General features: G+C 40.1%; 3 protein-coding genes across 3 annotated transcripts; 1 reads left to right on the top strand and 2 right to left on the bottom strand.

Annotated features, from left to right (window-relative positions):
- Positions 1–2,022: 2,022 nt before the first annotated feature.
- On the bottom strand, positions 2,023–25,009 carry LOC120435784 (C-type lectin domain family 12 member B-like). The gene is made up of 7 exons (XM_039605910.1): positions 24,880–25,009; positions 23,257–23,373; positions 21,770–21,838; positions 21,585–21,689; positions 21,158–21,297; positions 3,122–3,228; positions 2,023–2,393 (listed from the first exon to the last, which is right to left on the bottom strand). Exons 1-7 carry the CDS (start codon positions 24,950–24,952, stop codon positions 2,273–2,275), a joined length of 732 nt encoding a protein of 243 aa, XP_039461844.1. The 5' UTR covers positions 24,953–25,009; the 3' UTR covers positions 2,023–2,272.
- Positions 25,010–35,179: 10,170 nt separating this feature from the next.
- Positions 35,180–41,280, top strand: LOC120435606 (collagen alpha-1(XIV) chain-like). The gene is made up of 6 exons (XM_039605357.1): positions 35,180–35,292; positions 35,848–35,914; positions 36,005–36,193; positions 36,471–36,548; positions 37,197–37,352; positions 41,039–41,280. The coding sequence occupies exons 1-6, from the start codon at positions 35,200–35,202 to the stop codon at positions 41,278–41,280; spliced, it is 825 nt and encodes a 274-aa protein (XP_039461291.1). The 5' UTR covers positions 35,180–35,199.
- Positions 41,281–44,716: 3,436 nt separating this feature from the next.
- LOC120435776 (C-type lectin domain family 12 member B-like) lies at positions 44,717–58,376 on the bottom strand. Its single transcript, XM_039605902.1, has 8 exons — positions 58,365–58,376; positions 56,053–56,261; positions 52,687–52,797; positions 48,890–48,997; positions 48,706–48,810; positions 48,279–48,421; positions 45,814–45,926; positions 44,717–45,099 (listed from the first exon to the last, which is right to left on the bottom strand). Exons 2-8 carry the CDS (start codon positions 56,195–56,197, stop codon positions 44,979–44,981), a joined length of 846 nt encoding a protein of 281 aa, XP_039461836.1. The 5' UTR covers positions 56,198–56,261; positions 58,365–58,376; the 3' UTR covers positions 44,717–44,978.
- Positions 58,377–72,089: the final 13,713 nt, after the last annotated feature.

Here is a 72,089-nt window from a genome sequence, read left to right on the forward strand (position 1 = left end):
TTCTCTACACCGTTATATTTGTGCCACAAAACCAACCAATCACAGACTTGGATGCAAAAAGATCTGATTGGCTGTTTTGGTCTCCAATTAGCTCAAAATGACGAAATGCAATATCCCAGAATGCATTTGTCCAAAACTCAAACGAGGCAGTGGTAGAGGAACACAGAGTGGCAGAGTTTGAAATATTACTCTTTCTGAGTCACAAAATAAACTTTTAAGATATTTTCATGCGAGAATGGTGCTGTGTAATGTGAGATTATTATAGTACCTTATGCCACGTTATACCCCTGATTAAAGATTGTGAAATTATTATGTAGTTTTAGTTTGCATTATTCTCCTGACTTAGAAGAAGGTGATAACTATTACATTTATTAGACTGATTTGCATTACATTAGATTGCTGAATCATCGCCTTATTTGTCTGATTAGAAAAGAACAGAACCGACTGCACAGGAAGCCCAGGTCATAACTTAGGCTCACTGAGAGAGAAAGAATGTGGATGTTTAGGTTTTATGGCTTTGGAGGGGGGCTGAAGCTATAAGAATGTGAGAAACGGTCAGACACGTCATGATCAGGCGGACACCGTCCTGCGCTCATCTCCCCTCCGGATGGTTTATGCTCAAAGGTGTTTGTATGGAATAATGAGAATTGTATGGAATAAAATGATTGTTGATTTGATACCCAACAAAGCTGAAAGAATTGGGAGATTTTAACAGTAAACTTCAAATATCTGCTCGATTTATCAAGACATCACATATTTTTTTATTTTCATGTTATTTTGTTTGTTTGTTTTTGTAACGGTATAAACAATGAAAGGTGGTGGATTAGCCAATTGGTCATGATCAACTCTGGGCTGGACCAATTACAATACATCCGTATTCAGGTGAAAAGGAACGCGATTCGTTCTGTACGTCAGCTAGAATGAAAAAAAAAAAGACACAAAGTTGGAGTTATTCTGTGTCTTTGCTGCACAGCAGCCTCTTCTTTCATTCTGTCCCCCTCCCTCTCCTGCTGCAATTTCAATCGTGAAACTAATCAATGATCAGCTGATCGGCTTTTCTCTCTTGTTTGTTTATCGCCCATCTTGCACCAGAAAGAGGAAACCAGCAGATGTCACGCTAAACAACGGCAGCACGCTGTTGTTAGAAGTGATTTAATATTACTTTCTAGTATCAGCTGATGTTTGCTGGAGCCACATCTGTAAAGCTGCTGGTCATGATATCGGTTTGGATATGTGGTGAGAATGAAACATGAAGGTGAGGCACTGTTTATTAAATCATACATACAGTGGCTTGCAAAAGTATTCGGCCCCCTTGAACTTTTCCACATTTTGTCACATTACAGCCACAAACATGAATCTTATGAATTTTATTGGAATTCCAGGTGAAAGACCAATACAAAGTGGTGTACACGTGAGAAGTGGAACAAAAATCATACATGATTCCAAACATTTTTTACAAATAAATAACTGAAAAGTGGGGTGTGCGTAATTATTCAGGCCCTGAGTCAATACTTTGTAGAACCACCTTTTGCTGCAATTCCAGCTGCCAGTCTTTTAGGGTTTGTCTCTACCAGCTTTGCACATCTACAGACTGAAATCCTTGCCCATTCTTCTTTGCAAAACAGCTCCAGCTCAGTCAGATTAGATGGACAGCGTTTGTGAACAGCAGTTTTCAGATCTTGCCACAGATTCTCGATTGGATTTAGACACCAGACAGGTCAGGGATAAAGTTATTGAGAAATTTAAAGCAGGCTTAGGCTTGGTCTTTCACGTGGAATTCCAATAAAATTGATTCATGTTTGTGCCTGTAATGTGACAAAAAGTGGAAAACTTCAAGGGAGCCGAATACTTTTGCAAGCCACTGTATATACCAACAAGACAGTACATCACTGTTGCAACAGCGTTTGTTTTAGTTCAAAGGCTTTATGGATCAGCAAGGTTAAGAAGACGTAAACCTCAACACTCCCGCACACCAGAACAACAACAGACTGATGAAGAAACCAAGTAAACCAAAGTAAAGACAAGCTGCACTTTGACTTTTATTAGAACAATTTGCTGGAACTACAGAGTAATGAAGTACTTCAAGTTTTTGTGTGGATGACTTCCAACCTTACTGTACAGCACAGAGCACAGAGGGACAATATATGTAATCAATATATGATGCAGAATGAACAAGTAACAACTGTGAGCTGAGTCTGAGGCTCATGCAGGACATTTCATAGTGAGGTGTCTTTGGTTGGATTATTCAAACATTTACATCAAAGCACCAAACTCATTTCTCACAGATGAAGGTCTTTGAATTAGAATAATGTGACCGTGTCCATTTCCCATCACTGTCACAGCAGACTCCACAGTAACCAGAATAAGGATCTGACCATCCTTCTGCCCAGAACCTGTCAGAGAGATCAAATCTGATATGAAACTGGACTAAACTCATAACTATTGTCACATTCATATAAATATGAGTCTCTTTTGGAATATTTCCAATATTTGCTGTATTTCTTTCCCAGGTTTCTCGCCCACTTTCCCTCCTTTAGACTTTTCTCTGAGAATCATCATGCACACTAAAACAGCTTTCAAGCTTTGATGAATATGAAATCTTCCTGCTGTAAAAATGGAGAATAAAAAGAAGTCAGAGCTGACTTTCTGCTGTTTGAAACGGTTTTGTCAGCTGTTTACAGACATCACTTTGAAATGTGTGTCTATCAGGTCATATTTACTGAAGCTTCTTCCTTCATATGTTCTGAAGTTTTACAAACACCAAAGAAGAAGAGACAGGAATTCTCTGAAACAGTTTTTGTTCTGTGAGAAAAGAAACATTACAGCACAAAAAACATGAAGACAAATTGAACAAAGTGAAATGTGTCGGTCGCTGCTTTGAACATTTTTCAATCCTGATTTCTTCAAACTGACTTGTTGTAACTGAACGTCATCACAGACTGCAGATGAAGAGAGTTCAAGCACAGCTGTTCATTCAAAGAAGGATTTCTGCTTTTCTTTACATTCAGTTTAGGGGCTGTTGGAAAATAGCTCAGCTCATGTATTGCTGATCTATCTTCCAAAACATCAATGTTTCACTTCTAAATAATAACTCTGGAATAGAAACAAACTAATGTCTCACGTTTCTGTCAGCGCTGATCCGTCCACCCATTCCCATTCATATCCTCCTGATGTCTGTTTGGCTCTCAGACCAATCCAGGACTCTCCTCCCATGTTCCTGATAAATTCCTGTTTGAGAAGAGACACAAATATTGTCTCCAGTCATAATTCAGCACTTCTGTTGTCGTAACATCATCTTGTGAATCTGTCTGAAGGAAGAATAAATGTGATGAAACTTTTCTTCCATTGTGCAGAAATCAGAAAGAGCCAAAGAATCAATGAATATCAGCTCCTCCTGTAGCTCAGTCAGTGTTGCAGTGGAATCAGTGTTAACAAATCATTTGATTCAGTTGGATTGAATCAGAAAAATAATCTGGATTATGAGGATTACTCTCATTTTATAACATTTCTCTTATTTCAAGGTTTTGTGTTGACTTGGTTTCTAAGGATTATCTAAACTGGTTCCAGTTTAATCCTGGTTCTTTAACTGCTTTGAATTTCTCTCCTTCATAATTCAATGTGAACATCCAGTTTGCTGTATTGTAATCTATCCACCTCCCAAATCCTGCAATCATTTCCTGAATGAATTCTCTAATCTTCTCTCATCTGTTCTTGTTAATATTGATAAAGTCATTTTAGTCGATGACTCTAATTTACTTATTGATGATCCCTCTAACAACACTGCCACACAACTGATGAACACTGCAGCATCATTTCATTGAGTGCATCATGTTAGCGGCCCCACACATAACGCTGAGCTTCCACATGTCTGACCTACTATCCAATCACAGATGTATCATCTTTGACAGTCTTACAGTCAGTGTTGTCTTCCCAGAGACAAACTGCTGTCACTCCCATGTCTTCTAATGACTGTGGACATTTTTAGATTTCTTCACTGCTGAGAAGGGATATTTTACTGTTATTTTATCATTGCATCAGAATCATATAATAAGCATTGCAGTAAAGCATTTATTGAAGCTATTGACATTACGTTAACGTTTGTATTACAGTGATTGTTATAACCTCATGTTAATCTTCTATTTACAGGTGTTGGTATAATCATATAATCTTTCATTACAGGTGTAACCATGATCATCTTTATACATATTACCGCTTGGTGTTTATTATGGAGTTGTGCTCACGTCAGTAAGGGTTAAAAGCTACAGTCAGCGGGATGTCTGGCTGATCTATTGAGTGAAGTGACGTAGAGCGTAGAAGGCCGCACATGCTTACAAAACACTTACATCATGTTATTTTATGATCCTTTATTTAGATATATCTTTTGTTAACCTTTAAGTAGTGTGTATTGGCAATAATTACTCATTACTTCATTTATGTATCATCATCATTATTAAGTGTTACTTCATTAGAGAATTTCTTTAGGCTGTCGGCCTTGTGTTACAACTTGTATTACAGGTATTGTCATGATTCCATATTAACATTTTCTATTACAGGTGCAGTGATAATCCTTTTGTATACACATGCATTGTATTTTTGTGCTTGCCAATGAGGGGGGCTCGGTCAACTAGCGGAGGGTCGGAAACTTTGTTCGGCGCGAGGACTGAACAATCTATTGTGTTAAGGATCTTGAGCTATAGAAAGAACACGCTTACAAAACACATATATCATGTTATTCATCATTATCCTTTAGTCATTTATATTCTTTTATTAAGCTTTGAGTAGTGGTATTTGATTAGAACATTTATTCAACATATTACATGTATGGTTTCAGTTAGGTTATTGCACACATGCAGAGTTGGCCTCTGTCCTTATAGACAGAGTGAAGGCTGAGGTCGAGGCACACACGCACACATACAAGGAGCAGTTAAACTCATGTGTAGGGGAGAGTTCAAACATTTAAATAACAATCTGCAAAGCCTTGTAGATGTTTGATTATGCTTGCAGGAGAGACTGTTTGTTCCAGGGGATAAGCAGAGTTAGAAGATTACTGGGAAGGATCTGGCCTCGGGAAGAAGAAGATGTTCTTTTAATGTGTTAAAAGTTGTCAACATTGATTGTATTGTACCTACTTTACGCATGAGGGGGCCTTCCAATACCCTGATTTTCATAAAACTATTGTTGTGTGGTTTTCGGTGAGAGATCTGGTGCTGTCTGCGTACAGTGTCCCATCTCCCACATGTGTGCATTAAAATCATCGTTTGACCTGACCCGGCCGGACCAGTGTTGTTATTTTGGTTTTCCTCCTGTATCCATCCCCAATATTTTGAACCCATGACAGTTTGGGGGCTCGTCCTGTGGTATTGGGGTGGAAATTGAATCTGGAGGCTTGGACGGTCCGAGGTGGTCGAACAGACAGGCGCGAGCCAGTGGTCTGAAGTGAGTGGGCAAGCCGGCACATCTAAAAGGTGAGGCACTACCTGTTGAATTATCTCCGAAGTGTGCCAAATTGGACATTGACAAAATTAAAAGTCTGCTCACTGAAATTACTGGTGAATTTCTGTTTTGATTTTGGTGAAAATCTCATGAGAAGTTGAAGTCGAAATAAGAATAATGGAAGTTTTTAAGTGGGTTCAAGTCCCAAGTATTGAGTAAAGTGAATAAGGAAAAGGAAAACAGTGAAAGTGAGGTCGAGTCTCACATATTTTGTGGGTTAGAGTCCCCATTGGTTATAAGGTCGGACCTGCGTCAGTCATACACTTGTTCTGAGGTGTTGATTGTTGTTTCAAAGTATTATAAATTCTTTAAGAACGGCAGCGGGGCTGCTAAGAATTGCAAAGCCCGGAGGTTGTGCTCCCTCTTTGGTTCGGACGCGGACCATCGACCTATCGGCGAATAGGGATAACACAGTTGGCTTGACTGCAGATTACAGGGCAGCCTGGAACAAGCTAAGAGTTTGAGGCTCTTTGTTTGCGCTTTTTTGGCCAACAGAAACCCGGTTTCGGGCGTGAATCGTAAGACTTAAAACTGCGAGAAAGCCTTGGCTGTGGAATGCCAAAAATAGAGCTTCAAGCAAAGTTTGGGTTGGTTAACGCTTTTAAATTTAGTTATATTCCCCCTGGTTCCACATTTGATTTTTATAAGCAAGTATTCGAGAAAGTAGTGACAGAGGCACAGGGTCTACTTGTCTGTGGAGGAGACCTTAATATTACTCTAAAACCACATCTGGACGCATCGGGGATGAGAATATCTCAATCACAAAAATTAACTAGAAAACTGAATCTTCTGATAGAGGAGATGGGATTGGTGGATATTTGGAGGCATTTTAACTCAACAGTAAGGAATTATACTTACTACTCATCTCCACATGAAACCTATTCGAGAATTGACTACTTCCTCAGTTTTGGTACCGATATGAATAGAATACAGGAGTGTCACATTGGGTCAATGGACGTTTCTGACCACTGCCCTCTATACTTATCCTTAAATCTTACTCAAAGGAGAAAAATAACCAACTGGAAATTAAACTCTAGTATATTGAATGAATCGACATGTGAACAGTTGACAAAAGACATTGCTGAATACCTGGAATTCAATGATAAAGATGAGTTACCCCCACCGATTTTGTGGGATGCGTGCAAAGCAGTGATGAGAGGAAAAGTTATTGCTATAACCTCTAATATTAAAAAATTCAAAGTTGCAAGACTCCAGAAGTTGCAGTCGGAACTATTACAATTAGAGGCCACACATAAAAACACTATTGATACTAAGACAAAATTAGAAATGGCAAAGAAGAGAAATCTAATAGATGAGATATATACTCAAGATGTACAAAAGAAACTAATGCTGACTAAACAAAGATATTATGAGGGGGGAGCTAAATATATGAAACAATTGGCATATAGATTAAGGAAGCAACAAGCAGACAGAACAATATATAGGATAAGGGATCTGGAAACCAAAAGGGAAATGCAGGGTATAGAGGAAATTATGTATTGCTTTAAGAGATATTACGAAAAATTATATTTACAACCACCCACAAACAATGACGATCAAATGGAGAGTATGTTAGACAGGTTACACCTCCCTAAACTTACAGTAGAAGATAACAATTCGTTAGTGAAGCAAATTACAAGGGAAGAACTTCACTTGGCAATTGCTAAACTCAAGGCAAACAAATCCCCAGGTACAGATGGCTTTACTGCGGAGTGGTACACGAAATTAAGGGAACCTTTGACACCGGTCTTACTTAAAACATTTAATTGGGTCTTAATGAAGGGAGAAGCACCCCCCTCGTGGAAACAAGCCATAATTTCTATTATACCTAAAGATGGTAAAGATAAATTAGAATGCTCCAATTATAGGCCAATAAGTGTATTAAATGTAGATTACAAACTGTTTACGTCAATCATAGCACGGAGACTTGAAGGGATCATCCCAAGGATAATAAATCTAGATCAAACTGGATTTGTTAGGTCGTGTCAAACCCATGACAGTGTTAAGAGAACTCTGCAAATTATTAGACACATTAATTTAAATAAAATATCAGCTATATTACTGAGTCTAGATGCTGAAAAAGCTTTTGACTCTGTGAGATGGGAATTTTTATTCCAAGTAATGCATAGATTTGGGTTTAATGGGTCCGTCATTACAATATTGAGGGCTTTGTATAATAGTCCAACTGCAAAAATAAAGATTAATGGTGAACTTTCAGACGCTTTTAAGCTCGAAAGGTCCACAAGACAGGGATGCCCACTGAGTCCACTCTTATTTGCCATTTTTATAGAGCCATTGGCTCAAGGGATTAGGCAAAATGATAAAATAAAAGGGATTAAAATTGCTGGAAGTGAGCACAAATTGGCCCTGTTCGCAGATGATGTTTTGGTTTACTTATCACAACCTACCTACTGAATCTTTTATGGAACTTATGTCAGTGTTAAAGGAGTATGGGTCCTACTCGGGATATAAATTGAATATACAAAAAACACAAGTCCTTAGTAGCTTTTATAGCCCCCCTCAAAATTTACTCAGCAAATACAAATTAGGCTGGGATAAAAAAACAATCAAATACTTGGGCATCAACCTATCAATGGATATAAACAGTTTGGAAAAAATCAACTATTCCCCACTTAAAAAAGATATCATGGTCGATATTAGCAGATGGTCATTAACCCCTTACTTAACCATCTCTTCTAGAGTAGATATCATAAAAATGAATATGCTCCCAAAGATATTGTATTTATTCCAGTCGATTACTATAGAAAACCCTGATAGATACTTCGTAGAATGGGATAGGATCCTCTCTAGATTTATATGGGCGGGTATAAAGTCAAGAGTTAAGTTTAAAACACTTCAGCTTCCCAAGGATAAAGGAGGACTAGGCCTCCCTTGCTTACATGACTATTATAGGGCAACTCAAATAAGAAATCTGGTGGGCTGGTGTAAACCTGGATACTGTTCAAGATGGAAGGAAGTGGAATTTTCCTTGGGAGGTAATTTCCCTGTCAGGGCACTGATAGGAGACCCTTCGGAGTTAAGACTCCTGGGAGACCCGGGTAACCCTTGGATAGTAAGCTCAATAAAATATGGAAAAGAGTACTCAAAAGAATCAATTAATACAGAGGGCGGATTGCTTAGATGGTTTGCATATGACTCAGAATTTTTGCCGAGTAAGACCGACTCGACATTTAAAATATGGGCTAATAAAGGCCTTACCACATATAGTACTTTGTTGAAAGATGGAAAAGTGATGAGTTTCCAGGATCTTAAGAAAAAGTTTGGGTTGCAAAATCAAGATTTTTTTAGGTATTTGCAACTGAGGGACTTTTTGAATAAAAAGTTAAAACATCCCCAGTTATCGACTGAGAATGAAGAAATTATTTATATATTCGAGAATGCATATAGAGATGCACCCTATCAAAAAATTATTTCCAAATTATATCATTCACTGACCAATCTAAGGGGTCATGATACAAGATATGTTAAAGCTAGATGGGAAATAGAGGGCAATCTATCCTTAACAAGAGAGGAATGGGAGGGGATCTGTAGGCAGCAGTGGTCGGTAACAAGTTCCCCTTTGTGGAGGGAATTCAGTTGGAAGAATGTAATTCGTTATTTTATTACTCCGGCGCAAAAATCCAGCTATTCTCACAATACAACATGCTGGAGGCAATGTGGACATGTAGCAGCAAATCATTTCCACATTTTTTGGGAATGCCCTCGAGTGGTTCCATTTTTGAAGGAAATACATAAGGTCCTGGAAACAATCTTCCAAAAGAAAATACAATTCTATTTTGCAGTATTGTACCTAGGTAACTTAGAGAGTCTTAATCTATGCAAATCGGATAAATACTTGTGTAGTGTGCTGTTGGTAGCTGCCAAAAAGGCCATAACCCGCCATTGGTTAAAAGAAGAAACTCCTACTATAAATGAGTGGATTGATGTGATATATACTATTTTTGTTATGGAAAGAACAATTTTTAGGCTAAAGTTGCAGGCGGACACATTTGAGGAACACTGGTTCAAATGGATGAAATATGTTCAAAATGTGAGGTCTGATTTTGTATAACCCCATTATATTTTCTGGTTGTTGGTAGGTGTTTTCTTTTCTTTTTCCTTTATTTTTTTTTTATTTTTTTTATTTTTTTATTTTATTTTATTTTTTTTCCTTTTGTTGTTGTTGTGTCTGTTTGCTGGTGTTTTTTTGTGTTTTGTTTTGTTTTGTTTCTGTTTGTTGGTTGTTTTTCTTCCCCTCCCCTCACGGTGATTAAGTTGTATTGTTGTTCATGTTGTATAAATAAGAAAAACTAATAAAACATAAATTTAAAAAAATAAATAAATAAATTTAGTTAGGGCACTAGCAATCGGGCCACCGTAGGGGGCGGATACTGGATTAAATTGGTCGCAAAAAACTCGGGGAGTTTATCGGTTGGACCGTTAATTTAAATTTGTCGAAATTGTGTAGGCGTGAAAAGGCCTGATAATCTCTGCAGTTGTAAATAAAAGACGTCTTTGTAATATAAAATAAGAGAGCTTGGTGTGGAAGGAGGCTCTGTGTGACAACAGCGCGCTGCAGCGCTGCGAGCTATTTTTTGGATTGTGTGTGAACATGCAAATGAGGTGGCTGCTGTGAAGCGCACAGAGGGCTTGTACTTCCTGTTTAGCGTATTACTGAGTTTTATAATCATGATTTGCAAATATTGTTAAAAGCCTGTAAATAAGATGCTGGTTTTGCTCACCATATTAGTAAAAATGAGTTTTGATTTATTGTTGTGAATATATGATTAATGGCTGTGGTTGGCATATTTCTCTTGTGATGCAAAGCTGGATGTTTTAGAGTTTGAAAATGCTTTTGATTCAAGCAATGTATACGTGATGCTATAAGAGTTTAAGTTTCTTTTTCTTTCAGTTTGAAAACACATAGATATGTGTGAAAAATGCAGTTACCTTTTGATTTTAGTATAATGTATGGTGTATTTAGAGTTTGAGCTATCTTGATACAGAGAAAGTAGAGTTTGTCATTCTGGAGGGTTGAGTGATGCTCTGCCTCTGTGGTCAAGTTAAGACATAGGCTTTAAGCAGTCATGAGCCACTAATAAGCGTGACAGATCAAAAAGCTTAAACAAAGTACATTTGGTGAATAACTCTGATAAAAGAAAATCTATGAGCACGCTGTGGACGTGTTAGGGGCAGTTTAACATAAGTCTGGTGAAAAGTTTAAACTGATTTGTACTGACAGACAGACGTTAAAGAAAATTTTATTTGAAATTGATAAAATCATAAAATGATTTGGTTCATTTTTGTGGTGTGAAGCATGATTTTATAAGATCTTTAAGTGGTTACTCTTTCAGTTCAATAATATAAGTATTTACATTTAATTTACTTTACTCTTTGGTTCTATCATTATTTAGGGGGTGATTAGGCACAAATTTTACCACCATATGTGGTGTAGCAACTTCATTTTATGTAGATGAAAGGCTGAGTGTGTGCATAGATAATGTGAAGACTGCTTTGCAGCCGCTGGGTGTGAGTAGCTGTGTGTGTATGACCGGAACTCTGCATGCCCATAAAAGGCAACTGCCTGACTGTGTGAAGTGTGAACCCAGCGAGAGAGAGAGTGAAATCTAGGCAGATGGAGCGAACGGACGTCTTAAGAAGAGAAATACTAATTGTATGTTTTAGTGTGTTAATACAGGTGGCTACGGACCTGGACCAACCGCCCACCACAAGCACAGCGCCCAGAACGAAATTATAGTAATGGGAACCACACCCAGCAAGAATCAGCAGCTGTGGAACTGACAGCAGCGAGGAGAGAATTAGAGGAGAAATTAAGAGAAGCTGTAAAACATAAAATTGGGGCCAACGGACTTGTGGAGGTTGGGAAGGCGTCCGGAGCATCACAACGAAAGGTGAAACAAAAACACACACAAGCAGAGAAATGTGAGAGAAAGGCTCCTTTTAAGGTAATGCCTTGTTTGAGAAAAAAGTAAAAAATAAACCTCCTACAAATGCACACACGCAATGAAGAAAACAGCTTACACTCATGAACATGTGAAGATTTTCCAGCAAGGTTAAAGCAGCGAAACTTAACATACACCTGTTGTTAAATGATGAAGTTTATCCATTACTAACAAATAAACTTTCTGGGTTGCAGGACAACAACTTAACTTCCAAAAGAAAGAGACTGGTATGACCAACCAGCGATGAAACAACAAATTTAGTGGTTAAGAGTCAAATTGTGAGATGTTTTCTGCTGATTGAACAATAGAAGTGATTACTGAAGGAAGGAAATTGCTTTTTGGGCTTTTAAACGTGATCGTAAGAATTTTAACATGTACCTGTGTTGTCCTGTCAACTTGGTGGGTTATGAGTTAATCATATCGTGAGAAAGAGAAAAAAAAAAAAGGGGGGAGGCTGACACAGGGCCTGGCCCGGTGTTTCTCCCCTCTCTGAATCACACAGCCAAAACAACATCATTTTCCTGTTCGTCTGTTTTTGTTTTGTTTTTGTTTTTTCTCTTTATGTTTAATTACAGGCTGCTTTGCCAGCCCGGAAAGCCGAGGCTGACCTGGACTCCTGCTCTCCCCTCTACCATCTTTGACGTGACCCTGACCAAATGCTGCAACAGCTGGACCCATAACAACAATCTGAAAATGTCAACAGTGCTGCAGGAAAGCGATCTCATGCAGCGGAGACGGAGAGCGTTAAATCCAAGGCCCGTTTCACTACACGGGGGAGATTTCCAGACAGCTTCAGCTGACGGAGCTGTGACGAGACGCCCATTAAGCCCGGATGAAAAGTGAGGCCGAGCAACAGAATGCTGACCTTAATAACTCTGCATTTAACACTGTGCAGGACAGTGACGGACCAACACGGATGATCGGGCAGCAAAAAGGGCGTGCCAGAGCCAGGAGGAGTAACTGAGGTCAGGAGGCACCTCAGAATGGACAGAAGCACAAGAAGAAAAAATAAGCTGAAGGCACAGGTGTCGGGGCTCGGCCAGGAGCTGACCTCTGAGAAGAGCCGGACAGCAGAGCTGCAGAAGGCCTTGGAGCAAAGCAAGGAAAACATCAATAAACTTCAATATGACGTAATGGGAAAGACTCTGAGGTTTCTGCCTCCGTAAGAGCTCAAGGCATCAGAGCAGAAACTGAGCATGGCTCAGGAGGAGCTGGACAAGGAGAAGATGAAGGTTTCACCTGCGATGAACATGGACACTGGAGAAAAGGACTGCCTGATTTGGGGCCAGAACCAGGACAGACTGAACTTTGAACAGCAGCAAGGGTGGCAAACAGACTGAAATGGAGGAGGGCAGGACCCCAGGGCACGCTTCAGGCCGTGGTTTACCCAGAACACCAGAACAGGAAAGTGATGAACACAAACACACACAAACACACACATCTACACACACTGACTCAGAATGAAGAGAAACACACACATGAACACATGTGCACTCGTTGATTGAGTGAGAAATGACACACAAACAAATCGAAATGCTGATTCACTGAGAAGTGATCCACACACATACACACACACACGCTGATGCAATGAAGAATGCTTTGCTAACAAATGCTTATGCAGATACACAAAATGCTGCACACAAACATCCAAATACATAAGTTTTATAAGAAGCTATTGATTACTTAAAATGTGTTTTATTATTGGTTAAATGTGTGTTTTTTTTGTCACCCAGAGGTCATTTATATAGATTTAAGGGACAAGGTCTAAAACAGTCTGGTTATGAAAACAATGTCTGTGTGTGATGTCTGTTTACGGCTCAAGGCCTTGATGGAATTGTTTGCTGTGCTTCACACAGCCTGATAAGGAGCAGTGGTACAGAGTGAAAATGATAAAGTAACGGTGTGAGTTTTATTTTGGAGCGCCACATTTTCTGTGATTGAGATTTAATTCAAGGAGGAACAAAAGGTGTTACCGTACCTGAGGTTCTCATTTCTATACAATATTGTCCCGGGAGGGAGGAAAACTTTCTGATGAAGTTTCGATGGATTTTTGGGTTTTGCTTAGCATTAGGTTGATTTTATCAGTGAGGGTTGGATTGTTTTCTTTCTCTAAGAGAGAGAAAGATGGTTTTATGCTTGAACAGTCTGCAATGGGCCCTAGTATGTGTTGATTTATTAGTATTTTGTTGGTTACGTTTGTTTTTGCTTTTGTTACAGTGCACTGAGATAAGAAAATCGGAGAGGTGTGATCCACCGGTGGTGATATTTTGATATTTTGTGAGTTCATGATTTAATAATCAGCTCTTTAAACCAGGCTTAACAGATTGAAATTTAAAGCGCTATGAAATATTCTTACTGGAAACAGTTGCAAAGTGTGCTTCTCCATGATTATAATGGGCTCTGGAGAAATTCACTTATATGGGACACTGATTACATCATATAGTTCTGAGTCTAAAAGGATTGCAGCGAGTCAATCCAGTCCAAAAACAAGGAATTGTTTCCTTTAAAATGATGACGTCATCTTGCTGGTGATGGATACTCGAATAGGTTGCGCGTGAGACTCCATTATCAGCAACATCTGGTATGAATGTGTGTGAAGGTATGCATGTGACTGGACTGTGATGGACTGACGACTAAAAGTTTTGACTGACTCGATACTGAGACAAAACGACACAGACTTTAGGATTAGTAAATGTGGAGCAACAATTCACCCAGCCTGCAACAGATGGGTGGACACTTTGTTTTGTTTTGTTTTTGCAGGAGCAGGAGGATAAGAGAGAGCAGAGGGGGAGAATATAGCTTCACATGAGAGTGTGGAACTGCAGACTTAACCCTTTGGTGGCTAATTTTGAGTTACGGATGTTTGCATTAAGAAAATTGTGTTATATTAGCTGTGTTTCGATTAAAGGCATTACATTATATCCACCTTAAAAATGTTGGGGAATGTCAAAGGCTACAGTGAAGGAAAGGTTTGATTTCACTAATGACTGAACATGTTATTATTAACCATAGCAGGCCACTGTAAAAACTCAATTAACTTTTATAGAGAAAAAGCCAAAACTTTAATAATATGTATGAATAACAGGGAAATGGAAAACTTCACATTCAGAATAGAGATATGTAATAACAAACACTGGTCCATGTGATTTGGGTTCACCCATGAAATAGTCAGAATTTTAAAAAGTAGAATATAACCGACAGGGGCATGTGATAGGATGTGGTGCTGCATAAGAACAAGAGCAAGCTAGAGAAAGAGAAAACTATTGTGTTTAGTTTTGATAAATTCGAATTAAAATGTACCATTACACTCAGAGGATCAATATGAAATAAATATATGCAAATTCTGTATGAAGTACATGACTGGTGACTGTTCTGTCCTGAGCTTTTGTTTCCTATAGAGCCCACTTGACCACACCAACAGCTTTTTGCCACCAAAGGAGGGAAATTGCGAATATTTGAGGGAGAAATATTATGAAAGGTGAGAAAGGTAAGCCCCGATGGGGGTGATAAAACCATAGATTTGAATTGAATTCTTATAATTTGAAACCAAACATAAAATTTCTCAAAGACTGTGTTGTTGTTGTAAATTTAGTTTGTGTTGCATCTGATATGTGCTAACATAGAAGTCATTATACATGGGGTCCACTCGTTAAAGGGGGACAGAGGACCTTAGGACTAGGAAGAAGCAATGGACCTCGCTAAACTGGATTGAAGTGTAGGTGATCTCTTTTTTTTAAAAAAGAGATCAAAGGGGGAATTGTAAGATTATTATATCGTTTTATGCCACGTTATACCCCTAATTAGAGATTGTGAAACTATTATGTAGTTTTAGTTTGCATTATTCTTACGAATTAGAAGAAGGTGATAACTATTACATTTGTTAAACTGATTTGTATCACATTGGACTGCTGATTTATTGTGAATGAATGATATTGTTTTATGATGCATTATACGGCTGAGTTATAAGAAATACTGTTTTCAGAGAGTTATGAACTTATTTGTTTGATTAGAAGAGAACAGAATATACCAGAGAGGTTTTCTGCCTCATCTCAGCAGGAGGAGATAAGACGGGAGCCAAGGCCGCTACTTAGGCGCCGTGTGAGAGAAAGAATGTGCATGTCTCAAGATTCTTCAAATCTTGACAACAGGCATAAAATTCTCCAAAATTTAGAGACAGAGTGGAATTCTAGATAAACATAATTTAGCGAACCACAGAAGGATGGCGTTGGACATCCTCAGGGTGGAGAAGGGTTGGTGTGACCAAGGTATGGTTTGGCTTGTTGTATGTATATTTCAAAATGATACAGCTCTGGATGGACCAGTTACCAGGCCATGGGAGGATGACAGACTTTATTAAATGAGGAGAAGGAATTTTCTGGGATTGAAGAACCCTCTGGGTAGGTGGTTGACTTAAACATGCATAAAATTAAAGCTATCATTTTGTTATTGACTGTTAATTGATTGATAATTGGCCACGCTTACAGCTGTATTGGCTTGTTATAGACACAGTCTGCTTCATGATCGAGAATTGTAATTAACAGATTGAAAATAGTGACACTAAGAGAAGAATATGCAGTGCCACACTATCAGATGCCAGTGACGGATGGGCTCAGTGATGAATCAGGTGAGCTGGATTCATGGCTGAATCAAGACATAGATTCCCCTGCTGTGCTCAGTGAGGGAAAACCAGGGGGAAAATAAAATTTAAAAGAGGTGTTTTTATATGTAAAGCTCATATTAATACAGGTTTTGTTTCTAGGCAATTCTGCAGATGCAGGCTCTGGGCAGAGCCCGGAGTGTAACAGATCTCACATGATAACTAAATTGATTTCATTCCCTAGCACAGGATGACAAGGCTGCAGCAACGATACTGGAGAGGAGAATTTCTGATGCTTTCTGAGATATGATGTCACTAACCTTTTCTTTTAATTTTCTAGCTCCGATGAATTGACACAAGGGGGTGTGTCAAAAAGGGGGAAGTTGAGTCTGAACATCAAGCAATGGTTTTATGAACATTTTTATGACTTTATTTGTGTGTTTAATAATTTAGGTGTGGTAAAACCTAAGCTTATAATGTGTTAGACTTAGAAATGGTTCATTAATTTTTGATTTCTTTTACTGAATATACACACATTGCAAATGTGCTCATAATGAGTTGGCACTCAGTCTTTTGAAGGTCGTAAGCTTCATTTGGCGTTATTGTCCGGATTGATATATTGTAGGTATTGGCTTTGAGTGCAGAGGGCTAAATGCAAACACGCTTACACACACATAGATTATGGTTAGAATAGGTCGCTGGGTCAGAGAGCCCTGAACATGATATTCTAAACCAAATTTGCAGTACTGGAAGAACAATGAACAATAAAAATTAGATTGTGAAGATTAGGCAGGGAGGTGCTTTGGTTTTCTGTCTCTTACAGAGAAAGGAACGGACACCGGATGACGGGTCTGACGAGTGTAAGGAGGCATCACCAGAGGAAAAGGGTGGGACGTCCCGTGTTAACAGCCAAAATGGCGAAACAGAAGTCCACAGGTTACACGCCCTACGAGCTGCTAACTGGGAGACAGTTTCCGGCACCTTGGACGGTGGTCTCGGTGGAGCAGGAGACGAGGGGGAACAGGTCCCACGCAGACTACTGGAACGAGGTAAAAGCGCTTGTGTCCAGTTTCACCAAACGGGTGACGTGTGACAGGCCCAAGGGGGAAGGAGAGGTCCCGGATGCGAAAGCGGTGTGGCTGAAAGTCATTAAACGCAAGTGGAAGGAACCCCGCTGGACTGGTCCGTATGAAGTAATGGCCCGGACAGCTATAGCGGTCCAACTGAAAGGGAAAGGCGACACCTGGTATCACTGGTCGCAGTGCGCAGCGGCACACAAGAGCTTGGTGGGGGAAAATCCAACTTCACCCATCACAGGTGAAAATCAGAGGCAGAATAAATCCTCTCACCTGTGCAACGGGTTGACCGGTAGTCTACCCGGAAGGCCGAAGAAAGAAGAGCAGCCGAGGAGGAAATCGTTGCGCCTGCAGAAAAGGAGCGGTGCCAAAGTGAACATCTGAGAAAGAGGCTTTAACAAAAGAGCTTTGAACTTTTATGATTTTTACTTTATCACCTTGATTACTTTTTACTTTTTCATTAGAACACAATGCCATCACAACAATCAGAAACCCGTGATGGGACACAAATTATCAAGATATTACTTAGTATCATATGTTTGATGTCGGTTATGCTATTAATTACAGTTGTATGTTTTTTGGTTTATTTGTTGCAGACCGGCCCACGCAAACTGTCTGAGCACGGAGGTCATGCCAGTCCAGCACCATCCGAAGCACCACTTAGTGGAATCGAACCCTGGGCGAGAACAAAACGCGAGGTCTCAGAGACGCCATGGAGGGGTTAGCGGAGCAGAACACGGCTCCAGATGGGTCAGTAGCTCGAGCTCTGGAGGCCCTGAAGAGTCTGTCTACAACCATGCATGAACACTCGGGGATCGATAATCCGCTGGGGGGCTGGCTGACCTCGGTGTTCGGACGGTGGAAAGGGGTTGTGATCTCGGTCATGCTTTCCTTCTCTGTTCTGGTGGGTATTCTGGTCACATGTGGTTGTTGTCTCATTCCTTGTGCCAGAGGTTTGCTGGAAAAGGTAATTATGAGGGTGGTGGACCCAGGAGTGATCACTCCGATGTCCATGATGCCGGTGATGGACACGGAAGTGGCTGTGTAGGTCGAGGGTGTGACACGGCAATAACTGTGGTGACCTGTGGATGTTATCCAGAGGTCAATAGAGGGAATGAGAAGGGATATTTTACTGTTATTTTATCATTACATTAGAATCATATAATAAGCATTGCATTAAAGCATTTGTTGAAGCTATTGACATTACATTAACGTTTGTATTACAGTGATTGTTATAACCTCATGTTAATCTTCTATTTACAGGTGTTGGTATAATCATATAATCTTTCATTGCAGGTGTAACCATGATCATCTTTATACATATTGCCGCTTGGTGTTTATTATGGAGTTGTGCTCACGTCAGTAAGGGTTAAAAGCTACAGTCAGCGGGATGTCTGGCTGATCTATAGAGTGAAGTGACGTAGAGCGTAGAAGGCCGCACATGCTTACAAAACACTTACATCATGTTATTTTATGATCCTTTATTTAGATATATCTTTTGTTAACCTTTAAGTATTGGCAATAATTACTCATTACTTCATTTATGTATCATCATTAATTGTTACTTCATTAGAGAATTTCTTTAGGCTGTCGGCCTTGTGTTACAACTTGTATTACAGGTATTGTCATGATTCCATATTAACATTTTCTATTACAGGTGCAGTGATAATCCTTTTGTATACATATGCATTGTATTTTTGTGCTTGCCAATGAGGGGGGCTCGGTCAACTAGCGGAGGGTCGGAAACTTTGTTCGGCGCGAGGACTGAACAATCTATTGTGTTAAGGATCTTGAGCTATAGAAAGAACACGCTTACAAAACACATATATCATGTTATTCATCATTATCCTTTAGTCATTTATATTCTTTTATTAAGCTTTGAGTAGTGGTATTTGATTAGAACATTTATTCAACATATTACATGTATGGTTTCAGTTAGGTTATTGCACACATGCAGAGTTGGCCTCTGTCCTTATAGACAGAGTGAATGCTGAGGTCGAGGCACACACGCACACACACAAGCAGCAGTTAAACTAATGTGTAGGGGAGAGTTCAAACATTTAAATAACAATCTGCAAAGCCTTGTAGATGTTTGATTATGCTTGCAGGAGAGACTGTTTGTTCCAGGGGATAAGCAGAGTTAGAAGATTACTGGGAAGGATCTGGCCTCGGGAAGAAGAAGATGTTCTTTTAATGTGTTAAAAGTTGTCAACATTGATTGTATTGTACCTACTTTACGCATGAGGGGGCGTTCCAATACCCTGATTTTCATAAAACTATTGTTGTGTGGTTTTCGGTGAGAGATCGATGCTGTCTGCGTGCAGTGTCCCATCTCCCACACGTGTGCATTAAAATCATCGTTTGACTCAACCCGGCCGGACCAGTGTTGTTATTTTGGTTTTCCTCCTGTATCCATCCCCAATATTTTGAACCCATGACACTGGCAACATCAACAGTATCAGGTCAGAGTTCAAGTCTGTACCTCTTCAACCGCCCCAAGTCTCTCATCCAGTTCTGTTGTTGGAGTTCAAACTCCTTCCTGCTGCCATCTCCCCCTGACTTCTCTCTATTAGAAATCCGTCCCTTTCATTTCAGCTGACTTTCAAACAGCCAGAGTCTTTCTGAGTGGAATCAACCCTCCTTACATCCCACTGTTTTAAATCCAGTTGCTCGTCAGCTCCTTCAGATCTTTGATCAGTTCCAACCTGCTTACAGACAAACCACAGCACTGAAACAGCTTTCATGAACATTACTAACCAGATTCTTCTGCTGGGATGAAGATGAACACTCCATCTGAGTCCTGCTTGACTTCTCTGCAGCCTTCATGCTGTTGATGGTGCTCCTCTTATTAACACACTACAAACTGGCATCACTGGTGCTGCTCTCACATGGTTTTCTTCATATTATCAAACAGATGCTTCACAATTCATATTAATCAATGTGTGTCCTCATCTGAGTCCCACATGCCCCAATCCTTGGACCAATTCTGTTCTCTTTATAAATGCTGCCCCAGTGACATCTGCTTAATGGTTTTAATGGGATCTCCTAGCACTGCTATGCAGATGACACCCACACTAATACTTTTCTGTCGAGCCTCTCCGGCCTCAGTGAATGCTTCTCTGTCATCATTTCATGGATTTAAACTTCCTTCATCTCAAACTGAAGTTCTGCTGTTTGGCTCAGTTTCTCTGAGGAGGTCAGTCAGTACATCGTCCCCCTCACCAGTAACATCAAATCACCTGTTAAAGACTTTGGGATCATTTTGAACCAACAGCTGAATTTGAGCCTCACATGTCAAAGGTCACCCAGTCTTGTTTCCTTTACCTCAGAAATGTTGCAAACATCAAATCTTTACTGTGATTCAATCATCTGGAACTTTGAGTTCATACTTTCATTTTCTCCTGCCTGATTATTGGAATTCACTTTTCACCTGCATTTCTCAGTCCTCCATAGTTGGTCTGCAGTTAGTGCAGAACTCAGCAGCAAGGCTGCAAACAAACCCTGGCCTGCAGTCTCATATCTCACCTATTCTTGCTTCTCTTCACTGGCTGACAGTCAAATTCAGAATCCTCTTTGAAATCCTGTTATTACCATATAAAGCTGTGCATGAACAGGCCCCTGCTTATATAGCAGAGCTTCTTGGACCTTCTCACTGCAGCTGGCCTCTCTGATCATCTAGTCAGCGTCTCCCAACTGTCCCTCGCTCTGATTTTAAACCAGAGGCCATCGTGCTTTTGAGCTTGTTGCAGCCAAACTGTGGAACAGCCTTCCTCAGACTATCAGCTCAGCTGACTGTTAACGGCTGAAACTCATTTTTACAGGTTAGCTTTCTTTTTCCTTTATTTTCCTCCAGAGTTTCTAACTATTGTGTTTCTGATGGAATGAATGTCTGCTGCTTTGTTTATGTGTCTGTATGTTTGCACATGTATACTTATCATCAATGTGTGGCTTTATTCAACCTATGAAGAACTTTGTAACTCACTGTCAGTTCCATCAAAGATCACACAGACATGAACAAACACACCCACCTGTTCCTCTTTGCTGTTTATGATCACCAGATCAGCTCCTTTATCCTGACAGTCTCTCCTGCTGTCAGACCAAGTTTTACTCTCAGTGGATTTAAAGTAACAGCTGCTTCCAAATCTCGTCCATCGATCAGGACACTTCTCTTAAAGTCAAACACATGTTTTAAAGACAGACTTTGTGTCATGTTGTATCACATTAATAAGATCTCTCATTTCAGTCTGTAGTCAAAAATCTTTGGTTCCTGTCATTTTCCCTGTAAATCCTTCATTTAAACTCAGGTTTTCTCTCTTATTCATAATTAACTGAAACTTACATTTATACAGAAAAACTGTTACACAGCATCAAACATTTAGGATTCAAAATAAAGACACAATCAGGTTATCACTGTGTAACACTGATGTTTTCTATTAGTTATTCAAACTTTATTACCTTCTATCTTCTCCTTCAGCTTCTTCACTTCTTCCTGTAGCTGACTGTGGTTTTTACTCAGTTTATCATAACTGCTCTGTAACTGAGTCAGACTGGTTTTTGTGTCTTTGGAGAAAAACAGATTAAAATTAAGTTAAAATATTCAACAAATATATCTGTGATATAAGAACTTGGTATTTGCTTACCTTGAAGTTCATCCTGGAGCTGACTGTGGCTGTTCTTCATTCTGTTGAATTCACTCTTGTTCAAAGCATCTGAAATATTTTAGTGAAACCAAAATAAAATAAAATAAAATGAGTGAAACATTGAACAGAAATAATCTTCTTCCTCTGCTTTGTCAAATATATCAATAAGAGTCAGAAACTTGTGCAGCCATTGTTCTTTAACATGTCCTGTGGGTGGAGCTGTTAGAACTACAGGAAGTCTGATGAGCTAAATACGTATCAACTGTGAACAAAAACCACTGACAAGATTCAAAATAATTGTTCTCAGTGTGGAGGAAGAAGGTGTTAGAAATGCAGTCAGAGATGTTATCTTTAGGTTTTTGAAAGAACAGACAAGCTGCCGTGGGAACCAACACTTCCTCATATCAAAGGTGTTTCCATGTGATCAGGTACTTCCTGTATCTGCTGTGGCAGAAGGACACGTTCTGGTTGTGAAGCTGCATGTTTGTTGGCTGCTGGGATTCAGTATCAGTCATACATTCATTTGCAGCCAAGATCCCATCTTTGTACCTCAGACTGCTGCAGACTCACACTGACTGACTGCAGCATCTCATATAGCACACACAGCATAAGTGTCTATGATACAGTAACAGACTGAACTTTGACCTGTTGTTATGACTGTCATCATATTTGTGTCATTTTGTGTAACTGCTGTGTTTTTCTGTCCTTCATGAAAAGCTCTGCATGCTGTGCCTCAGGTGTGACTGAATGAGAGGATGATAACGGGCATGTGCAGGTACTCTGCTGTGATTGGTTCAGCAGCTGAATGGTTACATAAAATGCCAAGATGGCGGCCGTCTTCAGAGGACTCATTCAGCTTTTCCTTGTTCCAACCTGCCACACCTGTGCAGCTCTCACTGTGTGTTTCCTGTTTCACTCTGAAGGAGTTTGTAGGGCTGAGCTGCCTGTGACTGTGAACGGTTTCTCCTGTTTATGTCAGTTTGGGAGGTCAGCTGCTGTCATTAGGTTTGTTTCTTTAGTTTCAATTCATTTAAATAATACGTGTGTTGTTTCTTGACTCACTTAAATGTAACACCTGCATTTGAGCTGATCAATAAATACAAAACATATTAACAACAACACCCGGCCAAGGGTGTCCCTCACACCAGTGTTACCCTAATGTCAGCAGCAAACAAGGATAAATGGGGAGGGTTGTGTCAGGAAGGGAATCTGGGGTAAAATGCCAAATCAAACATGTAGATAATCAATAAGATTCCTACACTGATGCTGTTGGTCTGCAGTTTGTGGGTTGAAACTGATCGTGAAAGAGGGTGGAGGTGTTTTTGGAGTAAAGGCTAGAATGTGGAGGTGAGTGTAGGTACTTTATAGGGGTGTGGCTGATGTATCCAAGGATGAACAAGGAGGTGGCGAAAACATATTTCAAGAAGGGGAGGATAAGATAAAAGTGACTTATAAGAGTGGAGGAAGGTGCACATATCTTATCTTACAGCGTATGGACACGATGATGATCCCAGCTAACATCAGGAGGCACAGCACTCCTAGACCCAGTGTAGCACATCTGAAAGAGCCCTTCTGGACTGGAGGAGGACTCTTAGTCTGTGGTCCTGTTAGAAAACAGTGCAGATGTTGGTTTGTGGTCATTTCCTGTCACTCTGCCTTTAATAGACCTGTGGTTGTGGTTGGATGAGCTCAACCTCACAAAATACTAAAATATATCTGCATTGTGATTAACCCTCAATCAACCAAACTATTTATCCAAAACTTTAACTGACTAAAGTGACAGTGGGGTTATTTATGACTTCATATTTTATTGAAGAATACATTTTTAATAGTTTTGTGTTTATCATATACACACTGTTTTCTATGAAAGATGTTTTACATTTCATTACTTAATGCATAACATTACTTGTAGTTTTCAATAAGTTTTTTCTTTGAAAAAAGAGCAATAAAGAAGAAACTGTGGCTTGTTAAAGAAGGTCTTGATGCATTCTCAATCATCCAGGTAAGTAAATCTTCAAAAGTTGATTCTGTTCATCTGGACGTAGCGTTTTCAGTGGGAGAAACGTTTCATCACTCATCCAAGTGACTTCTTCAGTCTTGAGACTGACTTAGATGAGCTACGTCCAGATGAACCAACTGAATCAACTTTTGGAGACTTGGTAAAGAAGACTTCTTTGTTCTGAAACCACGTTTGCCTGAGGACACAGAGCTCAGAAACAGGCAGATTTGATTAAACGATCCAAACATTGTCCAAACATCCCTGAAAACAGCAGTGTTGTCCAAAGCCTTCCTCCCTTTGCTGGATTCTCATTAATTGAGCTGAATGTCCTTCAGAATATATTTTAATCTTCCTTTGGGTCTGTTAGCAGAGGTTCAAATACTAATTTCAAAATTTGAAATACCAGAACTTGGGCCCTAAATCACCTGATTTAGTTCTATAACAGCACTTATCTTACAACATCAACACTCTGGTAAAGAAGGCCCAGCAGTGGCTGCACTGGGCCTTTTTAACCAGGACCAGAAGCTGCTGCTGGCGTTCCACTGCTCCTCAGTGGAGAGTGTGCTCGCCTCCTGCCTGAGTGTTTGCTATCCAGGGGCCACAGCGGAGAACAGGAAGGCTGCTCAGAGGGTGATTGCCCTGCCCACAGGTGACCCCTTGCATACTGTCCACCACCTGTTTGACCTGCTGCCATCTTGTCGGCATCTCAGGTCAGTCAGGTCCCACACCTGCAGACTCACTAACAGCTTCGTCCCCTGGGTCATTCGGACTGTTAACAATCACTACCCACCCCGTCGACCAATCTGAGCCATGGTCTGAGTAACTGTGGACTCTATACTCCTCTGCAACCTATTCTGTATTGTACCTGTACAATGACAACAAAGAGCTATTTTATTCTATTTTATATTCCCAAAGTGTCCAAATGTGTTATCTATTCAGTGCTATTGGTATAAAAAGTCAATATAAAGAAATTATGCTACAAAAGAAAACAAATCAGGTAAAAAGTTTGATTAAAAAAAACACTTGGAGATGTTTGATGGGCTGCAGTTCATTGGGATTAAAAGCTGACTGTAACAAACTGGAAGTAAACATGTTATTACAGATGACTTACCTCCTCCTTGTGATTGAATTCCAGTGTGATCAAAGTCTGCACTCTCATAGATACACGTAGTATAGATATCCATCTCCTGACTGAGACGCTGAGCAGGAGTTTAAACTGTACTCTGACCGTTGTGCACTGCTAACTCTGGCAGATACAATGATATCCTGTCCTGACACTGATGTCACTTTTGGCCGGCCTTCTTCCTGCTTTCAGAACGGAAGAACCTTTTCAGAAGCAACAAAGAAACACAAACCCACAAAACCTCTGAGTGCTGAGTGGAGCATTTCTTTTTCTTTATATTTGTAAAACCTGAGAAAAACTATAAAAACACTTAAGACAAGATTTAATGCATTTTTCTCTTTTCAACAAAAAATGAGTTCTTGGAGATAAAAGTCTTCACAAACACATTCACACTTATTTATTTTGCATTTTAGAGAAACTGTTAAACTGTCATTGAGTGTCATAGAGATGATGATGTGATAATGTTTTCATTGCTGCCCCCATCAGGTCAAATATTTAAAAAAAATGTTTTCTTCCTCTTTTGGTCATTCTGTGACCTTTGTTGAAAATAACACGCAGGACAAAATGCACGGTTTAAGTTCAGTGCTCTGAAGGTTTTGAGAAAACAAAAACAGAAAACCAGAAATAAACACTGACTATATAAAAAAAACGGATGTCCCACTGTGAAAAATAAAGCCAATGTGGAAGTGCCCCAGACCTGCAGCTTTTCTAATAGCCAGCAGGGGGCGATGCCTCAGGTTGCAAAAGCTTCCCAGTTGTACAACAGTCAACGAGGAAAAACATTCATCTGATCTTTCTTTGTGGTTTTATGGACTCAATAATTAGTTTTACTGCTTTTGTTAATTTTGAAGTTAATTTTGGTTACTCTGTGTGGCAGGCGGGATGTAGGACCCAAATGTAGAACTCGTACACAGACTGAAACTCAAAGCGTAGCTTTTATTGCTGGGAAGACTTTCCATAAAAAATAAATGTCACAAAAAATAAACCAAAACCACAAACATGAAAACTAGAAACTCGACACTAGAAAATAAGAAACATAAAACAGGTACTGAATACTAGAATTTCATCAGGAACACAAAGGGACAAACAGCACGGTGAGGGTAGGGCTTAAATAAAGGCAGAGAGTAACGAGGGAATGGGAAACAGGAAGCAGAGCTGGGACTAATCTGACATAATCATAATCTGACATATCTGACAAAGGAAATAAAGTGGAATACACTGAAATAGGACACAGACTGTCAAAGTAAAACAGGAGGCAGAACATAGAGACGCACACTTGACAAGGGGATACAACAGGGAAAAAAGAGCAAACATGGAACACAGAGACGAGCGACAAACTGTGACATGGAGGCACGACTGACTGGGGAGACACGAATGTAGACAAGAAAGCATAAGTGACTCAACGTGACTCGTGGAACACACAGGAGGCACAGTGCAAAACATCCATCCATCCATCCATCCATCCATCCATCTTCTTCCGCTTCTCCGGGGCCGGGTCGCGGGGGCAGCAGCCTAAGCAGAGAAGCCCAGACCTCCTTCTCCCCAGCCACCTCCTCCAGTTTATCCAGGGGAACACCAACGTGACCTGGGTCTGCCCCGGGGCCTCCTCCCAGAACCCGGAACACCTCACCCAGGAGGCATCCTTGTCAGATACCCGGACCACCTCAACTGGCTCCTTTTGATGTGGAGGAGCAGCGGCTCTACTCTGAGCCCCTCCCGAATGGCCGAACTTCTCACCCTATCTCTAAGGGAGAGGCCAGCCACCCTTCGGAGGAAGCTCATTTCCGCCGCTTGTATCCGAGATCTCGTTCTTTCGGTCACTACCCACAGCTCGTGACCATAGGTGAGGGTAGGGACGTAGATCGACCAGTAAATTGAGAGCTTCGTTTTTACACTCAGCTCTCTCTTCACCACAACAGACCGGTACAGCGTCCGCATCACTGCAGCCGCTGTACCAATCCATCTGTCCATCTCCCACTTCCTTGTCCCATCACTCGTGAACAAGACCCCGAGATACTTAAATGCCTCCACTTGGGGCAGGGACTCGTCCCTGACCCGGAGTGGGCGCTCCACCCTTTTCCGGCTGAGGACCATGGCCTCAGATTTGGAGGTGCTGATTCTCATTCCCACCGCTTCACACTCGGCTGTGAACCGTTCCAAGGCGAGCTGGAGGCCATCACCTGATGAAGCCAACAGAACCACATCATCTGCAAAAAGCAGAGATGAGATCCTGAGACCACCCAAGTGAAAGCTTCCCGCCACTTTTCTATGCCTAGAAATGCTGTCAATAAAATTATGAATGGGATTGGTGACAAAGAGCGGCCCTGACAGGGCCCATCACCCACCAGGAACGAGTCTGACTTATTGCCGGATATGCGGACTACGCTCTTGCAACGGTTGTAACCCTCCAAGTTAAGTACAGAATTTATAGTATAGTATAAAACACGAGGGTTATGTGAGATGGCCGAAATAAGTTGAGAAAAGTAGGAGTGTTTATCAGCCTTAACTGCCCTCTGATAAGTTTTCCAGCTAATTTTTAGGGCTTCCAGAGAGACTTTTTTCACTGTCTTTCACATTTCCTACATTGTCTTCTAATAGCTCGGGTATGATCTGTTAACCATGGACTAGTCTTAGATTGACATTTTCTTAGCCTCAAAGGGGCAACAACATCAAGCACAGATTTACAAGCAGTGTTGCCACAGTTACTTTGAAAAGTAATATATTACGGACTACTGATTACTCCTTCCAAAAGTAACTTAGTTACTTTACTGATTATTTTTAAAGTAACTAAGTTAGATTACTAGTTACTTTATTAGTTACTTTCAGAAGCTGCCAATAACACTCCCCACTGCCTCAACATAAAAACATCAACCGGTTTTGCCAATACTCACTTTATTGGAAGTGTATTTTAACAGTAATGTCAACAATATATCTCCTGACATTTGAAGTTGAACTTAAAACTTTTTTCCTGACAGAAATACTTGTTTGTATGAAAATAAAGACAGTCTTGTTACTTCACTTAACATAAATACTTTTTATAAAAAAAATAAGTCAACTTTATTTAACATAAATACTTTTTATAAAAAAAGGAGTCTTTCTTGACTTCATTTCACATAAATGCTTTTTATAAAAAACAAACAAAGAGTCTTTCTTGACTTCCCTTAAGATACTTTTTATACCATCCACATGTAAGCACTATTGTCCGCTTTTGTAACTTTGGACTAATCTTATGAAAAAAAGAGAGTGCAGGTCCATCTTAAATTGCCTTACTTCCTTGCAAGTAATTGTTGATCAATTCAAATTGATCAACTTGAAAACTTTAATAAGTTTATTAAGTGACTTTGATAAACTCAATTCAATTACTTGTAAATAGTTATTTAAATTGGATTCCCCATTCTCTTTTTTTCAGTATATGTTGTCATCGCATGTTATGGGGGAAACAGTAGAGTGGAGTGAGTAAACTAGTGGTTGTACCTCATTAACAGAAGCTTCTCAAACCTTCTGTCAGAAAGTCGATTTCTTTTAGGCGTGAGCACCAAACCTCCCAGACTAAAAAGTCACTCCACAGGAGCACTTGATGGGGTTGGAGTGTTATACTTTAAAAAAATTGTCTTTATGCTTGAAAACTTATGCAGAATCTGAAGGTCGTAGCCTGACATCAGGTAGTCCATGACTTCTTTTTCTGCAGAATAGGTCTCCTCCTCTGGCTCTGCCTCAAAAGTGAAAAAGTCCATCTCACCTTGGCTGCTAGATGTAGTAGCACTGGGCACACTGGCAGGGTTTGTTGCCAGAGGAGCAGTGGTGCAACACTCTGCTGTCAGAAGCTGTTTTACTTGCTCCCTCCTTCCTGCATCTCTCAGCCATCGGAGTTTGAATTTTGGACAACTGGCAGCTGCAAGAAGGGCATCTTTGTCGTCCAGCACACCGGCGAAACGAGTCTGAATAGCCTAAAAAACAATCGATATTTTCATGCCTACAATATATTATGTTATTGAATTATTTGCAAACCATGCCTAATATGAGATCAATATTATGGATTTATTTTGTTTTAGGTTACTTGTAAACATTTTTAATTGTTTTAATCTTATTTTTCAATGATAATTAATATTCTGTTCCATGTTTGTGAATTGTATGAAGCAAAAAATTTGACTAATTTCAAGATGGAGCGTACCTGTACAATGGCATCTGGAAGGCCTGCAGTCATCCTGGAGAGGGCATCTTTCACAGCCTGGGTCTTCTGCATCAGAACTTCAAGTGTTGGTAGTAAAGTTCTATATGGACAGTCGCCTTGTAAAATGTCCAATGCTGCAGTCAGTTTCATGGCCATGCAGTACTCATGCAGGAACTGGTATTCTTGATCTTTGAAGCACTTCAGTCCTAGCTTTGTGCACACAGTATTCAGCTCACCCATGGGGATTTCTGCAATTCTCTTTACAGCATCAAAACAGGAATTCCACCTTGTGGATGTTGGTATTAGGAGCTTTCTTTTGCTGATTTCTTCCACTGTTTCTGATGCAAGTGTAGATCTACTCGATTTGGTCCAAAGAGCTGTGCATTTTGCTGTGCTGCTCCTATACACAGCCCTGCTTTCTGCATTGGTTGTTAAATGTTTCTCCACATCATGTGTGCAAATTATGTTGATGGTGTGCGAAGCACACCTGCGGTGTGGGGGAAGAGACAGCTGACCATCACTTTCATTCTCAGCCGAGAGGATTTCTGACAGATCAGAAAAAGTGACATCATCGTCTTTGGGGGTGGACTCTTCCTCCTCCGTCTCATCATCGGACTCCGTGACAGGATGATAAACTTGAAACGCCTTAACAAAGTTGGATCCAGTATCAGTAACTGTTGCAACTACTTTGTTGAGTAATCCATAAGAGGAGTGAATGTTTTCGATTTCTGTACCAATGACATCATACGTGTGTCTACCATGAATTTGCCTACATGCTAATGCAACCTTGTGGCGCTCTAATGTGGTTCTACTGATCCAGTGGAGCGTTACTCCCATATAGCTTCTGTTGTTAGCAGTCCAAATATCCGCGGTAGTTGAAACAAAGTCAATCTCATTCAGTGCGGTCTTCAAATTTCTCTCCATTTCTGTAAACTCCGTCTCCAAGTAAGAAGTAAAAGCCGTTCGGTGAGGCAGCTCGGCATTAACAGAAGTAGGGATCTTTTTTATTATGGCACGAAACGTGGGCGAGTCAACAGTGTTTATAGATAGCATTTCTTCTACAATATACTGCGCGACCAACTTCTTCAATTCTTCATCACTTACTGGTTTTGCACCAAATTCCAACTTTTGTTGTTTGGGGGGTGTGGGACCTTCTGCGGAAGTCACGGCTCTCTGCTTCGGACCACTTGGTGGGACTCTCTCTGTGAGTTTGACTGTGCTGTGCTGCGACTCCAAATGTTTCTTTAAGTTTGACGTAGTGTTTTTGAAGGTAGATAACACTTTTTCGCCAACACAGAGTGTACAACAAACATTAATATTGAAATCTTTAGTTGACAGAAACTCAAAATAGTGACCATATGTCCAGCTAAAGAACGAACATCTCTCTCCCTCCATTGTTGTTTACACTTTTTTACGTCGCTGGCTGCTTGTGAGCGGGAAACGTGACCTGTCACTTATGTGACGTTTCACGACACGTATGCGTTTGTCATCCGCTTAGACGAAAAGAAGAAACCAAATCTTTTTGCTTAAAAAAAAGAGTAACGAACAGTGGTTTGGACAAGTAACTTTAATCTGACTACTGTTATGGAAATAGTAACACGTTAGATTAGTCGCTACTGAAAAAGTGGTCATATTCAGAGTAACGTGTTACTAAGCAACGCGTTACCGGCATCACTGTTTACAAGCAAAGTCAAAATACAAAAATAGGTCATCTGCAGTGGGCAACTCAGGGGCATAAGACATTAATTTGTCAAACAGTATAGAAAACCGTTTGGCAGTATCAGAGCCAAAGGCACGATAACATCGAACAGGTACAGCCTGATTTGCAAAAGCATTAGAAGGAGCAATATCAAATAAGATATGGCATATGATCAGAGAATACTGCATCTTCAACATGTACATTGCAAACAGATAAACCATAAGATAAAACTAAGTCCAGTGTGTGACCACGTTCTTGAGTGGCACCACTAACAGATTGGACAAAATTAAAAGAGTTCACTAAGGCAAGGAAGTCCTTGGCCAGGGGCTTCCCCGGACAGCAAACGTGTATGTTAAAATCACCAAGCAGGAGGATCTGGTCATACCGTGATGCACAATCAGCAAGGAATTCGAAGAACTCGGATAAGAACTCCTTGTTATCTCCAAAAGTTGATTGTTCATCTGGACGTAGCGTTTTGTGGGAGAAACATTTCGTCACTCATCCAAGTGACTTCTTCAGTCTTGTTATATTTCGGGGGCCGATAAACAATCGCACATAACAACGAAATATAACACTGTTGAGTGCTAAATGAGCACTTTTCTAGTCAGTTTTGAAGATTAACAATGACTAACAGTGAGCAGTGCTGATTTTCTAACACTGGAACATAACTCAAAATGTTAGAAATATTCCAGTGTTAGAAAATCAGCACTGCTCAGTGTTATTAATCACAATTGTGGAATTTGTGTCTTATTTTATTTTCATTTCTGTACAAAATAATAACCATTGTGTTATAATAATAAAAAATAATAACCATTTCCTGTCTCCAGCCATTTCATTCTGCATTCACCTCATTTCCTGTTGTAATCCTGCTGAACCTAGCAACTGGTCTGTAGTTTTGGCTGTTCTAAACTATTTAAAGTGAGTCAAGTGTTACATTCACTCTTGCTTTGTTACTTTTCCCCCTTAATCTTTGATTTAAACTGTGTCGTTGTGCCTGCAGGGCAGTCCTGGAGAGAGAGGTCAGAAAGGTGATGTGGGACAACAAGGAACTCAGGTAATAAGATGTGATTGCCTTTTATATACTTACAGATGATAGCTCTCATTGCACTCTTAGTAAGATACCAACACTCAGCTTCTCATTTCTTTACATCAAGTGATGCTTAAACACATTACTGTGCTTTCATAATTGAATATAAATTTTTTAGAGAGATAAAAAAAAAAATCAAATTTAGACTGTTAGGTGGAATTACCTGTCACTTAGGAAAGAAGGAGACTTCAACATCACGTTTTAAATCCTTCTCTCTCTGCAAGTCCTTAACCTGGGGAAAAATACTGTGAAGTGTTTAACCTCCTTTCATCCCGATGTCTGTCATGTTGTATCTTTCCTCCTTTGGTGGAGGAGACTCCTCAGATGATAAAACACAGGTACAAGGCTTCATATCTTCAGTCTAAAAGTGTAGGTATGAGTAAAAATCCATGTCATGGGAGCACCTGTGAGTACTCTTCTCTTAGGAGGTATTTAGGAAGTGTACATCCAGAGCTCCATCACAGGCCCACTCACCAATAATGAGTTACAGACACTGAAATCGATGTGTTGAGATTTAGGGCTGGTGTGAACGTGACCTGCAGTGACCTCTGCTCTCCTCGTGCTGTTTCAGGGGGTTCCTGGAAGACCCGGAGGTCCAGGGAGGGAAGGACCTCCAGGACCCAGAGTGAGTCATAACAGACACACTAATAATGCAGCTGTTTGATAAGTTTGTTGATACTACAGATATTAACAGTCATTAAACCACTGGGATGTGGTCTAATACTAATATGAATAATAACTGTCTCTACTGTCATTGTACTACTCTTGTTTTTTCTAGATTATATTAAATTATATAATACCTGCTTAGACTGAATAGGATGAAATCCTGTACAATTCAATAAACTGATTTGCAAATGAAAGAAAAATAATATATCAGATGTTGAACTTGAGGCATTGGATTGATTTTAAATATAGGCTAATTTGGGACAGGAGCAACAATGAAGTACAAAAGAGCTGTGACGCTTTAAAAAACACCCCGTTAATGCACAGCATGGCTCCACGGAGAGACGAGTGGAAAAAAAAACAGAAAAAAGATAAAAGTTTCCTAGAGCGAGACACAACTGCTGGGTCAAAGTCATCGGAGGAACTCTTTAGTCTTATTTTATTATAACATCTACTTTCACCTTCTCAGGGACTGCCAGGCAAAGATGGGCCCCCAGGCACACAGGGCCCCCCAGGAACCATCGTAAGTCACTGTTGCTGTTTTTATTAATGTTTTGGAGGATTCAGAGGAGGATATATATGCATGGCAATGCATGCAGTTTCTCTGTTAGTCACTGACATGTAAAGTTTAATTAAAACTGTGACTTTAGGTGATAATAATAGAACTTGGCATGTACAACAGGAACAACTTTATAATAATTAAAATAATGTAATTAAAAATTGCTTTTCATTTCTTTATGTCTTCAGGGAACTCCAGGAGCTCCAGGAAAGCAGGGAGAGCTGGTACCACCAGTGAGTCTGTCAGTGAGTGGAGCTGCCTGTCCTCATTAACCAAACCGACCTGGGTGGGCAGGGTTTTTAGCTCTTAGAAGGAACGCCATTATTTGGGAGTTTTATGAGTTTCATGTTTCTGGCATGAGCTGCTGCATGTGAACGGTCTCTGCAAAGACGCAGGAGGCAGCGGGATGTGTTGTCAGTGACTCTGTCCAGTCTGTCAGCTGAACACTGAGAGTGCAGCGAGGTAAGCGTCTGTCAAAGAGGTTAACAGCTTCCTGTCCAATCTGAAGCTCTAGAAGCTGTTTGACACATTCACTGATATGTGCAGCTCAGTGTTTTGTGTTTATGTCAACAGAAAACTGCTGTTTGAGCCTCCACCTTTGACAGCCTTTCAAATGGCCGACACAAATCCTTATTTCTTTCTATCAGAAGCTGGCAGTGTCGTTATCCTTCTGGGTGAACACATGAATGAACAGTGAGCACGGCATTCAGCCAGAACAGATCCATCACTGATGCTGACGGCTCCTCTTTCTTTCATTCTGTTTGTACATCAGGACTTTTATGTTGCTGTGATGACTCAGTGGCAGGAATCACAGTTCACTCAAAGTCTTTTTGTTCTCACTTAAACGTGTTTATTTCTGTTGTGAATGTGGATGTTTTTGGAGCCTGCCTCTAGTGTTGATAAGAGGAACTGCACTTATGCATAGCCTTAATTTGTCATTATTGCAAATGTGTTAAAATATTTGGTCAGCAGTGGAAATAAACTGAAAATTCAAAGAGTTTCAAGCATTTAAATCAGACTAAAGGAGAAACAGGTGGGACAGCAGCTTCATGCAAAACACAGCATAGTGTCTCAGTTTGATCTCCACCTGTTTGCATGTCAGCTTTTTCTTTTTGCAGAGTCAGTGATCAGTATGTAGCTGTGCATGTAAACCTTTGTCTGCTGTCCATTTGCTGTACTGGTTTCTACTTCAGCCACTGAAAACAGAGGTGTGTGAGCGCTCGCTGCTTTCATATTTAGTCCTGCTTATGTGAAAACTTCTTGGAGAGTAAATCACATTTGAAGTGCAGCAACAAAGAAGACACTGGACTCTGTGGGAGGTGATACAATCTGCTGACAAATGATTATTCATCACTGCGATAAAATGTTTGTAATTACAGATGCATGGGTGGACTGCAGAAAGGCCTCATCAGCTCATTACCTCATGCTGGGAAATTACAGGTCGTAATGAGAATTTAGGGAAGTAAAATATACAGTAGTTCAAGTTTTGGGTATTAGCACTATTTCCATAAATTCTACATTCTGGGTTGTATTTCTTAACAGTTTTTATACTTTCTCATCTCGATAAACATCATTCAGTGAAGGTTTTATATTAGAAAGAAGCACCGAGGTCACAGCAGCCTACGCTCCATTGATGTTGGTTTATTATGTGTTTATTCCTCTGTTCTACATTCTTACTGGATGTTTGTCTGTATCAGTATTATTATAAACACGACTTTAAGTGACAGCGCTGCACAAATATTCATATTCTCTGTTTTGTGTCGACACATTTGAAGCTTCTAACGATGTTTCATGTAGATTTGCCCCAGACTCTGAGAGGGAATGTTAAAGTCCCATCACGACAAACGTATCATCATCACAGTCCTGAAGGCCAGAGACCTCTCGCTGGTCTCGACACGTTCCTGAAATCAAATCCCCTCGATTTAAGATGTGTCTGTTTCCCTCTGAGAAATGTCAACACTGAAAACTACAAACATTTGAAATTATGTTTTTACTTATTATACATATAGATGAAGATTTCCAATATTTTAATTTAATGACACAAACAAGCAGGCTTGAGTTTAATGAGGACAGCAAGATGATCAACCTGCTGTCCTGACGAGAGAATCACCTGCTTCATCTTGTGTTCGATGCTTCACAAGTTTGTGTTTTTTTCCTCGTTTTTCATGAATTCATTTCTCTTGCAGGGACCTCCTGGAACTAAGGGAGAGAAAGGTGAACGGGTGAGCTCTCTGTCTTCATGTTGTTACTTTCACTCAGTCACAAACGTCCTGTCTGCTAACCTGCATATTGAGATATATTGTTGTGTTGCATCAGGAATGTAAAACTTAAGGATACACTTTAAGGAAAAAAGAATTTCATAAACAGCAGACATCCATCAAAGTATTAATGAAATATGAGCATCATCCAATAAGTAAATATAATCTGTGTAAAGCATAGAAATGTAAATTTGGCATGTTGACTGTGAACTAATCTAAAAAAGCCCAAAATCTCATCATTTTCATTCTTCATGCTGAAAGCTCATCACAGGCTTCATGTATTTGAGTTTCACAAAATAAATTTACTTTAAATTTGCTGTAACTTAATATTTGACACAAGCAGCTGCTGCAAAACTGCTGAAAAAGAAATGAAACAAGTCTGCAGATTTATGTGTAAATTTCAGTCCTAATAATTATATTTGAGTCTGTAGCGCCTTCATAAAACACAGAATATGAATCATTTAAAAACACTCCCACATAACTGAATGTGTTTTATATGAACATCGTTTGGTTTTTCAGGGAGATCTCCAGTCGACAGCATCAGTTCAGGCCATTGCCAGACAGGTCTGTGAGCAGCTGATGCAAAGTGAGTTAAAAAAACAAACAAAAAAAACCCCACTTGTTATTGTTAATAATAATGATGATGATGATGATGTTTGAACTGAACTGTTTTCAGGCCACATGGCGCGCTACAACAGCATCCTGAACCACGTGCCGAGTCCTCCGGTGTCAATCCGCACAGTTCCCGGACCACCAGGAGAGCCTGGTCGAGAAGGACCCCCAGGACCACAGGGAGAACAGGGACCCCCAGGCAGACCAGGCTTCCCAGGACAGAATGGACAGAATGGGCAACCAGGAGAAAGAGGTAAGTTTAACCAAATAGTAAAACTCTGTTACTGTTTAAAACAGAGTGTGAACTGAGGGGCTGCCACACGGCCCAGTGTAAAATAAATACAAAATGATTTTGAACTGCAAACGATGCAAAGCTGCAGTGGTTCAGTCTAACAGCAAATACATAAATAAAAAGTCAGAACTGTGCAGGAAAGGTCGACCTTACAGACTTTCTCCATGTTACAGTGTATCTGTCAGAAATGACACTAAATAAAGAATGAAAACAGCTTTTCTTTCTGTTGTGTTTCCAGGACAACCAGGAGAGAAGGGTGATAAGGGATCTCCAGGTGTTGGTGTTCAAGGACCCAGAGGACCTCCAGGACCACCTGGTAACTTATTTTCCTACTAAGCCTTTCTGAACCATCCCAGTGATGCGGTGAAGAAAGTCCTGAACATGATCACCTGATTAGTAAAAGAAAACATGTTTCACATGTTTCACATGGATCATTAAGATGTTGTAAAATCCACAGAATTCAACAGAAAATATTAAATTTTTATTAAATGTCTTAAGATAAGTGACATGGTAAGCTAGATTATTATTTTTATTAGTAGTAGTAGTTTTGTTGTTGTTGTTGTTTTTCTGAACTGAACCAAAAAATGTAAACAAATTGTGTCTCTAAAATTGAATAGTTGATATAATTTTTTTCTATAGTTTTAGTTGTTGAGATGTTATTAAGTTAATTCTGAGTGTCATTTAAAAATGTCTTAAACATTTATTAACTGGAAAAGTCTAGAAGTACTTTGGCTACATGACTCTGACCATAAAACCATTAAAAACATCACTTTGATAGTTGCAAAGTATTTTTCTGTCTGACTGACAAAACGCAGGAGAAAAGTAAACACAAACACATGTTGTGATAACTTTGGGCTCACAGTCGGGGTTCTTATGACTGATGATGAGTTTGACCTCACAGAGTGAATCTGTAATTCTAACATTTGTGTTTTGTTTTCTAAACTCTTCATCCTCTTCCTCCCAGGTCCCCAGGGACAGGGCAGACCAGGTAGCTCTGGACCCTCAGGACGACCTGAAATCCCGGAGTACCCGGTCGGCCCGAGCCCCGGTCCCATCGGCCCCAGGGGCCTCCGGGTTACTGTGATCAGAACTCCTGTGTGGGCTACAATGTTGGAGGCACGTAGTCTCAGAAATATGAGGAAACTATGATCCACCAGTGTTATCAAGACTCTAATTGTTGAGGTTTTTAATTGTTATTATTATTAATTATTATTATTGTCAGCCACATGATTAAAGCAGCAGCCTCCACCGTGACTGTTGTGTAATTACAGCCACAGACTGAAGAGGCTGTAATGAGACTTACAGAAAACCTGCATGTTTGTTCAAATATGTGAACAGAAGAAACTTTTTAACTGAGCATGAAAACATTTCACAGCTGATTGTATTTGGACTGAAGTCATGAAGAGAGATGTTCAGTTCTTGTGGTTCATTTTCACACTGAAAAGCTGCCACTGAGTTACACAGAGTGCATGTCACAGAAGTGGGCATGAAACACTACATGTATAAAGGTTCATTTACACTCTGGAACCCTGCTTTCAAAAACTGACAGAAATTTAAAACCTCGTGAAGCTGAATTTAAGAAAAAAGTGACGTCCGGCCACAAGGTGGCGCTAAACATGTTCTAAAAACTTTAGACACTTATTTCTTAATTCCACCTTAACAAACAGCGTTAAGTCTGTGCCAGTCTTTGAGAGCAGCCTTCATGGTGTAAATGAGCCTTTATACATTTAGTGCTTCATGTTCACATAAAGTCATCCACCCACACTCAGTGTGTCTGAAGGTGAAACACGTTCAGATACACTCACAGCTAAGATGCAGGATTCAGTTTCACAAACAGCAGTCGGTGTGTTGAAGTTAAAAAAACACAGAAATTCATCTTCAGTGTGAGATTTTTACATTTTGTACAATTTCAAATATCATGCAGCGCACTGGGATTTCTTTTGGACGTGATTTTAAACATCCAAAGACTCGATGGAACGACAGAGACAGAGATGATGTCTTTAACAATTTAGCCTCAAAGTGGCCTTTAAAGGCTCATTTCACCCAAAATAATAAACTCTAAGCAGAATTTGTTGAGACAGTTTCTTTTGAGACAAAACAGCTGAGTTTTTAAAGTTTATTTATTCTGCTGCTTCTTATTTTTAAAATCATTCATAGACTTTTACAGTGGTAGATTTTTCTGTTGATGCTAAAGATGATCAAAATGAGGTTCATGTATGTAAAAGCAGTCACTGAGTAAATAACTGTGACCTGAGATTTTAGACTTTTTTTCTTATGAGGATGAAAAAAGTTCAAACTTTACTTCTCAAAATTTCTTCAGTCAAACAAACAAACACAACTTTGATTTTGCAGCAGTTTCTTGAACTGAGACCAGATGTTGAGTAAAGATGCTGATTATTTAACTTCAAAGTGAAAAATAAAAGAAACGAATATTTTATTGGGATTAAAACTCATTTAAATCTGACAGATCTTTGAACATCAGCTCTGGAACGACTTCTATTGTGTTAAAGTAGAAGGAAAAAAACCTCAGGTTACATGTTTTCAAAAACAACATGTTTTATTCCACACGTGGTCATAAACTCTGCATCTTAACGTCTCAGTTGGTGCTGAATCACTCTGTGCAGTGAGTGTGGGTTTAATCTGTCACTGGAAAGATGCTCCATGCAGGGTTTTCTTATGCATGCATTAGTTACTAAATATGTCACCATACAAACATTCAACAAATGACAAAATCCACATGAAAGTTGCAGGTGATGAAGCAGCACTGCAGGCAGATGTTACCTTCCAGCATCCGCACTCAGTCTGTTTTCTGACCTGCTGCAGGCAAAGACCCAGGAGGCATTTATATCTGAGCAGCTTCACAGCTGATCCCTCACATGCATCCTGATCACTGTTAGTTTGCACCAATCACAAGTCAGCAAACATGTTTTTGAGAGGCTAAAGAAAACCCTGCAGGAGTCGTCTTCAGCATGTTCTGTGCATGTTGGTGCTACATCACTGATGTGTTTGAGGTTAAAGGTCACACAGTGGCCTAAACGGAGCTGTGCAGCTTGCAGTCTGCAGGGTGGTCATGTGAGTAATGTCTGCATGTTGTAATCACTCTTCTGTCTCTGTGTTTGTGTCTCCACATCTCTGTCTTCACCTTCTTTTATCCCCCATAATAACCCACAACAGAATATTACTGAGACGTTCACTTATAATCAAACAGGGCTGTGCAATTCATGTGTTTTGTCTCGTGCTATAAATCCAATGCACCCTTTTTCCTTCCCAGTGTCCACTTTCACCCCTCTCTAAAACCTTAAATCCCTGACAGTCATGGCAGGTTTAATGTAGCACGATCAGAATTATTGCTATGATCCAAACATCCCCACATGTTGGACCACATGTGACGGGAGCTTCAACCGTGATGTGGCTTCAGTTAAGTTTGCATACGCTCATGATGGGCGGGAATGTCGTAGTAATTTGGAGCTTTTTAGGATTTCTGTGAACTGTTCTTTTTCCAGGCTGGAATGATTGTAAAGCTTAAATCTTTAATGACTTTTGAATTTGGGTCAAAAGTATTCAAACACCCAAACTAATATGTGGTTAAATATACCTTCAGGCAAGCTGCACCTCAACCAGATGCTTTTGTTACCCATGAACAAACTTCTGGCATATTTCTGACCTGATGATGGACCAATCATCCAGGAAGAAATGGGAAAGATCATTTAAATTTGTTGGTTTCCAGGCAGACATTCCTGATCTGTCTGTGGTGATCGACTCAGAGGCTGTTGACCATAATTATAACATTTTGTAAGAGATATATTGCTCCCAGTATTACACAGATATGAATTACTTGGAGAACAACATGCAATTATATACCATCATCTGATCTGATCATCAGCAGATGTAATCTTAATCTTAATCTCATTATTATCATTATTATTACTTCCTATAGTTGTAGATCCCTAAAAGTCATACGTAGATTTGGTCCACATAAATCCAGAGTGGCTCACTGAGGTGCCGTATACAAACAGCACTACTTTATGTGATGCATTTGTTGCTTGTTTTAATTTTTTGTTGTATTTTTTAGGAGCAAGAAAAAATATTGAATTATCAGCAGGTTGAAAACGACATACTGTGAACTTACATTGACACAGTCGTCCTCTCCTTACCTTTTCTTCTAGATTATGATCATCCAATTCCTCTTTTTTAATTCCCAGACTCCACTGACTTAATACAAACTCCTGTAACTCGTCCTAAACACTCATCTGCACGACAACTGTGAATATTTTTGCACGCTAAGTATCCAGATGCTTATCATTTTAAAGAAAATATTTGAACACATTCAGTTACTTAAAATATGACAGTTTGAATGTCAGCTAATACAAAACTGATCTGATACTTGCTGGTAATACTTAGACATTTGTCCAAAATGTCTCACAAAACGTAAACATCAAAGCTCAATCTGACTTATTTAAAGCTTTTTATCCTAACGACCCTCAACATTGTCAAATGACTTTCTAACCCTGACTCACAAATCCTGACTGGGTAACCTTGACAACATAACCTTTGACCTGGTAACCTTTGGTAACCCTTGTCTCTGTGTCTCTTGCTCCTTTCTTCTTACCCACCCCCTTTTTTCTTGCTAACCCAATCAAAACCCTACAAATTGCTCTAAAACACTGCTTCCTGTGGTGGCGGGGTCGGCCATCTTTGTTTTGGGCTTTTCACTGCCTATCTGCCGGGCTGCTGGTTGGTTCATTGCCTGGTTGGCCGGCATCACAGAAGGCGAGGATGTCACTGACGGCGGCGCTGTCCCCGCAGTCCAACTACCACCCAGCGTCTTCCAGAACTACGGCGAGGTCGAGGAACACGATCCGTACCGCTACTACCAGCCCAACTACCCGGCCCCTCGACCAGTGGCCCCCGATGATCCCGCACTGGCCCTGGGTGACATTGAGCTGAGGTCTCCTGGTGTCTACCGCACCTCTCGGAGTGTGAAGGAGGAGGAAGAGAAAGTCGGGTCGAAGAGACGACTAAAGAGAGGCGCCGCGTGGACTAACTGAGAGGAGTTGATTCTGATTGGGCGGCTCGGAGCTGCTATGGACTAATCAACAAGTGCCTGATGTAAAGGATTTCTTATGGACATTGTAGAGGGACGGGAAGGGATACCAGTCGGGACTATTGTAACTCATCTATGCTACGTTAAGAAAACTGTTTCAAAACAATTTACATTTTGTTTTTTTTTCATTTGTCAACAATATTGTTTGGAAAACGTCGGATCTCAAAGAGGGTTCATGTTTCACAGGTGAACTGTTCTCACAGACGGTATAACAAAGGTTCATGTAGCCACCAATGATGTTCCCCGCTGGTTTCTAACGTTTCATTTGGAATCCTGTTTGGTTTCCTGATACTGTTTAAAGAAGCAATGGATCAATCTGAGAAACCAGTGGAAATGGTCAAGGGGTCGTGACCTCTCAGTTCATAGACAGCAACACATTAAAGTACAGTGCTGAGTCAAAACTGGGCAAAAATACAGCCGTCCATTATTTTTAACTGCTTCAATAAGGATCATGGGGAGGAACAGAGTCTCTGCTAGTTAACACACAGTGAGTGGTTTATCACAGGGCTGTCGGCTGTTTGCTTCAACCAGTGGAATATTTAATCATATCCACAAGAAGGGAAATCAATACAACAAGAGTCATAACCACTTGTATAGATCCACATGTAGATATGACAAAAAAGATTAAATTGTAAAATGAACACTAGGAACACTGATGAACTTCTCATTATTCAGTCATTAACAGTTATGGTTTAACATGTACTGACCAAGATGTAAACGATCTAAACGGGCCTCAGAATGTAAATCTCTTTGAAGCAGAGTTTGATAGAGAATCTCTGCAGTCATCAGCACACAGCTGCTGGATTATCCCAGGCTTAACTTCACTGCTTTGAATTAAACACATCAAGAAATCTACGACTCCAGATACTCCATCTACCTTAATATCTGCAACATTAAACTCTGTTATTTACAAAGTAAACACAGCTTGAAACAGACTGTTGAACAAAATAAATAAAAACCTGACAAATATCTAAATGTACCACTGCTTACCTTCAGTCCCTCTGATGATAAATGGTCGCTCAGCTTTACTAATTACAGTTTGCTAAATCATACACTGCTTGCTCCCTCAGTCCTCACAACAGCAGCTGAACTGCTCTGAACTCTGCATCTACACACAGATGATCTAAACAAATGGAGCCTTAAATCACGTCCCACTTTATCATTTTTATTCTTTGTTGGTCAGCTGATTAAATAAAAAATCCAGTGGTTTTAAATAAGACTTGAAACGACTGATTTTGACCCTAAAAGTTTCAACTTTAACTGTTTACTGAGGTCATAGATCGACTGAGGCAGTTTCCCCACAGACGTCTGTTTGTCAAACGCTGCCACCTTCTGGTCATCAGAGAGAATTTAGGGTTCAAGGCTAATCAGACGTAGAAGCTACATCCTTCTTTTATATACAGTCTGTAACTGTCCCTGTGGTCGTCTTAATCAGAGACTCGTCTGTCATTTATATTTTTAACCTGCTTGGTTAAGTGCCTCCAAACGGTCCAGCAACAACTTATTTTCAAACTGTCTCCTTCATTATTTTCTCTTTAAAGCCTGTTAGTCTTAAAAGATTTTATTTCACTCTGTTGCTTCTCTGACAGAAAAAATAAAATAAACATATCTAAAAGGTTTTGATTTAAATTGCAAAGTATTTGATGAAAATGATGTAATCTGTTAGTGTGTTGGTCCTGTCCTGCATCAGTCTGATTATTACCTCCAGTGTCTTTGTTTTAAAGCCTCTCAAACTTTGCCGCCAGTTTCCAACTTCAGAACTAATATTTATGTAAAGTTCTGCATGTTTTTGTTTATTTCAGTCACCATGCAGTGGATCAGTTTCTAATCATAGAGCCATACAAACATTTTATTGTTACATATTCATATTATTTTGTAGTGTTTGAGTGCAGGTATTGTCACAGTATTAAGCTCAAACTGGTCTCTGTGTTTGGGGAGGCTGATGAAAATATAAGTTGTAAAAACCGAGATTATTTCTGTGTAAATGTATTTTGGTTCAGTCTGTCAACCCACAGCTTTACTCAGAGAAGCAAATTTAACAAACTTTAGTTGGAAAACTGTTATTTTTCACAACGCTCTCTGTTTCTTACTTGGTGTTTTTATTTAGTTATCACTTCATTTCTTTTCTTGTCTTTATATTCAGACTTTAATCCCTTTAGTCTCATTGTCTGAAAAAAATCCCAGTTATGTGGAGGACTGTGCTTTTATTCAACCTTGTGTTTGATGTGAGTTTGGCCAGAATTTGAACTTTGAACTTTCCTTCTGACTTTAGTGTTTTGAGGCCTTCAGGTCTGTGAGGAGAGCAGTTCCCTCTACACCTCTGACCAGAATGTTTAAAAAAATAAAATCAAGGAATTAATTTATTTTTTACTGGTATTGATTTCTGAGAACAATAAAACTGAAGTCCAACCATCAGTGCTGCCTGTGTGTGTGTGTTGGTTGTAAATGTGTTGCTGGTCTTGTGACTGAACTGTGAAGTCTAATTAAACTTGAAGTGAGCAGGAAGCCTGTTGGAGCTGCAGCAGCAGGAGGCTGACTGGAAACTTTCAGGTGAGTCGAAGTTTAAAATTACACACACATTATATTTGTTACCCACCAGACGATATTTAATATATTTAAGGGACAATTTACATTAAATGAAAGAAAAACTTGTGGTGATCATGAACATATGCAGATGATCTGACAAATGTTCATTTAGGACCCATAAATGTCCATAACACCAATTCTGGGATCCAATGATCAGACTCCACCCTTCCCCACCTCTGACTGCTCCCTATTCAACAATGCACCAGTCAGGTTGTAGCGCCTCCTACTGGCAGAGGGCCCACAGTCCTGTTAACACAAAGCTCAAGGTGGGATCCTGACGTCACATTCATGGTTGAGGTGAGTCTTGTTTTTCTCTTCATGGAGGTCACACTTGTTCACACTCATCCTTCCTTTATATGTTTATGTTAAATCTACACTGAGCTGGACCCCGTGCTGTGACCTACATGGCAGCCTGTGACCAGAGATGTAGCAACACGTTACACAACGATGTTAAAATGTACAAAACATCTTCAGTTTAGAGCTGACACGTTTGGGATGCTGCAGACAATTACAGATTTTGTTCATTTTGTCTGAAGACTGAAACATTTTAAATCTGACACTACATAAAAATATTAATGCAAACAAATCAATTTTCTTGCTGAACTTTGACAGAGGTCACTGATGGTGATTAGAGTCTTATCTTCAAATATTCATTATACTGGGAGAAAAAATTGTTATTGTTATTTTCTTTGTAAAAATAATAAAACAGCATTAAACTGGAATTTAAATTTAAAGGGTTAAAAATCAGAATTGTAGTTTTAGGACCAACAGACTGATGAATAAAGCAAGTAAACCAAAGTAAAGACAAGCTGCACTTTGACTTTTATTAGAACAATTTGCTGGAACTACAGAGTAATGAAGTACTTCAAGTTTTTGTGTGGATGACTTCCAACCTTACTGTACAGCACAGAGCACAGAGGGACAATATATGTAATCAATATATGATGCAGAATGAACAAGTAACAACTGTGAGCTGAGTCTGAGGCTCATGCAGGACATTTCATAGTGAGGTGTCTTTGGTTGGATTATTCAAACATTTACATCAAAGCAGGAAACTCATTTCTCACAGATGAAAGTCATTAAAAAAGAAGATGTGTACTGACTGCATTTCCAGTCATAATTACAGTAAACTGCATTGTCATCTGAAATTGGATCTTGCAGTCCGTTTGCCCAGAACCTGTCAGAGAGATCAAATCTGACATGAAACTGGACTAAACTCATAACTATTGTCACATTCATATAAATATGAGTATAAATATTTGCTGTGGTTCTTTCCCAGGTTTCTCGCCCACTTTCCCTCCTTTAGACTTTTCTCTGAGAATCATCATGCACACTAAAACAGCTTTCAAGCTTTGATGAATATGAAATCTTCCTGCTGTAAAAATGGAGAATAAAAAGAAGTCAGAGCTGACTTTCTGCTGTTTGAAACGGTTTTGTCAGCTGTTTACAGACATCACTTTGAAATGTGTGTCTATCAGGTCATATTTACTGAAGCTTCTTCCTTCATATGTTCTGAAGTTTTACAAACACCAAAGAAGAAGAGACAGGAATTCTCTGAAACAGTTTTTGTTCTGTGAGAAAAGAAACATTACAGCACAAAAAACATGAAGACAAATTGAACAAAGTGAAATGTGTCGGTCGCTGCTTTGAACATTTTTCAATCCTGATTTCTTCAAACTGACTTGTTGTAACTGAACGTCATCACAGACTGCAGATGAAGAGAGTTCAAGCACAGCTGTTCATTCAAAGAAGGATTTCTGCTTTTCTTTACATTCAGTTTGTGGGGCTGTTGGAAAATAGCTCAGCTCATGTATTGCTGATCTATCTTCCAAAACATCAACGTTTCACTTCGAAATAATAACTCTGGAATAGAAACAAACTAATGTCTCACGTTTCTGTCAGCGCTGATCCGTCCACCCATTCCCATTTATATCCTCCTGATGTCTGTTTGGCTCTCAGACCAATCCAAGAGTATCCTCTCATGTTCAGTTCATTGACAAATTTCTGTTTGAGAAGAGACACAAATATTGTCTCCAGTCATAATTCAGCACTTCTGTTGTCGTAACATCATCTTGTGAATCTGTCTGAAGGAAGAATAAATGTGATGAAACTTTTCTTCCATTGTGCAGAAATCAGAAGGAGCCAAAGAATCAATGAATATCAGCTCCTCCTGTAGCTCAGTCAGTGTTGCAGTGGAATCAGTGTTAACAAATCATTTGATTCAGTTGGATTGAATCAGAAAAATAATCTGGATAATGAGGATTACTCTCATTTTATAACATTTCTGTTATTTCAAGGTTTTGTGTTGACTTGGTTTCTAAGGATCATCTAAACTGGTTCCAGTTTGATCCTGGTTCTTTAACTGCTTTGAATTTCTCTCCTTCATGATTCAATGTGAACATCCAGTTTGCTGTATTGTAATCTATCCACCTCCCAAATCCTGCAATCATTTCCTGAATGAATTCTCTAATCTTCTCTCATCTGTTCTTGTTAATATTGATAAAGTCATTTTAGTCGATGACTCTAATTTACTTATTGATGATCCCTCTAACAACACTGCCACACAACTGATGAGCACTGCAGCATCATTTCATTGAGTGCATCATGTTAGCGGCCCCACACATAACGCTGAGCTTCCACATGTCTGACCTACTATCCAATCACAGATGTATCATCTTTGACAGGCTTACAGTCAGTGTTGTCTTCCCAGAGACAAACTGCTGTCACTCCCATGTCTTCTAATGACTGTGGACATTTTTAGATTTCTTCACTGGCAACATCAACAGTATCAGGTCAGAGTTCAAGTCTGTAGCTCTTCAACCGCCCCAAGTCTCTCATCCAGTTCTGTTGTTGGAGTTCAAACTCCTTCCTGCTGCCATCTCCCCTGACTTCTCTCTATTAGAAATCAGTCCCTTTCATTTCAGCTGACTTTCAAACAGCCAGAGTCTTTCTGAGTGGAATCAACCCTCCTTACATCCCACTGTTTTAAATCCAGTTGCTCGTCAGCTCCTTCAGATCTTTGATCAGTTCCAACCTGCTTACAGACAAACCACAGCACTGAAACAGCTTTCATGAACATTACTAACCAGATTCTTCTGCTGGGATAAAGATGAACACTCCATCTGAGTCCTGCTTGACTTCTCTGCAGCCTTCATGCTGTTGATGGTGCTCCTCTTATTAACACACTACAAACTGGCATCACTGGTGCTGCTCTCACATGGTTTTCTTCATATTATCAAACTGATACTTCACAATTCATATTAATCAATGTGTGTCCTCATCTGAGTCCCACATGCCTCCATCCTTGGACCAATTCTGTTCTCTTTATAAATGCTGCCCCAGTGACATCTGCTTAATGGTTTTAATGGGATCTCCTAGCACTGCTATGCAGATGACACCCACACTAACACTTTTCTGTCGAGCCTCTCTGGCCTCAGTGAATGCTTCTCTGTCATCATTTCATGGATTTAAACTTCCTTCATCTCAAACTGAAGTTCTGCTGTTTGGCTCAGTTTCTCTGAGGAGGTCAGTCAGTACATCGTCCCCCTCACCAGTAACATCAAATCACCTGTTAAAGACTTTGGGATCATTTTGAACCAGCAGCTGAATTTGAGCCTCACATGTCAAAGGTCACCCAGTCTTGTTTCCTTTACCTCAGAAATATTGCAAACATCAAATCTTTACTGTGATTCAATCATCTGGAACTCTGAGTTCATACTTTCATTTTCTCCTGCCTGATTATTGGAATTCACTTTTCACCTGCATTTCTCAGTCCTCCATAGTTGGTCTGCAGTTAGTGCAGAACTCAGCAGCAAGGCTGCAAACAAACCCTGGCCTGCAGTCTCATATCTCACCTATTCTTGCTTCTCTTCACTGGCTGACAGTCAAATTCAGAATCCTCTTTTAAATCCTGTTATTAACATATAAAGCTGTGCATGAACAGGCCCCTGCTTATATAGCAGAGCTTCTTGGACCTTCTCACTGCAGCCGGCCTCTCTGATCATCTAATCAGCGTCTCCCAACTGTCCCTCGCTCTGATTTGAAAACCAGAGGCCATCGTGCTTTTGAGCTTGTTGCAGCCAAACTGTGGAACAGCCTTCCTCAGACTATCAGCTCAGCTGACTGTTAACGGCTGAAACTCATTTTACAGGTTAGCTTTCTTTTCCTTTATTTTCCTCCAGAGTTTCTAACTATTGTGTTTCTGATGGAATGAATGTCTGCTGCTTTGTTTATGTGTCTGTATGTTTGCACATGTATACTTATCATCAATGTGTGGCTTTATTCAACGTATGAAGAACTTTGTAACTCACTGTCAGCTCCATCAAAGATCACACAGACATGAACAAACACACCCACCTGTTCCTCTTTGCTGTTTATCATCACCAGATCAGCTCCTTTATCCTGACAGTCTCTCCTGCTGTCAGACCAAGTTTTCCTCTCAGTGGATTTAAAGTAACAGCTGCATCCAAATCTCCTCCATCGATCAGGACACCACTTTCCTTAAAGTCAAACACATGTTTTAAAGACAGACTTTGTGTCATGTTGTATCACATTAATAAGATCTCTGATTTCAGTCTTTAGTCAAAAATCTTTGGTTCCTGTCATTTTCCTGTAAATCCTTCATTTAAACTCAGGTTTTCTCTTATTCATAATTAACTGAAACTTACATTTATACAGAAAAACTGTTACACAGCATCAAACATTTAGGATTCAAAATAAAGACACAGTCAGGTTATCACTGTGTAACACTGATGTTTTCTATTAGTTATTCAAACTTTATTACCTTCTATCTTCTCCTTCAGCTTCTTCACTTCTTCCTGTAGCTGACTGTGGTTTTTACTCAGTTTATCATAACTGCTCTGTAACTGAGTCAGGTTGGTTTTTGTGTCTTTAGAGAAAAACAGATTAAAATTCAGTTAAAATATTCTGAACATTAGGTGTGATGTTAGAATCAAGGATTCTCTCACCTTGAAGTTCATCCTGGAGCTCAGTGTGATTCTTTTTGGTGTTGTAAACGTGGTTCAGTTTGTCATATTCAGCATGAAGTCTTTTGTTTTCACTCTTGTTCAAAGCATCTGAAATATTTCAGTGAAACCAAAATAAAATAAAATAAAATAAAATAAAATGAGTGAAACATTGAACAGAAATAATCTTCTTCCTCTGCATTGTCAAATATATCAATAAGAGTCAGAAACTTGTGCAGCCGTTGTTCTTTAACATGTCCTATGGGTGGAGCTGTTAGAACTACAGGAAATCTGATGAGCTAAATACGTATCAACTGTGAACAAAAACCACTGACAAGATTCAAAATAATTGTTCTCAGTGTGGAGGAAGAAGGTGAAGAATCAAACAGCATTTTTACACCTGTAGTCAGAGATGTTCTCTATATGCTGTGAAAGAATAGATTCTGACTCATGTGACATGTGCCTGTTCTCACTGAAAATATGTCTTTTTACATTCAGTCAAAGCTGCTCTGAGGCTTCAACACTTCCTCTTTCTGCTTCTTTATAATTAATAAATGTTTCTTCCTGCAGCTTCCAGGTAGCTGTTGGTTAAGGTGACTATTTGCCCACTGCTGTTAGTGTTTCCTGCTTTCAGATGTCCTTTTGCAGGCGTCTCTATTCTCACATTATACACATTATACATGTTTCTGCTGATTCAGCATTAAGTCTGCCACACCTCCACCAGGGCCCAAAGGTCAGCTGAAGGTCATCAACTGATTTAAAACAGAAAATCAAACATTTTTTGATTTTATGAACCATCAGCCGCTGCTGCTGAAACTTAATACACCAAGTGAACTAACTAGCTGACATAATGACAGACGGCCACTGTCTAACATAGTGTGACTGCACCTGCATCAGTCTGCAGCAGATTCTGCTGCCTGTCTGCTTTGTTGATATAATCACAGAAGTGTTGAGTGAAGAGTTTGAAGGAACAACAAGAACATTCACTCCACCTCCACAACACACACAAGATATGAGCCAGGAATCATGCACACATACACACACCTGCTAATCAGTGCTAAGTAACAGACTCATGAAATACTAGAAGCTCAGTCAGCAAAACCAACTTGTTGGTCAGGCTGTACCACACAGCAGCTCATATTATTGATCAGAGAATTTAAAATGCCACCGTGCAGTTTTTATGAAGAGGGAAACTATCCTTAGAGACCAAAACTCATTTAGTCCTGAATGGAAACGTGTTTTTAATGCAGCAAAGCTGCTCATTTTAACATGGGAGTCTGTGGGGACTGACTGGCTTTCAGCATCAGCCTCCAGTGGTCATTAAAGGAACTGCAGCTTTTGGTGCTTCTGTGTTGGCTTCATGTACTTCCTGTATTTGCTGTGGCTGAAGGACACGTTCTGGTTGTGAAGCTGCATGTTTGTTGGCTGCTGGGATTCAGTATCAGTCATACATTCATTTGCAGGAGAAGTTCAGAGGTTGAATCTTATCTTACAGCATATGGACAGGATGATGATCCCAGCTAACATCAGGAGGCACAGCACTCTTAGAGCCAGTGTGGCACATCTGAAAGAGCCCTTCTGGACTGAAGGAGGACTCTGAGTCTGTGGTCCTGTTAGAAAGCAGTGTGGATGTTGGTTTGTGGTTATTTCCTGTCACTCTGTGTTTAACCCTTTGATGCATAGTGGTCACTACAGACTGTTTTCTTGTATTTGTGTCAGTGTTGATGGTCTACGTACACATAAGCCACTACACTGGACACTGATGTGTCACTCCATACCAAATACCTAATTTCAAATGTATGTTGTCCACCTAAGTGGACATGTAAAAAACTCTTTGAAAAGTAATTCACGCATGAAAGGCTTAATAGACCTGTGGTTGTGGTTGTATCAGCTTAGCTTCATAAAAGGGTCGGTAGCCCAAAAAACAAAGGAAATCTTACATCTGCACTGTGACTAAAGTGCGTAAATGAATTTCCCGTTCACAGAGCTCTACAAACTCTACAGTACATTTACTTTTATAATTTACTTACCTCCTTCCTCTGATTTAAAATGAACATAACTTTCTCTGATCTCATCTGTACTCTCGTAGATATCCACCTCCCTCTGCTCCCACTCTGCTCTGTCCTCCTGCTCCTTTCTGCTGTATCTCACCTTCGTTGATAGATCTGGTTTGGCATAAATATCTGAGGACATCGTGAGAGGACTGAGACGCAGGAGTTTAAACTGTCCTCTAACAGTCCTGCAGTACTGACCCTGGTAGATATCGAGCTGTTCTGTTCTGTTCTTGTCCAGCCTTCTGTCTACTTTCAGACAGGAAGAAGCTTTGAGGAAGTGGCAGCATGCAAAGAACCACAGACCCAAACTTTCATTTAATTAATGTGCATAAAAACCTCCAGTGTGGTGGAACCCACAAATAGAACATTTCATTGTATTTATATTTGCAAAGCCACTCAGAAACCTGTGAAAACATTTTGCATGAAACAAGAATAATTTCATTTTTCTTTGTTTAACTAAAGGTGAGTTCATGGTGAAACAAACCACAACCACATTCATACCTCATGCTCACAGTGTGCACAAAGCAGGAAATGTCTCTTTGTCAGTAACACCTTTTTCTGTTGCCTGATAGTGAAACATGTCAAACTGTTTAAGATTTCATGTGACTAAAGTTATTAAATTGTTTTTCAGTTTTTCTCAGTCCATAATTAAACATCAAAAAGTTTTCCCTACGGTACGTCACAGTGTTGTGAACAAAATATTGAGAATGACACCCAAACTACATATCAGCTTCATGTCTTATTGAACAGGACATTAAGTCAGTTTTGTAAGATAAGGTCGTTCTATGAGCAAGGTTATTAAGTGTCTGCTCAGTGGCTAATGACTTGTAACTGATTGTTAGGTTAGCCTGTTCTTTCCTCAGCTGCTTACTCAGATGCATTCCACATCCTGTTTCAAACACATTTCATCCATCAGGTGAAGTCACAGTGGCTATAGCCATCTTTTACTCCAGTAGTTTAGCCTACTTTCATATTTTGCACTATTGATTGAAGCAGTTCAGTTGTTTTGTTTTATTTTCTTTTTGTATATGGCTAGAGTACAGACAACAAGAAGTCTGAAAGAAGAAGAAGTGAAAACCTGAACAGAATCTTAATAAAATGCTCCTCTTCATCCTCACTTCATGCCTCGTCTCCTGAGCTGAAGTCAGGAGTTTAACACATGAAAACGTGCATAAACATACTTATTTTTTCTTGATATTGTCACAATTACTTATCGTCAGCAGATTAGACATGCAACCCTCTCATTGCAAAGGAACAAGAGATGGACAGCAAACACAACAGCAGCATGGTGTAAGCTATTATTATAGCAGCAGATGTTAGGCTGAAGTGTTCTAAAAATCACTTTCACTTTGATAAATAGTTTGATTACATTCTCACATAATATGAGGCTTTATTCACTCAGCGTCAAAGCCCAACAAAGTTACAGCCACTTCAAAGAAAGTTTGACTAACAACAGTGAACAGCAGCTAACAAAGGCTAACCATGGCTAACAGCAGCATGGTGTAAGCTATTATTATAGCAGCAGATGTTAGGCTGAAGTATTCTAAAAATCACTTTCACTTTGATAAATAGTTTGATTACATTCTCACATAATATTAGGCTTTATTCACTCAGCGTCAAAGCCCAACAAAGTTACAGCCACTTCAAAGAAAGCTTGATTAACAACAGTGAACAGCAGCTAGCCAAGGCTAACCACCAAGTCGGGGTTTTAGGGAGATAACACTACATGGTAATAAAATTTCTCACAGCGTGTCGTGATTGCAGCCAGAATCAGCAAATACAGCACTCCCAGGTTCACTTCAAAACCCCTGAAACGGCTTCTTTTCCCAGCTGGAAGCTTCTTCTGAGTATCATCACCTAAAGGGAAAAAAAATCAACTTTTTTTATATTACTGATTTCTTTTTAATTGAGAGTTTTAACTCTGGTTCATGCCTTAATTAAATGGATCTGCCTTATAATAATAATGACATTTCCAACAAGTTCATGTTGTATATTTGAGAATTACAGGAAATCAGGTAAAATGTTCTTTGGAGGAAATCAAGGTTGATATAATGGTGCAAAATTCTATCTTTAGTTTATTCCCACATGTATTGATTCTTCATCAGTCTCTGACAAATAAAGAAAAGGACAATATCAATAATGATAATTATGAATAATCTTATTATTATTATCTTCATAATTTGCTCACAGGAAGACTTATTTTGAGATGTTAGGTCCCAGCCAAGCAGGCATAGAGACCACTTAATGATCTCCACTGTTTGCTAGCAAAACTGTGCGTTTCTCAGCCAGTTTCTGGGTGGTTGCTGGCAGTCACAAAAAGGAGTATGTCGCAAAGACATTATGCTGCACCACAAAATTCCTAGTATTGCAACAGTTGCATGAAGACCCTTGCAGAAATAGAAACCAACTATTCAACTATTCACAAAGCTGAAAAAAGGTGTAAAGCAAACATTAAATGCAATTCAATTTGAATTCAGTTTTATTTATATAAAGCCACATCATTACAACAGTCACCTCAAGGCACTTTACATTGTAAGGCAAACACCCTACAATAATACAGAGAAACTGCAACAATCAGACGGCGCTCTGTGAGCAATCACTTTGACAACAACAGGAAGAAAAAACTCCCTTTTGACAGGAAGAAATCACAGGCAGAATCAGGAAGAGGCAGCCAGGTGATGGGAGGAAGACAGATGGTAAATAGACTGATTCTAATTTAGCATTTTTCTACTCTGAGCACTCAAACAACTTTATACAACATATTTCATTGACCCATTCACAGTTAGTATCTTGTCCAAGGAAATTTAGCATGCAGACCGGGGCAGCCAGGATTTGACCACCAACCTGTCAATTAGTAGATGACCTGCTCTACCTCCTGAGCTACATCCACCCCTAACTGCTCTAATGGGTGATGGCACTAAGAGGTTTTTAAGATGAGCTGGAGCCTGATTAAGAATTTGTATGTGATGAGCAGAAATTTAAATTTGATTAGTTTTTAGGATGTCCAGATAATAATGTAGATACAATAATACAATAATACTGATAATAATAATCACAGTAGTCCGTCCTAGATTTAATACATGCATTAACTAGTTTTTGCCATCCTTGTGACACAGGAAGATTTTTAATCTTAGACATACTGTGCAAAGGGAAGAATCAGTTTAACTCATTGGTGTGTGGCTTGATAGACAGATAAAGGTAGGTATCATCTGCACAGCAGTGGTAATGTCTGCTATGCCTTCTGATGATACTGCCTAACAGAAGCATGTATAATGTAAACAAAACTGGTCCTAACACTGAACCCTGTGGAACTCCATAATTCACTTTTGTGTATGAAGATTCTTCTTTAACATTCAACTTCAAAATAAAAGTTGAACCTTTTGAAACATACTGGCTTTAGCAACTTTAACCCTGAAGGTAAATGTTCTCTGTTTCCAGTTTGCATCACACTCGATGCAACACACTCGATCATTTCCACACAAACGTTGCAAGACCAATCTACCAGCAATAGTGTACGAAGGCCACCAATGGGTGACTAACTCGTCTCCAGGCCTGTGTCACTGAAGCCTCGAAAAAACCTATTATTATAATTGGCTCTGAAAATAGTACTTTCTGAGGTTATTTGTGCTCCACACAGTTTCTAGCAAGAGTTTGTTTTTAAACTTCTGTTGCAGCACCGAAGAGCTCCTGCTGGATGAGCCGTTAGAGCAAGGGCGTAGATTTGGTTTTGGCATTGGTGGGGATGGATGATTCAACCACCGAACCCTGCCCTGTTTCTTTTCTTTTTCCTTTTTGTCTTTGCTTCTTGATAAAAAAAAAGGAGAAATATACTTTTCTACATATGTTATTCTACATGCTTTTAAACCATTTAAAATTACAATTCATAGTTTTATATGTGAATGATATAATATTAAATTACTATTAAACAAATGACTGACTAAGTATTTTAGACTTTAGTTTACTTCAGCCATATTCCATATAAATCAGGTATCATACAAAAATAAAAATAGCTTCAAATACAGTCATGACAATAAAAGAATATGACTTTAAGGACTTAACAACATTACTTCAGTTATAGTACACCAACATCTCTGATACATTAGCACTAAGGGAACACTGAATGACCTGCTGGTTTTTGTCTATAAAACTACTCATCTAAGATTACCACAAAGTAAAAGATCTGTCAGCAAAATTATGCAACATTTTAGGCACACTATATTAACATTACTGATGAGTCACTCGTCAGTAATGTCTGTAGCGTGAGTGCATTTTTAAAACAATTTGTGCAAACTGCACTACAAGGTGGAATATTTGCAAAATCATGACTACCTCATGATATTTTGTCTCAAAAACTAACCCTATGAATATGTCAGTACCATTAGGATGAAATTATTGTGTCACCAACATTTTAACATTAGACATAATTCTAACAGCCTCTGTAAACTAATATCCTGGCTTGCTTGAGGCTGCCGTTTTCTCTGACAGTTTCACTTAAAATTAGAAATGCTACTCTGAGACTGAGATAATAGTGCTGCCTGTTGTGCAGTTAGTTTCCAAAACACGCCGTTATTCATGGTTACATACAATTTTAGACTGATGTGGGCCAAAGCCTAGCATAGCCTGTAACGTTATTATGACGGACACATTTTATGAGTGAACTTGGCTTTAAGTGACTTACAGGTTTCTTTGAAAAATACTTTCTTATATCCAGGTTCTTCCTTTTTGCTGCCATCCTCCTCTCCTCCCTGCAGGTCCTCACAGCGCAGGCTTACCGCTGCTAAAACTAAACAGAGCTCCCTGAAAGGCACAGCCAATCACATTGGCCATATTTGTCACATGACATAGGACTCCAGTAGAGAACGTAATTTAACTCTTTCTGCACCGCTGGGTGAATGAGACGGTGACAGATCGGTTTTTTTTTCTCTTTCTATCGGGTTTCTTTTTCTTTACTCGCAGAGATCAGATTATTGGTGGGGACAATTCAATAATGGCTGGATATTGGTGGGGACATGTCCCTTCCATCCATGCCAAATCTACGCCCTTGTATCAGAGTCATGCAGCACTTCCCTCCTTCATTGTAAACATTTGAAATGTTTGTTGCTTCCTACTTACCAGCTTCTTGTAACCCAACATCAGGATGCTGCTCTCCATCGTCTATCATCTGCACCTCGCTGTACTCTCTCTCTCGTCCATCACTGTGGGTCCTTCTGCTGTATTTCACTCTAAAATCTGCTGCAGCTTGAACTTCTGCAGACATCTTGGTGGGTGAAAGTATTTGACGAGGCTTCAGTGTCTGTCTGGTTTGTTTCTGAGTCGGGCAGCTTTTAATAGACATCAAACAGGAAGTAGCAGCAGACCAAACCACAAACAGAGGGGCCAACTTCATTTCTGCTTTGCAGTGTGGTTAGAAAACTTTTTTACTGACAGTTCATTAAAATAGAAAAAAGAACCTAAAAAGTTATTTATAAATTTTACTGTCTGTTATAACACAGAAATAGTAACTCAGCAGCAATAATCTGCACATAATGCCTTTTTCATGAGTCCTCCTGGTTTCATGACTCTGTGCACATCATAAGTACATAGAAGCACATAAGTGTCACAGGAAACATGAGGTTGGGCACTGTGTCACTGCTGTGTTTCCCTCAGCACAGACTGGCCACCACAGCCTCTTCAGGTCACACACTTTATTTTCCAGCACACACATGAAATGTTTCTGACTGAGCTGCTCTGCTGTTGAGTCCGACTGAGTGAAATGTGTTTTATTGGGTTTAGTTCCAGCTTGTCCCAACCGCTCCACAGTGAGCTTATCCACTTACTGCATCTGTCTTCAGGTCTGAGTACACCACCAAAATAGAGATGCAGTCACTCTGTTTTTCAACTGAAGCTTGTCGTGTTCACAATTTTAGAAGGAATTTCAGGAGAAAATATCTGTGTATTAAAAAGATTTCATTTGCTTTTGCAGTTAAAATTGCAAGGTTACAGCACTGGATCGTGATGTGATACCACAGTCAGCCTCACACCAAGGATGACCCTCAGAGCGGGCCGTACAGTTTTATACTACAAGGAGAACATGTATTATTATGACTATGTTCTTCCAGAAGCGGCGTGGCAGTCTGCTACAGTCTGCTACAAGAGTTGGGGAATGGCTGCCATTCCCCAACTCTCTGTGAATGGGACTCATGGCCATTGATCAGTGTTCTTTGATCAGTGGGTTTTGGTCAGTGATTGTTGATCAATGGTCATGGGAATTTGCATAATTATGATTAAGGAACTGACCTCACAGCCCATTGTTCCTTCAGTGGGCTGGTTTCAGTCATTATGCAAATGTACTGTTGATAAGGTTTGGGGAAACCTGCAGTCAGCTGAGACTGAAGAAGTCACTTGGATGAGTGACGAAACGTTTCTCCCACAAAACGCTACGTCCAGATGAACAGATTCAACTTTTGGAGATCTCCAAGAAAACACTTTTCTGTTGTAACAAGCTGGCGTTGGCGATATCAATCCCCGCGCATGTATGCTCGGACGAGTACTGCCGAGGGGACCCGGCTTATAAAGTGTAATGTTGCTGACGGCGAATAAAGGTCTGTTATTGGATTTAACCGACTGGCTACGGGTATTTCAACTAACCTCCACAGCACATGCCCGCTGGACCTGCTAGCCGCTCCTGCCTCGCCAGACTGCTGTTACAACCTTTTAAAACTGATTGTTTTTATTCTGGGTTTGTTTTTATCTTTACTGGCCTGTGCAAGATTAGTCGGGCAATGTGCAATCCCTGAGATGGGCTCTTACCTTAGGGGAGATTAGGCCTCGTAGAGGTGCTCCATGTGGATTATTGCTTTGCCAATTATTGCCTGAACTAAAACACTTAGTGGATGTGATAAGTGTTCTGTTGGGCTCGCATTTATTTGTGGTGGACTTGGTTCTTTTAAAGCAACGAGCATCTGGAGCTGCCAGGGGAGAGCAAGCCATCAGGTGATAGTTGCATTGCTGGGAGGTTGCACCAGTAAGAGTATATTGTGGTCCTTAGCGACCTTTTTATTGTGATGTTTTAGGCCTATTGCAAACCCTTTGTGTTTTCTTTTAAAATAAACTTTAATGTATCTGGCTGATATTGACCCTCTTGTCCCGTTTATTCTGGACTCGTTCCTGCAAGAGCTTTGGGCCTGAAAGTTTGCACGAGTAGTATAGAGGCCCCTAGCGGTTACTCGGTGGCTTTTACTCACTACACACATAAGCACCAGATTTCCCTCAATTATCCTGATTCATCTTGTTACAGTTCACCTGGTGAAGGGCACATTCTCAAAGGCTTCTTTTTGCCCAGGGCATTTCAGCATGACACTCTTTGATTACCTCTCCATCAGAGAATGGCTTTGTTTTTGTTGTTTGTGATTTTGTGGGAAGTCACAAAGCTGCTCTTGACTGACCTGATAGATGTACGCTGGATTTGAAACCATGTTGGAAAGATTTGTGAGAGCTGCTGTGTTCAGGGTGTAAACAGCTGGTACAGACTCCACCCCCCACACAACCCTGACTTGGATCAGTGTGTCATAGTCCGTGGCTCTATGTCTGAGGAGTGTCTGATGCCCTGGTGGCCACACCCCCAGGCTGGGCCATCACCATCACACCTGCGTCCCATTCCAAGAGATTGCCAGGAGGACTATTTAACCCTGTGCTGACGGATGCTCCAAGCCAGTCCGTTAGTCACCCCTCAGTGGTAACTAGGCTCCCCGCAAAGCTTTGTGTATATCAAGTGTTGCATGACCTGTGTTAAGGGGCAGAGATAGCTCAGTAGGTAGGGTAGCGTGGTCGCCCTGTGATCGGGAGGTTGGGGGTTCAAATCCACTGAACGGCTACCCTGAGGTACCCCTGAGCAAAGTACCGTCCCTACACACTGCTCCCCCCCATGGGGATCAATAAAGTGCACATTATTATTAATATTACAATATCATTAATGTTATTAATTCTGCCTCCGTGTGCCCAGGTTACTATCCGGCATTTGGCGTATTAAGTTTGCTGTTGGGTCCCGCTTGTGTGCTTGATCTGCGGTTCATGACACAGTGATTATTCTTGTGGAATAAATACTTGAATGAACAGTAAAAACTTTATCCCACCTTAATAGATCCATCACTAATGCACTAAACTCTTTAGTAGGAATTGGGAGCGTCCCCCCAGAACTGTTTCCTGTTGTCTCATCAGCCATCTGTGTATAAAGTGCTGTCTCTTTGAGACATCCGTTATGTCCCCTGTGTGTCCCTCTGTGATCTCCAGCTCTCTCTTGTTCCTTATATATCTTGTGTTTGGATGTTAAAGACTTTTTCTTCTGGAATACCCCGAGTCCTGCATTCGACCCCTCCCCTCTCTTCCACACCTTCTTGTGACAGTTGTGTTGACTGGATGTCAAATAGAAGCGAAGACGAAACATTTTGTGACTAAGAATAATATGAAACCATTTTTAGATGTTGAGGCCTCTTTCAGCATTTAAATATAAATTCCGTAGTACAAGGTTTTTAAATATGTGGATGTGCAATATTTTCATTTAATATTAACATTTCATATCATCATGAAATGTCACCACAGGGGGGCAGCATAGTCAGGAAGTGTTAGTGTAGCTGTGCACGCCTATAGTAAGAAACAAGAAGACTGATGAAAGAAAAAAAAGCTTCTTCCACTGGTGTAACACAGTGATGGGCAGAAACGCGTTACTGTAATTAGATTACTCTTTTCAATTAACTTGACCAACACTGGTAACACACAGGTTTTATATGAAGTCACACTAACTAACCAGCAGTAACCCACATTTGATCAAACTGCTTTTATACAAATGTAAGTAAGTAAGTAAGTAAGTAAAATTTATTTATATAGCACATTTCACAGATAAAAATCACAAAGTGCTTCACAATAAGATCAGACATACAGGTTAAAATTAATTAAAAGCCCGTTTGTATAAAAATGTCTTCAGCTGCTTTTTAAAGGAGTCAGTAGAGTCTAGACAGCGTAAGGACAACGGCAGGGAGTTCCACAGCCTAGGTGCCAGTGCCTGAAAAGCCCGATCCCCACGTGTTTTAAACCTAGTACGTGGGACCACCAGTAGCCTCTGACCTGAAGACCTAAGTGCTCGGGATGAAGCATGAGGTTTCAACAGGTCAGAGATATACTGGGGAGCTTCACCGTGCAGAGCTCTAAAAGTTACAACTAAAATTTTAAAATGAACCCTAAAATTTACTGGCAACCAATGAAGAGAAGCCAAAACTGGAGTAATGTGAGACCTCTTGTTTGTACCAGTTAAAAGTCTTGCCGCTGCATTCTGTACAGACTGAAGGCGATCCAGAGCTGATTTGTTGAGACACGTAAAAGACCGTTACAATAATCCAAACGAGAAGAGATAAAAGCATGAATAATCATCTCAAGTTCTGTCTTTGACACCAGCAGTCTGAGTTTAGAAATGTTTCTTAAATGATAAAAACAGTTCCGGACAAGTTGTTTAGAGTGTTTCTCAAGAGACATTGAACTGTCAAATATAACACCTAAGTTTCTGAGACTCGACTGAAATGAAGGGTCTAAAAACTGATATGCTGCTGAATTTCTGAGAGCATGTGATCAGGTGCAATAATCAAGGTTTCTGTTTTATCTGCATTTAACTGGAGGAAATTGTCATTTAACCATTGTTTGATTTCTGACAGACAATTATTTAAACAAGACAATTTATAAAACTCAGAAGCTTTGAAAGAACAGTATAACTGAATGTCATCAGCATAGAGATGATAAGAAATATTACTGTAACGTTTGATAATTTGGCCTAGAGGGAGGATATACAGCAAAAAGAGAATAGGACCTAAAACAGATCCTTGAGGTGCCCCAGAAGGCAGAACTGAGGTTTCAGACAACACATGATTGATACAGACAGTAAAGGATCTCTCAGACAGATACGACATAAACCATTTCAAAACAACACCAGTAATCCCGAACAAATCCTTCAGCCTATTTATCATGATGCTGTGATCAACAGTATCAAAAGCAGAGCTGAGATCCAACAGAACCAGAACGGTGTACTCTCCAGAGTCTGCTGCCATCAAAATGTCACTAGATACTTTAAGCAAAGCGGTTTCAGTGGAGTGCAATTTGCGGAAACCAGACTGGAAAATGTCCAGAACATTGTTCTTCTCCAAAAAGTTGTTAAGTTGTTCTGCAACAGTTTTTTCCAAGATCTTTGACACCAATGGTAATTTTGATATTGGCCTGTAACTGCTTGGAAGAGATGGGTCCAAATTTGGTTTCTTTAATACTGGTTCAACAATAGCTTGTTTAAAATAGCTGGGAACTGAGCCAGTATAAAGAGAAGTATTAATTATTTCCAGAATACAGGGGCCAATAGAGTCAAACACACTAATGAAAAATGATGGAGGAAGTACATCAAGGTGGCTTGAAGTCAGTTTCATCTGACCAAGCAGAGCACTGATGTCCTGTAAGGTAACAGGAGTAAAAGAGGACCAGGTGTTAGAGGTAAGCAACGTGTCAGTGTGATACTGAGAGGATGATGGAGAAATATTGGACCTGATGGCAGTGACCTTATTAACAAAATGGTTTAAAAACTCATTACAATCAGATCTAGTATAGACTGGTACATGAGGAACATCAGGAGAGACAATGTTCTTAATTGTATCAAACAATACTCTGGGATTTTTCTTTTTTGAAGCTATTAGATTAGCAAAATATTCAGTTCTGGCATTTTTTATCATGTCATTAAGTAAGAAAATGGATTCCTTGAGATGTACCCTATGGACCTCAAGCTTGGAAGCCTTCCATAAACGTTCTAATTTGCGACAATATCTCCTAAAATTTCGAATATTTTCATTTATCCAAGGACAGAAATTTGAAGAATGGACAACAGTTAGTTTCAGAGGTGCCACCGTATCTAAAATAGATTTACATTGATTGTTAAAAGACAAAATAAGTGAATCCATATCATTTTGAGCCATGCGAGGGTCAAACATGGCAGAGAACCTTCCAGCAGCATCCTGGTTTATAATCCGCCTTTGGATCATCAATTTAGGAGGTGAAGGATCCACGTAAAATGACAAATTAAAGAATATGCAGCTATGGTCACTCACATGGACATCCTCCACACATACATCATGTATATTTAAACCCAGGGAGAAAACAAGGTCCAGTGTGTGGCCCTTTGTATGTGTGGGGCCAGAAACATGCTGCATAAATTTAAAAGACTCAGTGATAGTGATGAGCTCAGCAGCAGTGTTACAGGAAGCGTCATCAATATGAAGGTTGAAGTCTCCCAATATTACAACCTTCTCCAATTTAATGATCGATGTCAGAAGGTCGTTAAATTCAGTTAGAAAGACCCCGGCAGGTCCAGGAGGTCGATATATTAAAATACAGTAAAAGGTTTTCAGAGAACCGACCTTCATCATCTGTGACTCAAATGAAGAAAAGAAGTCCGAGGTCATCAGATTGCATGTGAGTCTGTCCTGGTAAACAACAGCAAGTCCTCCACCACGTCCTGACAGACGCGAAGTTCCAATGACAGAACAGCCAGACGGGCAGATTTCATTCAAGTGGACATAATCCTTATTTTGCTGCCACGTCTCAGTCAGACACATCAAATCTAGAGACTCTTTAATAAAAAGATCATTTAGAATAAATGATTTGTTCGTTATAGAGCGAACGTTAAGCAGGGCGAACCGAATTGATGACAGTTTATCTGCGAAATCTACAGCTGACTGCAGCGGCGCTTGAATTAGACACCTGTGCACACCTGTGGTCCTGCCGGGCAGGGCGGCGACTCCAGAGTTGGGAAAAATGATGTGAGGATGTAAAAGGAGCGTTTTGATTATTTATGAATGTATTGTTTTAATATCACAATAATGGGGGAGGGGCCACCAGACCTGTCCACACTGGCTGATTAACAAAAATATGAACACCAGACGAGGGTTACACATTTTCATCATTTTCTTCCTGTGACTGAAAATCTCTTTGATTATTTCTGATATCATCTGCACTCTCGTAGGTGTGCATGTCCACCTCTTACACTCTGATGACTCTTCCTTCACCTTTCTGCTCAGATGGCTGAGTCAGAGCTGTGCTTTACTGACAGTTACTGCTCTGTTCACTGTGCTTGGACTGATGCTGTCACAGTCCTCGGTCTATGACCCAGTTTTTTTCTTTTGGACTTGTTATTTATTTCTTGAAAGTAAAAGATAATTATTTTCTTGTTCCTGATTTTCTTTTCTTTTTTTCTCCTCAGTCTGTCATGTCCCCATGTCTGTTTAGCCACAGTCCAAGTGTCAATTTCACGTATTGTCATCTGAGTCTCAGTGTGTTTTTGTTACTTCCTGTTTTATTTTGATAGTCTCCCATCTTGTGAGTGTTATTTTCATGGTCATGTGTCATCAGTCAGATTCTGTTCAGCAGTGTTACCCAGGTGTGTCCACTCTGCACTAATCTCCTCCTGAGTATATATTGGCTGTGTCTCAATCCAGCGACCGCACGCTTTGTAGTAGGCGCACTACGCTTATAAAACATATAACCAATTACAGCAATATGATACAGCAAACACAGCAGTACTACTAATCGAAAATACTCAAAGCTTTATGTAACTGAAACAAACATGGACAAGAGAGAGAGTGCAGGACAGACAGACAGGTGACAGTCTCAGGTGTACACACTGCTACAAAACAGCACAAGAGAAGGAGGATTTAGTGTTTGTGTTATTACGAGTGCTAAACAAGAAGAGTTCCCAGATGGTCCAGTGGACACATGTGTGACTCCTGTGATTAAAGCATCTTTCTTTCAGCTTAACGAGTGAACCGTCAGCTCGTTCAAACACACGTTAAAGTGCGTTTGGCTCGACACCACCGAACAGGCAGAAACAAGTTTAATATTCAGAAACCTAAAGTATGTATCAGCAGCAGAATGGAGCTAAAAATAAATGTTTGTTTCAGTTCTATGAAGCTTTGAGTATTTTGGATTAGTAGCACTGCTGTGTTTGTTGCATCATATTGCTGTAATTGTTTATATGCTTTATATATTCTGAGGTAAGTTGATCTATAGTGTTACATCATATTCTATAAGGATGTTATGTGTTTGTAGACTTTCTGCCCAGTTTGACCCATTTAGCAGAAGTCAGCCTGTTTAAGGCTCTGATATCTATTCTGTATGACTTAAAGCAGTTATGACATGGTCTGATTTTCTCACCCAATAAAGGAACATTTCATATATCAGTCTGATCTTCATTCTATCAGAAACAGTTTTCACAGCTCGTACATTTTCTTTTTTACACACATATATGTAAGCATTGAGCCAAATTTAGTAATGCCAACATTTTAAAGGAACAATATTTGTCTCTTGTGTATAATACATCTGTATATACACTGTCACAGATACTTGTCTTTGAGTGAAGATTTAAGGTGATAGGAAATATAGGTCGTGTCCAAATTCATGCGCTGCATCCTCCTGAGGTCGCATTTGTAGACAGATTACGTCACAGCGACGCGCCGAAGGCTGTCCAAATTCGTAGACTCCTCCGAATGCAGCCAACAAATGCGTCCTCCTTTTCCCGAATTTGAAGGATGGGTCGGTGTGTCCTTCGTGGCCCACCATATCCCAGAATTCATAGCGCGCCCAGCCAAACTCAGTTTCCGCAATGGCGGCCGCTACAAAGTTTTAAAATTACTCTTATTAATCTTTCTGGGTCACAAAATAAACTTTTAACATATTTTCAGGCGAGAATGTAGCTGTGGAAACTTCAAATATCTGCTCGGTTTATCAAGACATCACATATTTGCAAAAGTGCTTCGACGTTTTCGGAGACGTCTGTTACCCACCAGCTCGATAGCTGACCGAGAGCTCGAGGGTCACTGAAGCCGCCGAGAACGGCACAACTCCCGGCACATCATTTTCAGATCACCGCGGACTTTCGCTACTCAGGTTAAACGTAATATATAAGTCACTTAGACAACCTAAAAATGATATTGTTTGGCTTTTTTCAGTGTTTTATTTGTTCGTGAGTAAATCGGTTTGGCTGAGATTAAAATTATTAGATTAGATTAGATAAAATAAAACTTTATTAATCCATCGGGTGGGTTCCTCCTTGGTTTTCACACAGCTGAATAAACGTCAAAAAGAAAACTGATTAAACAGAAGTGTGAGATGGTCGAGAGTTTACTCCAGTGTCCTGTTATATTTTAGATAGCAAGGAGCAGACGGCCGAGTTTATTAAACTCCACCGAGACAGCGGTGACGTTAATCAGAAGGCTAGACCGTCCAATTTCACAGCCGTTTACTTCCGGCCTACCCGACCTTCATGGGCTGCATCCTCCTGAGGACCCGGCCTTCGCGGTCTACGTGGGCCGGGTCCTCAGGAGGATGCAGCCCATGAATTTGGACACAACAATAAATAACTGCAACTTGAGTCTTTACTGAAGCTCATTTGACACAGAGTTCACTGTTGTAATATATCATACTAATAGAATAAGAAATATAATATTGGCCATATTATATTTACATTACCACAGTGAGATGACTTTAGTCTCATGAATAACATGAGCTAATTATTATTTACTAACTAATCTTAAAATGACTGTTCAGTACAGAAATGCAGCCCAACAATCATGTTTTACAGTCCCGTGGTCTCAGCCTCAGATACTCAACTAATCAAAGTCATGTCATAAAAAAAATGAATGAACAAAAAAACATTTTTTCTCCTTCATTTCTGTCAAACAATGCTATATGAAACGTATCTCGCGGTTAGTATCGTGGTTGCTAGGCAACCTGAGCAGCGCGACGAAGGCTAGACCGTCCCATTTCACAAGCCTCTCACTTCCACACTTGTCGTAGTTCGTAGTACCCGCTGTACGTAGTCCGCGAAGTGTGCGTACTATGAAGTGTGCGGTCGCTGGATTGGGATGCAGCCAGTGAGACAGGGCCCCAGACCAGTGTTGCCAACTTAGCGACTTTGTCGCTATATTTAGCGAGTTTTCAGACCCCCTAGCGACTTTTTTTCTTAAAAAAGTCGCTAAAAAAAGACGTGAAAGCACGTATCGCTTTTACTCTCAACAAGCAGCGGGTGCTGTAACACAGTCAGTTCTTCTTTTACTCTTTTACTCATATGCTGTTTTGTAGATCACAAGGTTTAAAACTACTTATAAACACACACACACAAAGTAACTCCACCAGAGTGCCTATTTCGGTCACTTTTGCGGTCCAAGCCCGGGTGAAGGAGCAGGGTTGGAATTGTGACATTAAAAAAACAATAATTGCTAAAAGAAATTTAATTTGTAGTTCTAAATAAACTCTAAATGCATTTAGGACGTTTTTTACTCACTTTATGTCTCTTCCACGATGTTATTTCTCTCTCCAACAACATAGGTTACAATTATATTAGCATGACCAATTATGCAAATTAGGTGATGACGTCATTTAGCGACTTCTAGCGACTTTTAGGACAACCAATAGCGATTTTCCTTACTGAGGAGTTGGCAACACTGCCCCAGACTTCAAATTGGGGACATGAACTGCGCATTTGTCAACCGCATTTGGAGTACACTTCGAATTGGGACAGCTGTCGTCGCGTCGCTGTGACGTAATCGGTCTGCAAATGCGCACTACAAACCGTGCGGTCGCTGAATTGGGACACAGCCATGAAGTTTCATGAAGCACTTAAGCTTCCCATCCAACTGGCCCACTTATGAGCTGGTGCTGAGCTGCAGCACAGAGCCTGGGGTGAAAACAAACCTGAGACTCTGCAGTACCTTTTACTGCTGCTAGTTTTTCTGTCCTGACAGATGTGATGATCTGATCAGTGCTCTGTGATGTGCTGGAGCATGAAAGTGTTTGCAGACTTCAGATTGGTCACTGATGATGTCAGATGTCCTGTGGTTGTTTTTCTAAATGTGTTCAGAAATGTGGGAAACAATTCAAATACCCTGAAATATCTAAAGATTCAACGTTCTAACATGGAAGTATTTCCTCACCAGTTTCCACTTTAGGCACTGAAAAGACATATTAGACACCAGTTATTTATTTTGTGATTTATATAAATATACTTCATATAAACAGTCAACATGCAGTAAAATAAATATCTAAATATGTATTTGTATCTATTATTTCACATCCACTAATCTGAAAAATAATGATGCTGCTCTATGTTCACTGTATCTCAGCACCTGTTTGTGTCACTTCTTCTGATGCTGCAGACCGCTGTGTTTATTTTATATTTGAATTGGCCTTTTATAGTTTTCTTCTACTGTTTCTATTTTGTTATTCCCATCCAAGAAAGACATGGTACAGAGAGAGTGGAGCTGCCTGTAGCTGTCTGTGGTGCTGAAGCTTTCAAACATTTCATACCAACACTGACTACAACTGTCACCACAGGGGGGCAGCATAGAGCCAGAGAGTGTTAGTGTAGCTGTTCACCCCTATAGTAAGAAACAAGAAGACTGATGAAGGAAAAGCTTCTTCCACTGGTGTAACACAGGTTTGTATGAAGTCACACTAACTAACCAGCAGTAACCCACATTTGATCAAAGCAGGGGCAGAACTTTAATAACAGGTTATAATGTGTCATCACAGTTGTTGTCAATCCAAACACACTTTCTGATTTTTGCTGTTTATTGTAAAAGAACAACACAGTTGTCGGATGACTTAATGCTTTAACACAAAAACAACTATACAAATGTGAATTCTGTGCAGACTAGATGCTGACTCACTGCACCATCTTGTGGTACAAAGTGGTATTACATGAGTGTACAGGCTGGTATTAGCTGCTTAGAGGACGCTAACTTCAGTTCATATATAGATGTGTTGAACATGACGTCAGAGCTGTTTTCTTGATATTCTGTTGATGATTTTTTTTAAAGTTTTTAAAAGTTTTAAAGTGATTCACTTTAAACTGGCACTTAAGGTGGTGCTGAAAAAAGTTCAACACCAACAAAATAAAGAAATAACATATTCATATTCAGGACTGCAAACCGAGCAGCATCACTGACTTTCAGCTTGTTGTGTTTGTGGATATATGACTGACTTTAATTATCCATAAAATCATCACATTCTCTGTAAGATTAAACTCAACTATATATATATTTAGAAGTAGAGACTTTAAAACCAAGTAAACGCTGAAAGTACAAACGTCACTAATGTCACATAACTTTGCCGACATGTGGCCAACAGTAATGTTTTAATGTTCTTCATTATTAAACATTTGCGCATAAATAAGTGACATAATATTCAGTACTTACTTTTGAAAGTTTACTCCTTGGCCGCTCCGCTTCCACCTTTTTTTTTTTCGGCATAATTATCCACACCCACCGCCGTGCTATGAAGTCTGGGATATGTTGGGCCATGAAGTCTACACCACAACATCCTTAAAATTCAGGGAAATGAAGGACACATTTGAGGGCCGCATTTCGAGCAGCCTTTCAATTGGAACAGCCTTCGGCGCGTCGCGGTGACGTAATCGGCCTTAAAATGCGGCCGTTAAGGCTGCAGACCATGAATTGGGTTACAGCCCTTATGAGCATCCTTCCCCTGAATTCGTACACAGCATGTGTCTGTAAGTTCAGTCTGTTTCCTGTTTTACTTTGAAAGTCTGTGTCTCATGTTAATGTGTCTGGTTTTGCTTCCTTTGTCTCGTTAGGCCTCATTTCCCTCCTGTTTCCCATTCCCTGAATGCTCCCTCTGTGTATTTAAGCCCTGTGTTTCTCTGTGTCCATGTTGTGATCTACCCTCATCTTGCTGTGTGTTCTGTCTGTGTGTGTAAGTTTATTTGGAAGTTTGTTACTTTTTGAGTTCAGCATTAAAGCTGTTTTTTAAGTTCACGTTTTGTCACCGGAGTCTGCACTTTGGGTCCTTTTCCTGCCTGCAGACAGACTTCGCATGACAGGTTTAACATGCAGGGATCCATGAAAACAGAATTTATTAAATTTAACGGACTTAGAAGTTAGCAGGAAGTTAGCTTGCTTCCACCTAAGCATGATATAGCATGTTCTGACTGAGAGATGTCTTAAAAAATTCAAACGCACAGCTCTGTTATCACTTCCAACATAAATGAAGACAGAAAACTAAACAGCAGTGACGTTTGTAGGGTTACTGAAGTTGGGCTAGCTGGTATATAATGATGTGCTACGTGATCGCAACAACACAGCTATGTTAGCATAGAATAGAGCAGCTGCCAGAGAATTCAACATTAATGAATCAATGGTACTGAAGTGGAGGAAGCAAGAAGTATGAGTTGAGTAAAGTTTGACTTATCTGACTGTTCAACACGTTCTCACTCCCAACTCGTCAAATGTGTGACGCATGGTCAGGCTCCCTCTGCTTCACTTATCGACGCGCAGGGTACCCCCCTCGTGTCGAGAATTGACGCGAAGGGTCCTCCTACTGAATACTATAATATTGAATATTTTAGACATGCACAATGTCAAAAAACAATTCTCTTTTCTTTCTGCTAAAGTCAAAATCACACCGTTCAACAAGGCGTGCTATTTTAAATCAAATGAGAGACAAACAACGTTATTTCTTACTCTTAAAGAGGCCTACAGTGCGTATTTCTTTTCTTGTAAAAGAGGAAGTAAGAAGAGGAAGTTGACCGCACCCTCTCACTCTTGGCTGAATCAATCTCTGGTGGTACGACTTTAATAAAAACCCAAATAATTTTAACTACACAGCCCAGCCAATGCTGACAAGAATCACATCCAACAGAGTCAAATCTCTCCTTCAGAAACAGATCTTCTCTCAGCAATTTCAGTCAACTCTCTAAACTGCCTTAAACAATATCCAAGAAACTCGGGGAGGTGCTCCTCAATCATATCTGCCGAGAGTACGAGCATATAATAATTATTCTGTGTTTCTCCCTGAACTAGACCTATCACATGAATTCCTTTGTGGAGATTAATCAACTCTAATCTTACAGACGAACAATATACCATACTTCTTCATCAACAGGAGAACTAGGCCTCATCCGATCATCTGATCTGCTCCTAAAAAGCCAAGGAATAACCACGTGAATTACCCCGTGAATTCTCTCGGTGTCTGCCGAGAGAAAAACAATATGACACAGTATCATTTACTGTAAAAATTCTCACTCCTCTAAATAACCGTGCTGTGCCAAAACTTGAGCCAAACCTTCCTACAGTTCTACACAAGCAGCCAGAAAACTGGGAAACTCTAGCTCAGTTAAAAGCTCTGCTCTTGAAAAATTAAACTCTCTGTCCAGTGTTTCATAACAAACCAACACCTCCACTAGCACCTCTCCTGGCTCTCCATGAATTACTGGCGTCAGCAGAATAGTGAAAGTAAAGCCAGTTAACTGACTCGGATCAACTGTAACAAGAGAGCCGGATCTCTTTTTCTTTTTTTTTTTTGACAAGAAACTCACTCAAAAAATTCTACAAATTCTCTGCACTCAGAAGGAGGCTCACAGCTTTATTTATTACTCTGTTTCTGGTTTGATTAAAATAACTCTTGTGTTAGAATCACCCTGTCCAGTGATACTGTATTTCAAAATCATCAAATGCGCGCTCACAGAAGCCGGAAAATGCACGAGCAGCCTCCCGGGGGTCCTCTCGTGGCCTCTCACTGTACATTACCAAGCACCTAAATATGAGGAAACAACGAAACAAAAAGCTATATAGATCTGACCATCTTATTTCTGCAGTCACTGTAAAACCATAATGGGTCTCTGGCGTTTCACCACGACATATGCAGAAGATAAAGAAGATCCCCCGTACGTGAAATTTCAATTTGGCACCATCCCGAAAAGAGCATGCCTTTTACTCAAAATTAAACTTTAATTACTACACCTCGTTTAATCAACGTGCTTGTTACATTGAACCTAAAAGGAGAAGTAACCGCACCCAAGTTTTTTAACTGCGCACTTTGGCCAGAAAGAAGAGAAAGGAAAAAGAGACTTCAAAGCCTCTCTCACACACAGCCTGCAGCCGGTGTTCCAGATCAACTGGCGTTGGTCGAACAGATGTGTGGCAGTCTTGCATTTCAGGAGCTGCTACCGACAAACCAGCAAAAAAAAAAAAACGCCAAATGTGTCATCTGTGACACTTGTGAGGTTATCTCAAACACACTCCGTCAGTCTTGATGCTGTTGAACAACAAAATGTTTAAAAATGTGGCGAGTTTACCTGGTGATATCCTCATGCGTGACGCGATCGCGAAAACAGCAAACAATTAACACCACGCCGGTGTTGTTCACAGGACAGCAAGAGTAAACGATCGGGAGACTCTTGCCGTCGTTATCGTTCCCCTCGCACGTTTTATTTCTCCAGTTTCAGCGTTTTTGCTTCACAACTAAAGCGTGCAGTTTACTTTGTGTGCACTAACATGGACTCGAGTCAACCAGCGCCACCTCTGGCCAAGTGCCACAGCCTACAGCCAGATCAACTTGTGACACACATCTTGTTAAGAGATTTTTCAGGATTTTGGGATTTTTATTATGTTATGTTTAAAAGTACGTTTCTTTATCTAAATGTGTTTGCTCTTTCAGTATTCAGCTTAAATGGGGAAGTCACACTCTGTGCAGACTCCTAAATGGGGAAGTTACTCTGTGCTCCACAGGAAGCCTGCACGGGTCTATTTTATCTCTTCCTGTATCTCTGTGAATAAAGACTGTTTTTTTTTTACTGCAGGGTGCGAGTCTCCCTGAGTCTCACCCGTGTACACGTTAAACCTGTCTGAGCGTTTTTATTCTGACCTGAGTTGCAATACAGGAAAACTCCTGACATTTCTTGGTCCTTCGAGCCGGATGGGACACAGCACTTTTGTGTGACCCCACAGGACAGCCTCATCGAGTCCTGACGTCGTGAGAAGCCCGCGCTGAAGTCTGTCGACAGCTCCTGTCCAGGTACAGGATAAAGTCCAGAGACGTGAATTCGGGTTCTGGCCGGCGTTCTTATAAGTGGTCCACGGCGGTGGGGGTCGATGAGGCAGACCTGAGAGACCGGCAGTGAATCAGCAACCAGGTGAATATTAACACTCTGACACCTCGCGTAAAACGTCTAGGCTCGGCTCGCCCAGAGGGGCTGGTAGCATCTTAAAATAAAATAGAGCTCGTCTGGGACTGGTAGCTCCCCCGTAGTGGGTAAAGGTAGCGCGCACATAAAGGTATTGTTTTGTTTTTGTGTTGTT

Source organism: Oreochromis aureus, linkage group 22, assembly GCF_013358895.1.
Source record: "Oreochromis aureus strain Israel breed Guangdong linkage group 22, ZZ_aureus, whole genome shotgun sequence".
NCBI lineage: Eukaryota > Metazoa > Chordata > Actinopteri > Cichliformes > Cichlidae > Oreochromis > Oreochromis aureus.

What these genes read in the sequence shown, in the direction of transcription:
- LOC120435784 (XM_039605910.1), bottom strand. Translation starts at nt 24,952, where the DNA reads ATGGATATCTATACTACGTGTATCTATGAGAGTGCAGACTTTGATCAC. An exon ending in CATCATCGTGTCCATACGCT is followed by an intron (nt 21,839 to 23,256) that starts GTAAGATAAGAT and finishes AAAATATTTCAG; the next exon opens with ATGCTTTGAACAAGAGTGAA. An exon ending in TAAACAGCAAAGAGGAACAG is followed by an intron (nt 3,229 to 21,157) that starts GTGGGTGTGTTT and finishes CTTCTCAAACAG; the next exon opens with GAATTTATCAGGAACATGGG.
- LOC120435606 (XM_039605357.1), top strand. Translation starts at nt 35,200, where the DNA reads ATGCTTCACAAGTTTGTGTTTTTTTCCTCGTTTTTCATGAATTCATTT. An exon ending in TGGGCAACCAGGAGAAAGAG is followed by an intron (nt 36,194 to 36,470) that starts GTAAGTTTAACC and finishes TTGTGTTTCCAG; the next exon opens with GACAACCAGGAGAGAAGGGT. An exon ending in AGGACCTCCAGGACCACCTG is followed by an intron (nt 36,549 to 37,196) that starts GTAACTTATTTT and finishes TCTTCCTCCCAG; the next exon opens with GTCCCCAGGGACAGGGCAGA.
- LOC120435776 (XM_039605902.1), bottom strand. Translation starts at nt 56,197, where the DNA reads ATGTCTGCAGAAGTTCAAGCTGCAGCAGATTTTAGAGTGAAATACAGC. An exon ending in GCTCCAGGATGAACTTCAAG is followed by an intron (nt 48,811 to 48,889) that starts GTGAGAGAATCC and finishes TTTTCTCTAAAG; the next exon opens with ACACAAAAACCAACCTGACT. An exon ending in GCTGAAGGAGAAGATAGAAG is followed by an intron (nt 48,422 to 48,705) that starts GTAATAAAGTTT and finishes TTTGACTTTAAG; the next exon opens with GAAAGTGGTGTCCTGATCGA.